The sequence below is a fragment of the Haemaphysalis longicornis genome, unplaced genomic scaffold, assembly GCF_048455015.1.
Source record: "Haemaphysalis longicornis isolate Haplotype H1 unplaced genomic scaffold, Haemaphysalis longicornis Haplotype H1 scaffold_2, whole genome shotgun sequence".
NCBI classification, from domain to species: Eukaryota; Metazoa; Arthropoda; class Arachnida; order Ixodida; family Ixodidae; genus Haemaphysalis; species Haemaphysalis longicornis.
The window spans coordinates 82,378,137-82,450,225 of record NW_027526295.1 but is presented as its reverse complement, the minus strand read 5'-3'; positions in this window follow the sequence as shown (position 1 = coordinate 82,450,225).

Genomic DNA, 72,089 nt, shown 5'->3' with positions numbered 1-72,089 from the left:
TTCACCGGCATGTACCGGCCAAACGTCTTAAACGGCGTAAGCGGCCGAAGAAACTTTTCTAGATATTTGGCAATGCATGACAGGCAAGATCCAGATTTACAAGGCGAAATATTATTTTGGAACATGGGCCGAGCCCTTTCACCAAAACTTTAGGGGTGGGGGGGGGGGGGGGTCAAATAAGACTGGCCAACGTTCTTTGGGCACAGACTGGCCGCACATGCTCGTATTTCACGGGATGTTGCGCCACGAATACCGTAAACTTCTAATTTCGCAATTAATGTGCAATGGTTAACAGAATAACATGTGTTACAGAAGTCAAGCAAAATTGATACCAAGTAACGGGGTCTCTGTTAATATTCCACCTTGGAATCTTTATTGTCGAGTGAAAATTACGCCGCTCAATTGTAGGAAGCTATTCGGTGTTTTGGATATGGTAGGTGCGGCTATTTTCTAAAAAAGGCCAATACTGAAATAGGTGTGTAATTGTTGAACTTATTTAGATTGCAGCTTGTAAATAAAACTGCTACGCGCTTTTTATTTCAGCAGGAAAGAAACCCGTTTGCTTGATTTTGTACTGATCAGTTGTTCACCATGCTTCTTCGATTCTAGATAAGAGAGGACAGGTTGACCTCATTCTCTTAGACTTCAGTAGGGCATTTGATCGCGTTCCACAGGACAAATTAATCGACAAATTACATCAAATCGGGCTTCCACCATTTATAGTTTCTTGGGTAACAGCCTATTTACCTAACCGCAGCCAGTACGTCGACATAAATGGAAGCACCTCTGACGCTCTCCCTGTTACATCTGGCGTACCGCAAGGAAGTGTGCTAGGGCCTTTACTTTTTCTTATTTTTTGTAACGACATTTTTAATGTTATAAATAATCTGGTCCAAATACGTCTTTTTGCGGACGATTGCATCCTTTTTAACGAAATTAATAGCATCGAGGATCAACTTGCGTTAAACTCAGCGTTAGGAAATGTTGCTTCTTGGAGCAAAACTTCTAACATGCAACTAAACCATGACAAAACAGTATACCTCCGAATGACTAGAAAGAAACACCCTTTGGAATTTACTTATTGTACTTGTGACCAACCGCTAAAGCAAGTATTGGAACACAAATATCTCGGCGTAACATTAACCAGTACCTTAAGTTGGAACTCTCACATTACTAACATGTGCGCTGCAGCTTTCTGTAAACTTTGTTTATTACGACACAAACTCAAGGATGCTCCATCTGAAGTTAAATACTTAGCGTATACTTCAATAATTAGACCGAAACTCGAATATGCTTGCGTTATTTGGGATCCTCACACGAAAACCAATATCGATTGCCTCGAGAGAATTCAAAGAAGAGCCATCCGCTTTATTTATGGTATGTACGGGCGAACAGACTCCGTTTCTGCCCTTATGGAAAGACATGGTATCCCAACATTAGAATCCCTACGTAAATAAGTTCGGCTAAAATTACTCTATCAATTAGTTAACCGGAAGCTCTTATTTGATTCCAGCCCCTACATTAGTCTCCTGGCAACACGGCGTGGTCGTAATTTACATGCTCTTGCCTTAACTCCATATTTCGCCAAAACTAATTTTTTCAAAATTTCGTTTTTTCCACACACGATCAGTGAGTGGAACACGCTACCGCTTGCCGCCCTTCTTTCTACAGATTCTATCGACGCGCATGTCTTCCTGGTGACGTGACAATGATTTGCTGTTGTCTTATCCACTGTTTCATTGTGTTGTTGCATTGCTTTACTTCAGTGCCATGTTTCTCTTCCCCCTTTTTTTTTGCAAAATGTAAGTCATGTAATCCCGCTTAATTGGTTGTTGTATGTATGTGATGTTAGGCTTGATGCCTTTTCATATTCTTTTTTTCCTGTTCATTGCCTGTACCACTCCTGCTTGGGCTTCATGCCTGCAGTATCTTGTAAATAAATAAAATAAATATATAAATATGTGCAATGGCAGGTGCAATAATAGTGCTGAGGGGTTATTTGGAAGATCGATTACATTGTTGTAGTCTGGCACGCAGGTATTTGTTGTGGCACTAGTAGAATTTTCATCTTCCTGTTTCAAAACTAGTGCCAACAATAAAGAATCCTTATAGGGAATAGATATATAAGAATCCGGAGGCTTTTTGACATGTGAAAGTTGCCAGCATTTAAGAACTGCTGTTTGAATATGTCTGCAGATATCCCCACAGGTGACTTTTCATGTCTTGTATTTTGGAAGGCGCATGAGTCTTTTGGCCAGTGTTTATTTGAGTAACGGTGTTCCAAAGTAAATTAGAGTTTCCTATAACTTGTCTGTGTGAATGGTTGGTCTGCTTTGTTTGATATCCGTCGGTTATTGATTCCGAATTGTTTGGATTCAAAAAGACAGCCTTGGTTTCTTGTTTCTAAAAACCAAGAGAAAATATTGTCTTTCTTTTATTTGGCTGCTTACACCCGACGTAATCCACGTTTTTTGGCTACCCTATTTTTTTTACAGCAATGCGGGCAACGCTGTGTTATAGGATGTGAATTATCTGTTCTAAAAAATGTCAGACGCCTTCGAGGGATCAGTTTGATTTTAAAACGGCAGTTCAAATATTTGCTGCATTTATTGAGCAAGAGTAAGCCCCACTGTAAGCAGTTACATTTCGTCTTGAGTATTTTGTTCTGCTGATGTTCCTTTCCAGAAAAAAATACAGCAAGAAACAGAAAATTATTATTTGTATTAAACGAAAAACAGCAGGCCTCGGTTAGTTCAAAGGGTAATTTGTAGAACGTGTTTATGAACGCTGGTTGATACTTGTACGGAGGTCAATGATATTCTACCAGCCATTAGACAGTGTCATGACGAGAAAATGTGTAGCGACTGAACAATTTGCGAGGCAGTCTACAATAAAACACCGAAACTAAGAACCGGCCGTTTGTGCGAGCTTACAAACTCAGGAAGGGTTTATTATTCGGAAAGAACACGTCTGCAGTCCAAGAGCATGTCTCTTAAACTGATGTAGGGCTATACCATACGTCTGCTGACACAGCGGAGGGTTCCCTTTGTGCGGCTTACTCGGACGACTACCGGCTTTATGGATAGCAGCCTGCAAATAGCAGCCAGCAACAATTTCAACCAGTGGGCCGACATATTGCTTTGTATGGACGCCGAGGTGGGGCTAAATTAAATTTTCAACCTTGTTATCTTGGCGTCGCTCGTAGTGTGACCTGCCAATGCTCGCATAAAATGTCCGAGGCGTACCAAATACCCCCCGATTGTACCGATCAGTATATATAATACTTTTCACTACTGTTATTTTGCTGCTCATTTTATGTCAGCTTCCTGGCTATGCAACCTAAAGAACACACGTAAACCACACTACTATCATATTGCTGCGTACCTTGCATTAGGTTGTTTATGTAGGCGTTGTGCTTTACCTCCCGGCCGCGCCCGGCTGTGTTTTCTGTCCGATCTCCACTGTACTCGCTGTAAATCGATGGTCCGAGAACGATCATGTTGAAAGCTAAATGCCCTCCGAGCAGACGCCGCGACATTACACTGGCTGACACTCGCCTGAGCACATTCTTTTCTTGACGGGTTCGCCGCCTCTGCATTCTTTGAGTTGCTAGGGGAGCAGAAGTTTGCTCCAATAAACATGATTTCTTTTCGAAACAGCTGTGTCGTCTTTCGCTACGAGACAATACCTTCTGTGCGAATAGCATTCTCTATTTTAAACTGTTTTCTGTTCATTCGGACACTCAAAAACTTTATCGAGTTTGCCTTTACGTGAAGAGAGAGAGAGAGAGAGAGAGAGAGAGAGAGATGACTTTATTTGATGCCCGAGATGGGTTATGAAGGGTAGACGACGTGGATGGTCTCCCTCGCTCGTCTGGCAGCCAGGATTCCTTGGATCATCGAGGTAGCTTCGGCCATTCGGACTGGTGTGAGTTGTGCCTCCAGCGTGGAACTGAGTAGAACAGTCTGCCATTGTTCTACAGTCCTAATTTTGTATCTTTTAGGTGTGTTTACATCGGATTGGCTATTATAGGCGGTCGCATTTTTCTGCACCTCATGGCAGGACCATATCATAGGTCGGCTGTGTTGTTGCACAAAGTGCAGTTTTGACTAAAAGTCTGGATGTTTGTCAGCAACCGTCGCTACGTGACTGTCTCTTTCCTTGAAAAGCAGTGGTGGGCCCGTGGATATTTGCGTCTGGATAACCTGTAGCGATTTATTATATCCCTGTATGTGACTAGGCTGTCTTTGAGAGATCTAATATTGTCTGCTTTTTCTTGGCTTTCCTTTGCGGTCTGATGTGGGGACGATGGTAGTAGTGGTGACGTCGTAAACAACACAGCTCGGTTCACCAGAGCTCAAACGGCTGCGTGGGTCAGTTCATTCTCCTGTAGACTGCAGCGGGCCGGAGTCCATATCGAAAGAATTCTTTTGCTTATTATCCTCTAACAGCGAGGCTGCTGCAGGGGAGATCCTGCCTTTCGCGAAGTCAAGCATGGCGGACTTCGAGTTGCTTGTGATTGTGGTAACTAGGGCAGAATTTATAGCAAGGGATATGGCCATTTCCTCGCCCTGAGTGGGATCTTCGGCCGGGGTGGATGCTGACGCCATTACTCCACCCATGCTGACGACTGCAATTTCCATAGAGTTGAGACAAGAGCCGCCGACGTCGGCAGCTCTTAGAATCGTAGAGAATCCCCCGTGGCTTACAATGGATTCGGAAACGTTTCCAAGGGCTAGTGCCCTTGCTAGTCTTGTTTCCACGTTTAGTTCTGGTTGCATATTTCTTGGTAGCGGTGGGATGCGAATGTATTTTTCCCATGCGTGTGGGAGGTCAACTGCATTTCGGAGGGAACTTCCCCTTCAAATTCCTAGTGACTGCAGGATGGGTCTTCCCGTTTTTCTTTTAGCTAGACGTTCCAATTGCGCTGTTGGTGGCGCTTCAATTTGTTCTTCAATCGAGTTATTGATGCCGAGTGCTTCGAAGGGTTCGTTGAGTGTGGTAACTGCGAATCCCATTGCTTGTTTATAAACCTTCATAATGAAGCCATTAAGTTTTGCTTTCTCGTCATTTTGAGTAGTAGGAAAGGTATGCTGTAGGTGATTTTACTAATTACAAAGGTTTGTACGAGCCGTCTTAGAGTGTCCTCCCTAATTGCTCTATTCTTGTTTCTCACTGGAGATGAGCCGCTTGGTGAGCTGAGTGCTCTTCTAGAGATGAAGGGTTGTCTCTGTTGTGACCATTAGATTACAGCCTTAGGCCGAGGATTCTAATGCTGCGCATGACTAGGATCTTGGGGTTGTTGGCGTAGACCCAGATTTCGGGATTCGACGGGTCTCTCTTCCGTCCCCGGCTGGTAGGCCGGTAGATGAGCAACTCGGATTTCTAAGGAGGGCAGTTCAGTCCTCGTTCTCGAACATGATCTCGCAACGTGTCTACTCCCTCTTGTAGGGTGCTTTGAATGTGCCCATCGCTGCCACCGCCGATCTTGAGCGTGATGAAGTCGGCGTACACAGTGTGGTGAATTCCTTTCATGTTGCTTAGTCTCTCAGGCAGGCCTAGGAGTGAGACATTGAAAAGAAAGGGCAGAGCACAGACCCTTGAGGATTACCCCTACCACCCAGTGCCAAGTAACCTTACTCAATGCTGCCGACGGGAAGGGCAGTAGTCCTATTTATAACGAAGTCTCTGATGTAAAAGTATACTCGCTTCCCGGGGCGATCTTGGCTAGCCCCAGTAGTATCGCCTCATGTCTGACGTTATTAAAAGCCTTGGTGAGGTCAAGACCTGAGATTGCACTTGTGTCGGAAGGAGAAAGTTTGTCGCCGTCGAATATTTGGTGCTTGATTTGCAACATAGTATCCTGGGTCGAAGGCTTTGCTCTGAATCCTATCATAGTTTGGGGGTATAGTCCTGTTTTGCTTCCCACATGTGAAGTAGGCGGGAATAAGCTGTCGCCAAACCCGACTCCTCTGGTTTGGTTTTCGTAGATTTCTTCACGTGCGCCTACATCTGTGCTGACCATGTGTCGATGTCGGTTATGTCCAACATACCACCATCGTGGTGACAATCAGTAAGTCTCAGGATTCTGACGTCGTCCCATTCGAGAATCTTGATTTTGATACCTTTGGGTTTAGCTGGGCCAGCAATGATTTGGATGGATATAATGAGGTGGTCGCTCCCTATATTTTTCTGGTTGGTATTCCAGGTTACCTGAGATGCGTGCTTCGAAAAAGCGAGATCCGGAGTGATGTGCGTGCTAATGCTTTTCCGGTACCGCGCGGGGTGAGCGGGAGAAGTTATGCGAGAGAGCCTTTCGTGCTGGGTAATTTCCTAGGTTTCCTTGGGTGTGTCTCTGGCGTATCCCCAACCCGTACATGGGGCGTTAAAATAACCCACCATGAGTAGTGGTTGTCTTTTTGTGGTGTTGGCTTTCCCAGAAAATAGTTGAAAAATTGTGGATTTTGGGCGTTACTGTAGACATGTACTACGAAAATCCTGTTTTCATTTTCTCTTATTCTCGTGGGAAAAAATTCTGTAACTATGCACTCAATCAATGTGATTTCGATGTCGTGTTGTATTACAGGAACGTGTCTCGTGGTCAGCGTGCAGGCTGCGGGTTTGTGCTTGCTCTCATCATCCGTATTTGAGTAGAAAGCTTTAACATTCAGTAATTTGGCTAAGCATCCAAATTTCTGCAGTGCTATGAGATGAGGCGTTTCAGCGACATAAAGGTTTGCATTGTCCTGCTTGATGTTGCCTCTCTTGCGACGATATCCCCTGCAGTTCCATAGCCATACGTTGTAGCCCTCAATAATGTTGGTGCTATTATTATTATTCCTATCTACGTTGAGAGTTGTGATTCCTACTGATGCTTGAACTGTTTATGGGTAGCGATATGTTGGCTACTATTACTTCTAGCTGTATCATCCTACCCGCTAGACCGTCAATTTGAGTCTTTAGTGTCTGTGGTAAGTCCGATCCCATAGCTTCAAATTTACTGCTTAGTTCATTGCTGAATTTATCGCCAAGGCTCGTACCAAAGGTTTCAATGGCATGCTTGAGATTTTTTTCAAATCTCGCTTCTAGCAGTACCAAGCTATGTCCGCTGTGGGGTTCCTCGCTCTTGTTTCTTATTTTTCAAAGGCAACTTGCATTTCTGTGAATTCTTCCGTAATATTTGACTGGCGGAGGGCATCTGCTGTGGTTTGTCTTCGAGTATAGGCCGTTTGTTGGCACTCATCATTTTTTGTCGTGTGCTCGTGCTGCGCTAGTGCCGTTTTCTCTTTTGAGGCTACGGATCTCTTCCTTGTTTTAGCATTCTCTATAGTGACTTGTTCTAATACCTGTTTGATTTTAAAAAGCTCCTGCATTAAAAGTGTGCTTTCAGAAATGCTGAGGCTATCGCGTTTGTTCTTTTGCGGTGTATTTTTTTTTCTTGTCATTTGTGTTGTGTAGGGAGATTCTTTCTGCCGTGCTTATCCTTTTTTCGCCGCTGTTTCCACTGCCTTTGTCGGTTTCGCTTTGGTTCCTCTGTTGAAACTTGACCGAAGATGGTCATGGTGACCTGGTAGCGCAAACAGTCTCTGCCTTCCGAGGATTCCGGCAGGTAGACCGCGGCACACACCTTTTCGTTTCTCCGCCACCCCTCCGTGGTTTTGATCGGGAATGGTGCCATGCAGTGCCGTCCAGAAGTGCACAGTTGCTCGAAAGTCTCCGAGAGGTGCTTTTGGAAGGTCCTGACTGCGTCGTAAGGGACCGCAGCTGGGTTTGGTGGTCCCGCTCCTGCGCCTTACGTCGCAAAAGATAGGGCTCACAGAATGGCTTGGGACAGCCCTTGCTGGCTTTCAAGTGGTCCCCCTTGCATAGGGCACAGCAATGGCTACACGGACGTCCTGGTTGGTGATTCTTCCCCCGGCAAGTCTGGCAGCGGCGAATGTCCAGATTCGGGCACTCGTCGGATCTATGACCCCTGGTCTGGCAACCGCTGTAGAGTGGCACTGTCTTTTTATAGAGGTAGCACTTCTTTTTGTAGGTCTTTTTGTAGAGGTAGCACTTCTACTCCCTTGTAGTATATGTAGAACGCCACTTTGTGCCCTAGGAAAGCGATCACAACCGTCCCGGTGGTGCCGAGGAGCCGGCATGAGAGAAACTGGAGCCCAGGGAAGTATAGGTCGTCTAAGACTTGTTCTATCGTGTAGTGATTTGGTATGCTGTGTATCACCCCCTTGGCAGAGTCGTATGGGGCGAGCCCGAAGAGATTGATCGGGTATATTAGAAGCCCAAAAGTCAGCTCTCGGATTCTGTTAATGGCTCGGTCAGCTTGCTGATGAGGCGTGCTCACGGTTAGAATGCTCTGGGTTTCTTCTACCCGGATCCGCGTGTCGGCTTTTCGCCAGGTGAATCCTGCTTCTCGCAAAATCGCTTGGAACAGTTGGGCGTGGCCAAGCTTGGCGAGGGATAGGCCTTCCTTGGATCTGATAACAAGTATGTAGTCGTTTTCCGGTAGTGGTGGTGGCTTAGGCTTCTTGTTATTAACACTTGGCTTAAGGGACGAACGAGCAGGGGTGAGGCTTAAGGTGTTAGTGCCACTCATCTTAGCTTTAGGTCTCTGAGCACGTCCGACGTGGAAGATCCAGGCTTCGTCATTGTAGCTTTCTGTTGGGTCTCTTTCATCACTTAGACCACATTGGATGGTGTTTTCATATCTTGGTTGTTCAGGCTGATCACTTTTGGACTGAGCCGATGACATGACCGAGATTGCTATTGTCGCTCGTCGCGTACTCGTCCTAGGCATAAAGTTAGGCCCAGCTTCAAAAAAAAAAAACGGCCGCAAAAAAACAAGAGAGACTCTCATGAACGAATGCCTGGTTTGCACAGGTTCCTGATGACTTCAGGCACATGATACAGATGTTTTAGTGCGGAAACACTGAAGAAGCCTACTAATGGAAGGTCGATTCCGAGCCGTGTCTTGTATTCTTCTTCCACTTTTCTTACGTGAAGAGCATTACTTGTTAATGTGAAACGTGTGTTTCCTGTGTAAACGTTCACACGAATGCTTGAATTCTGATGAAGCGGCTGCAACATGTTCATTGTGTGCATGGAAGTACCATTATTGGTGCGCGAAAACAATGTATTTTTCCAGCGAAATAGCACTAATGGACGGCAGCTTCTTCAATTGCGACGGCCTTTTCCACATGACTAGATCCACGCTTGAAGAAACTGCCCAGGAGTGGCTTCCAAGACGAAAAAGGGTAAAGATAGATATGGCAGGCGTCTCTCATCAATGCCTGTGGTGATAACCGAAGCTATTCTCCGGAAAATCTTTTTGAAAGACTGATGAGGTACCGAAGAAATGGACACTGGAACACGTCAAGGCATTTATTTTGCGGCTGGCGGTCTTGGCCCGATAGGCTCAACAATATGTCCTCATGTACGCTTTTTTGAAATATATTAGGAACAAACAAGATGCACCGGTTTACGAAGTATTTTTCAGCGGAAAAGCTTTTATTTTGTCTAGGGTTGTCTCCGAGACCTTTGCGATGTCGACTGTGGCCTATAACCGGGATATCAGACTCACGGCCGCCAGTTTTGCAAGAAACAGTGGCATTGTCGCTGTGACGCCACCTCCATAGAAACAATAGGCCAGCCAACACTAGGGGCGAAACTTCTGCCGCATGCGCTGATTGGTGTGTGTGTGCGCGCTTTGTCATACTGGTGCTAGAAAACACGTGCTAAGCCAGTGAGAACTAATAGTGTTCCGAATGCTGCTTGCCTATTTTTGCTCGTCCCCAGGTGAAACAGCGCCTCTAAAGTGCTTGTTTGTGTTTACTTTTTATCATCCTTGCTATAAAAATATGGCTCCAGGTCACGCTGAAAAGGTGGTTGGAAAGTAAAGCTTTAAGAAACAACCACAACAACTGGCCATGCGACGTCACTTGAAATCATACACGTGGATCTAGAAAGACTGAAACCAGTGATTCTGTCAGCCGTTACATGAAATTCACGGGGGTGGTATCCCGAATGCAGAAGCGCCGGCCAAGGCAGGGGTCGAGTGGCGAAAGCTGCCGCTGTAGCCCTGCCGTGCGTCAGCAGAAAGAAAGGGAGAGAAGCGTCTTTCGAAGGGTCAGACAGCGGAACCTAGCCATCCTGATGTGCTAGCTTGGGGTTAGACCACCGCGCCACGCAAGCACGGACATCGAAACAATGCGGCATGTGAGCTTAGTGATTCCCATTTATGCCGATCAAAACTAGTTTTTTTTTTTGTTTGAGAAGGGCGAGAAAGCTCACGGAGCTTGTATAATCGCTAGTTATCAAACCAGTTGCTCCTTTCGCCCGTTGTAATACCTCATGCACCGCAACTAAATCGGTATTCATCAATTTAGAGAACGGATACCCATTCGGGGCAAGCAGTGCGCAAAAGGTATTGTTTCTCTAGCGCCCAGATGTGTGTATGTTGTCCTTACATTTTGTTTTCCCCTCCTGCAAACCAATCCTTAACGGTCCTTTGCCGTGCGACCACTTAGTTCGGACGAGTCCGAGTTAACAAGGAGGGGCTCTCGAACAAATAAATGAAGCCGTGCAAAGAAAGCACGCAATGGACGTGAAGCTGCGCCAAAACAGGCCCAAGAATTGCGCCATTAAAGCAGACGACGAAAACTTCCCGCCGAGGCACCCGGTGGTGTGAAAGCGCGCTAAGTGCTCTCCAGCTGCCTGCAAACTGTGCTGATTGGTGCAGCAGAGTTCGCACGCGAGGTCGCTTCTTCGTTCAGTTTTGCGATTCCTCATTCGAAGTTATTACTACTCTTATATCTGCTTGATCAAATTAAGATACGGCTTCTGGCTTCCTACAGAGCCTGAAAGATTCACCATTGTAGGTGTTCTACAATTCCGCGCGGAGTGCTTTGCTGTTGTGCGGAGCGCGAGTTGGACGCCGGCTAACGTTTGTGCATTGCGGGAAAGTTCCGTCTGTGGCGGTAAAGCCAGCTGATCAAACGAGTTTCTACAAGCCATACAAACGCTTCCGCGTGCACCTCAGGCAGTTGAGTTACATGTATCAGAGCTCCGCGGTAGCACAAGACTTCTACAAGCTGTGGACGCACCCTGTTTCCCCGTTTCCCTCACTCTCTGTGACACATCCTGCGCAGGCTTTGTCCAGGGACATGGGAAGGGTGTTTTTGTGATTTTACTTATGGTACGTCTCCCCAGCACGCCGAAGGCATTTTGCCCAGTGCACTAAAAATATCAAAGCGGCCTTCCGTCCGATCAGGGGGCAGTGAATATTCGGACCATCCTGACAATTTGCCCTCTTCAAGGAAATTTATTAATCGCCGATACAAAGACCCGCTGTGCTAAATACTACATGGGTCGCCTAAACCATACACACTGCATCTATCACTTCACTTACTACACTACTCACTACACACACAGTTCACTCCACAGTTCTCCATAGTTCACTAGTACACACACTATTAGAAGCACAATTACTCTGAAAGATCACTGTAGATGACATCCTCGAAAGTTCACGACAATACGCCAAGATCAATACAACAGTCAATAGGGTAGAATAGACACTTCTATTTGTTTGTTTACCACACGGATAAACCGAGTGGACCACCGCTGAAGGAACTGCTCTTCCCCCAGCGCGGCGAGCTCAGCCTCCAGGTGATCGAATAGACGCGAGCGCATTTTCCGAAGCATTGTGAACATGTACTTTTGCGGCCGCGCTCTGAGAGCCGCAAAGCCGCGCCTTTTCGAGATGATCTGGGCACCAACGCACAGTAAAAACAGAACAAATGCGTCGCGCGACTTTGTGCGTGCGTCGAGTTTGTGTCCAAACATCCGAGTTAACAATTTCCAGTAGGTCTTAGCAACCTTGCAATCGAAAATCGCGTGCTGCAGGGTTTCACGCTGCCCGCACCGTGGGCACCTGTTGGAGGGTGCCACACCCCATTTTGCGATGCGGTCTGCCGTGGGCAGGACCCCCCAGCCGCGTTGCCAGCTGAAATCTCTGACGTCGGCCGGTAAAAATGAGGCCGTCAGCTGCTTCCACCTTACCGCCCTGCTCTTTCGGAGCTGGTCCTGAGTGAGCTGCGTCACTGCGAGGGTTTCGCAAATATTACTCGGCGGTGTGTTGAAGACGTCAATGTCAGGGAGTTGCGTCCTCAAATTTCTGAACGACTTTATGACGTGCTTATAAAACGGGGGTGGCTGCTCGGCTGAGGGTCCTACCCGCACAACATCGAAAAACAATGCTCGGTCAGTGCCAAGGAAGAACTCACAGAGCTTTCGCCCCGGGTATTCCTCATCACTAGCTAGGTTGAGCAAGTTCCTTATTGCGAGGAGACTACTCATTGTTTCTAAACAGGGGATACTGAAACCGCCCATGCTGCTTGGAAGTCGCAAGCAAGTGCGGGCCACTTTTTCAGTTTTCCCACCCCAGAAAAAGGAGCCGAGCATAGTTCCCAGTTTCCTGAGTACATGCCGTGGTGGCCACGCCACCCTCGCTACGTAGTAGTAGGCTGCCGACACGCAGGCTTTTATCACATAGCTGCGCTCCTGCAAACAAAGGTCGAAGGATGCAGCTACTGCTAGCCGCGCCTCCGCCTTTCCTTTCAACTGCCGCCATGTCTCATTCGCCACTTCGCCCGACGCGCGAAAGACAACCCCCAACACTTTCACTCGGGCAACCCATTCAATGCCGCCAGGCAGGTCCGACGCGAACGCGCCAAAGCGGAGCGCCTTGCATTTCCCCCTGTTCATCTGGGCACCAGACAGCTCGCTGTACTCTGTGAAAAGCCGTAAAAACGCTGCGTAACTGTCTTCGTCTCTTAAGAACAGGGAAACGTCGTCCGCGTACGCCGAGACCTTGACCTGGCCCTGGCCAGGCAACGGGAAGCCGCGTATCGCAGGGGAGTCAATTATTCGACGCAAAAGCGGATCAAGGCATAGGGCGAAGAGGAGGGGCGACAGCGGGCAACCCTGTCTTATTCCACGAGTCACGGGGAAGGGTTCAGTGAGCTGCCCGTTCACAAAAAGCTGCGATGTCACGTCCGTGTACAGTGCCCCCAACCTTGCCACGCAGTCCCGAGGAAAGCCGAAGTTTTCCAGGACTGCGAGCAAGTACTGGTGCTCGACCCGATCGAAGGCTTTCGCCTGATCGACCGAGACAAAACAGCCGGAGATGCCCGTCCGCTTGGCGAAGGTGAAAAGGTCTCTAGTTAGTGTCAGCGCCGAGAATATAGTGCGGCCGGGGACGCTGCACGTCTGCGCTAAGCTAACTATTTCCGGGAGCGCCATGCCGATGCGTTTAACCAGCACAGACGCTACCAACTTGTAGTCCGCATTCAGCAGAGTTATCGGCCGGTAGGCATGCGGTTCTGAAGGATCACCGCCGGGCTTAGCTACTAGAACTACCCTCCCCGCGCGAAACGAGTCGGGTTTCCTTCCTTCGGCCAAGAATGCGTTCACCATTCCTAGCATCTGCTCTTTGAGGACCGGGAAAAACACTTTGTAAAACCCCGCCGGGATTCCGTCAGGACCAGGAGCGGAGGAGTCACGCATATCTTTCAGTACTTTCCATAGCTCCTCCGCCGTGACAGGGGCACAGAGACGCTCGTGCCAGTGGCTAGGGACGCTGGGCAGTACCCCGCAAAAGTTCCGTACGTGATTTTTGAAGCTGTTCTCATCAAGGTAAGCCTTCTCTGAACTGAAAAATTCTTGGAAGTACTGGGCAAACGTCCTGCAGATATGCTCATTATTCGTACTCCGTTCACCATTCGGTGATTGTACGTATGGTACATGAACACGCGATGCCTGATCTATTGAGCCTGCTTTAACGTGCCTTAAGACAGACGGATCTGAAACTGGGCGCCCCAAAACGAATGCTTTGCTTGCTGCGCGTGATGATTGCCGCAAAAGGCGCTCGTATCGCGCTTTTAGCAGATCCATGTAGTCTCGCATAGCAAACGTTACAGTATCTGCGCTCTTAACTATTCGTAACCTCCTGAGGGTTTCGTTTAGATCACGCGTGATGCGAATCTTGCGCTCACGCCCTGCTTGGGTAAGAAGTGTACGCCATCCAGCTTTCAAGCAGTCCCAGTCGGCTTCCCCTTGATGAGTGTCCCTTTCCTCCACTAGAGAAGCCCTAATTCCTGCCACGCTAACGGCATCAGTAAGCAAGCATTGATCCATTCGCCACAAATTGGGGATAGGATCACCTGTATGGGATTTTAGTTTCACCGAAACTGGCACGTGATCTGAAATTCTGGGCACCTCCTCTGGGAAGAACAACACTTCGCAACTCTCTACCAAGCCACTTAACTCGGGCGGAAAAAGAAATTTGTCTAAACGACTGGCCGATCGACCCCCAGACCATGTAGCAACAAACACGTCTCCGTGTAGATGAACCCACGCATCGCAGAGGCGAAACTGATCCATCAGGTCGCGCAACGCGCTCGCACCTCTATACGGCCTTCCTCGGCCTGGCCCTCTAACGTCTCGCTCGGGGTCAACAACACAGTTAAAATCGCCCACTAGAAAAGTTGGGTAGGCATCCAACAAAAACATGTCTAGCGAACGAAAGAAACTGGCGGAAAGATGGCGCGGTGCAGGCGCATACAAATTAACTGCCCTCACCCGGCGTGAGAACAGGTAAAAATCAATGGCAATTACCCGGCCGTCAAAGCCAAAAGTTACATGTGCTTTGTCGCGAAGGTAAGCACTCAAAAAGACAACACCAACGCCTGAGGCCATAGAGTCGTTTAGCGAAAAAAAGGCGTGAACTGAAAAACGCTGTTTAAATAATTTAACATCATGCGGGGTGCGAAAATTGCACTCTTGCAAAAAAAGAATATCAACTTTCATTGCTCGCGCAAAATGCATGATCTCTCTCTGCTTGTCAAGGCTGCGGAAGCCTTGAGCATTTAAAGAAAGTAAATGCACTTGCATTAAAGGATTTAGTAAAATTAGGGCCTTTTTCGTTGTCAATCCCTTACTCCTCCTCAGAAATCAGCGACGCGGTTCACGAGCTCAGCTGGCCTCGTTATACCTTTAAAGGAAGGCGAAGCATACGGCCTCGTGAGGCGCAGCCTTCCTGCGTCTCGCGTGCCCAACGCTAAACAAGCTCCTAGCGTGGGGCGAGCCCACGACATGCACGTGATGCCGGAACGGAGCAACCGAGGGAGCTGGCAGAGGCCGTGTGCAAAAAAGAACGCTGTCACATGATGTGTGTACTGAGGAGGAAAGGCGACCAAAATGGCCGTCGAACCCAAAACAAAATCGAACATCAAAATGGCAATGAAAGGAGCATCAATGGGATTTCGTGCTGGCAATCGTTTCAACCACTGCTTCTCATTTCGCCAGCATAAAACCCCGTGGGCAAGCAAGAATAACACGGCCATCTGACAATGAAGGATGGCTAGACTGGCAACGAAATCCATTGATGCTACCTTCATTTACAAATCAGGACTAGCGTTGGAGGCGGGCAGACACAGTTTCTTACTGGGGTCTGCCGTGTCATCTGAGGGCGTTGGCATCGATAACAGCCGCTTGCTGTCCACTCGTGAGGCGCCTAGCAAGTCCCACACCTGATTAATTGGGTTGACCAGACGCGGGTCCTTGCCTTGCGTTGAACAGTCCGGTTCGCTCAAGGGTGCTGGGTCGGTCGGGAGGGAGGCATCCTCGGAGGGTCTAGGGGAGGCGCCATGATGGTCAGCTGCTGTCACATCGCGATGGTAGGGTTTTGCCGCCTCACGACGAATGGGCTTCACGTCGTCCTCGTTGGATGGGGCACGGAGACCACGGCTGCGAGGTCCTCGGGGAAGCTTGGTCGCACGAGCAGAATCCACTGACTTCAGTGGTGCGGGGGCTGTATGAAAGTCAGTAGAGCCACTTTCCTCTGTTTCGATATCCGAAGAGCTTGGCAGCGAAAAGGAAGCATCAGAGGGTGAGCTGCTCTCCGTCGCTGCACTGGGCTGGCTAGTCTGCTCCTGAGATGATGACGTGTCCTTGTCCGGATACGGCAAGGAGGGTGATTCTTCCATCGGCGTCTCATCAACTGCAGCTTTGTCCTGCGAAGTGTCATCGTTGGACGATTGCGCAGGGCTACAGGGGATATCGGCAGGTAGGGCCTGTAGGGGGGTCAAAGTCGCCTGAGGGGTCTCGCTGGTATTTCGGGGCAGTTCAGGAAAGTCGCTCGCCGCGTGCGCGTAAGAACGTGGACGGAGGCAGTCGGCTGTGGCGTGATCTCCCCGACAACGGCGACATCGGGCCGAGCACGAGTTGAACTCGTGGCCGAATGTCTCGCACCGACGGCACCACGGCGTTTTACAGTCCGTGCCGTTGTGACCTTCAAGCTCACAACGAGAGCAAACTCTTTTCACGCCCCTGTACTCACACTGCACCTTGTACCCACGCACCGACAGGAAGTTCGGGATGGGCGACTTCATCTCGATGCGGACGAGGCGCATGCCGTTCTCAATGCGCGGCCGACTATTGAAGTTCGGGTACTGAATGCTGAGCACCCGACCGTAAGGCGCTAGGGCTGCCCCCAAGTCTTGGTCGTTCATGTACCACTGAAAACTGTTCGTTAAAGTAATCATTCCGTTAGCACGCAAGTGTGCTGCTTCCTCTATAATCGCATGGGCTAGCATCGAAGGTGCCTCTTCGTCGTCGGCACGGTGGCATCTCCGCTGCAAGCCGGTCGCCCTCAACGCTAGCTCAGAATGACGGGCCGGCAATTGCAAGTCTTAGCCCATGTAACCGTTTTACGGTAATCTGTTATTTTTAAAGTGAACATCTACTTCCCCTATAGTCTTTAAATGAAATGTTTCATACATTCATTTAGAGAGTACCGTGTGTGTTCTGTCATATTATTTCAATCCTATGATCTTCACGTGGTTGGGATGTATGTCCCTTGAGAGATTGTCTTCATTCTCATACATTCATTTAGAGAGTACCGTGTGTGTTCTGTCATATTATTTCAATCCTATGATCTTCACGTGGTTGGGATGTATGTCCCTTGAGAGATTGTCTTCATTCCTCGCTGGTGGTGCAGCGTATGCTACAATACAGAAATTTGGTACCTTCACCCTGAATACGCCACATTGACGAAGAGTATGTTTAAAAAAGATGTAAGTGAATGATTTATCAATTATTAGCAATGTGTGTGTGTGTGTGTGTGTGTGTGTGTGTGTGTGTGTGTGTGTGTGTGTGTGTGTGTGTGTGCGTGTGCGTGTGCGTGCGTGTGTGTGTGTGTGTATGTGTGTGTGTGTGTGTGTGTGTGTGTGTGTGTGTGTGTGTGTGTGTGTGTGTGTGTGTGTGTGTGTGTGTGTGTGTGTGTGTGTGTGTGCGTATTATCTGTGGAGTACGCGTTCAGAATACTCCGCATTATAGTCTCCCTCAAAACCTAGCCATTATGCTTTGAGTTTCTTGTTGATAGCGCAAAGCAGCAGCAGGATCTTCGTTGTCTGGCTGGGGAAGATATGCAAAGGTATTATGAACCTACCCATTTGCTTTGCTTGATTAAATAGAAAGACTGCAACAAATACTGCTCGTATTACAGTACCACAGCTGACACGCCGCTTTACTGAACTTGTCAGCCTAGGCGAAAGGCTGTGGCGCTTTCGAAAGATGCCATGAATGCGTTGTGCACCATATCCTTTACCGCCCTTCCAAATTGTAGGTTTGCTGTAGGGTCGGGCAAAATGTCCTCTTCAAATGTATAGTGCCTTATGTTTCCCATTTGCGTTATCACAGTTTTATTGCTATAATGCAGTGTGTTATTGTCTTGCTGAATTTCGCCATTCGTCCAGGCCTATCTTTTCTTAACGAGTAGCGTTAGGGTTAAGTGTTTCAGGAACAAGACTGCCGGTTTTTTTGTGGGAGCTACGTTTCTAGAATGGTTCTAGTTATGTCTCAACCTAAGGCTTGCAGCTTCTCCCGTGTGTGGCTGCATGTGTCTACAACACAAAAATGATTTCCATTTTCAAAAATACGCCGCTGCCTGTATGCTCGTATTGTGTGTTGCAGGCGAGGTTCTATTTGAACATTGCGTCTTTGAAAGCATCCATTTGCCAATACAGTGAGTAGCACGCTCGACTTTGCTTCGAAACCGTCATTCAGATGTCGAAGTTTCTTTCATTTTACCTAAGACAGGCACATTCACTCGGCTCTTAGCGGTGACAAAATTTTAAGTCAAAACTGCACAGGTGAAGGGCTCTAATACGATGTGGGTCACAAAACTGAGAGTATGTCGCTTCTACTTGGCTGTTCTTTCTTTTCGTCATTACTCTAGCAATCGACCTACTAAACCACTTACCCATCGTGCTAGGTTTATTTTAGAGGTACCTTGTGCTAAATGTTCGAGTGATTGGTTGTCACTGCTTCTTTGTGTACAGTAAGTGCTCTGAAAAAAATTTATTTCCAATTTCATTTACAGTTTGTAAATTGGTGGAATACTGGTGCACGACCGCCACAATCCATTTTAAATGTTTGCTGGCAATTTTTGGTTAGACGTTCCTCTGAACCTACAATTCTGGCCCATTGAAAACATTCTGCAAGAGACCAAATACGCTTTCATGAGCAACAAAACTGTTTACATGTGAGTTTTGAAAACAAAACACATCTACACATATTTTATGCTTGGGAATTTAAACCTTAGGGTTGGCTAAATAAAATATGTAACCGTAAACACTTGCCTATGTTTCGAATTTGGCTCCGAATACTCTCATTCAAATCGCTAGTTGTATCCGCTCTTTTTAAAAGTACAATTGTACGTGGTTTTTATGGACTTGGTGTACTAAAAACGCAGAAAACCCGAATTCATTTGGCTACAGGAAAGCACCTGACAGCAACCAACTCATCAATACTATTAACACCACAAAATACAATACCATTTAATGTTCTCCCAATCACTTTCACTTGAACATACACTTCATACATGCGCGTAGCACTAATTACCGCTTCTATTGGAACCCGTTTATAGGTTCAAAGACAGAAATCGGTTTTAACCAAGAAACTTGTTATTTAAAACACCAGCGGAACGTACTCGTTAACATGTGAGAATTTGTAACAGTTGTGCTCTTATTTTACCACCATGTGTTTCTTTTTATTAAACAGGGTGTTTTTTTGTGATGAAAAACAATCTTGTAGTGTCACTTGCCATGCTGTTATGCGCGTATTGTTGGAGGAAGCATAGACAGAAAACACCTGTTGGAAGGAATCAGTACAGTGCTTCTGAATAACCAATCTTGGCTATCAGCGGTGGGTCTTGGCCCGTCATACGATTTTACTATTGAAGGACATAGCAAGTGCAAAACATCTCGGTTTATGTTCGCCTGAGGACCGTTCTTACTGAAGCCGTTACTGGCCTGTAATGTGATCCCCGTTATTCGTCATTGTACAGATCGGTGGCGAAGCTCACCTCCGGGGCGAATTAGAGTGAAAGGCCTCTGTAAAAGTTATTAGTAAAGATGCAGGTGTAAAGTGGTGCGGAGAGATGTGCAGACGATGGGAAAACACAGTTTTTGTGCAAGAACACTGTGCCATACGGGCGGAGAAGGATACGCAATTTTTGAATGAATGTTGTATTTTCTCGCGCGCCGAGCCCACTAGATTATTCCACGCCGGCGCATACACAACATCCGGATAAATTCGTTGGCCGGCGTGACAAAAAACAGGTCAATTATGCGCATGGATTGTCTGCTTGCTATGCGCCGTATTGCGTAGCACGTTGCAAAGTAAATAAAATAACGCCTTGTCGTTCAAGACGTCTAGAGACTACTTTTTCTACCATTCTACGTCTAGAGACTACGGTTCTCTCTACAGTGGCCCTGACACTTTCTACCTGCCCTCTATACACCTTCCACTTTTATCCTATTGTTTCCCACCTATATTCCTCTCCATCACACTGTGTTTTATGCAGGTGTACCCCTTACTGGGTGCAATAACAACCTCTTTTTTTTACTTTTTGAGAACCAATAACCAAGAACGTGTTTACGAACTTACCACATAGCTTCTCCAGTGTTAATGGCCGCAGAAATGTTTCGATAATGGAGAGGAAACAGGTGCAGAGTCCTGCTGCGGAGGGCGGTTATTTGTAGTTTTTGTCTCTGTCGTGTCCTGCCGACGCAGAGTTGTATTCTTGGACATCATGGTACCATGATCGTGTTTGTAGTTCGTGCGCATGCGTCATCATTATGCCAGCGTCAGGTAGAACTCATACTTGGGCTGCTAGGGCCCGGATAGTCACTTTCGACGTCCAAAGGCTACCAGCGCCTTCCGGGTTCATCCGTTACTTTTCTCTTGAGATTTATCCTTTGGGCCCATTTGTGAACTTGCCACCAGAATGACGCAACGGGTACTTTGCGACTTTCGCTATCCGGCTTGCGGCACTTACCCTGGACATTTATTTTTACTGCTCTCCATTTTCCTATCTTCCGATCCAGTTTTACTCTTCTATTTTTTGCCTTCTGCATGCCGGTTTTTCTACGTTTCAATCTAGGCCTACCCTCATCAACAGGAACTCTCCCCGATCTTCTTGCCTCGCTCTGTTGTGTATGCGAAGTAACGGTTGAAACCGTTTTCCGGAGGCATTGCGTTCGGCCTTTCATGTGTTTTCTGATTTTTTTCACGCAGCCTACCAGCCCCTACACAAACACCCTGCCTTTTTTTAGTGTCTTGGGCGCCGTCGCATAGCTTTGTACGAGGGTGCGTTTCCAGCTTGTTGTCCAGCTCGGTGCACGCTGCGCACGGCTGCTCTCACATGGCGCATTCCGCTCATCTGAACGTCGTTCTTCTGCAACATGCCATGCTTGAGTGGGGGATCAGCTCGCGCTTCGCACGCGCCTTTAACCTCGGTGAGCGGCGGCCGGAAAACTTTTCTTTGTATTTTCTTTTGCACGCGGTCTCATTGATGTCTGTGATACGCGTGCCTTCTCTCTTACGTGCGTCCGGCTCGATGCTCGCGCGGCACACTTTTTCTGCGACGCGGCGCTCTCACTCTACAATTTCGAGGTAGAAATATGGAGTCCCGCGCTTCTATTCTTGGAGCTGTATCTCGCGGTCTAGATCGTCTCGTTCGAGCTCAAGCTGGTGAATTTTGGCTTCTCTCGCGATCGCTCTTTCTTCTCAGCCGGCTTTGGCCTGTCTTTCTAACCAGTCTTTGAGCTCCGTGCCCGACAGCCCTATCGCTTTTCCAACAGCCAGCAATTTTTCTAAAGTCACATGTATGTCTCGCGCGATGTGTTCGCGTTTCCGCCAGAAAACGTTCCTCCTCGACGCTCTGGAAATTACGCAGAGAGTCCTGTCGTGGACGCCAATTTGTAAAGCAGGTTGTTTAATGTTGAGTAGGTAATTGCGAAGTAGGCGAGAGGCAGCGCAGCAGATGACGTCAGACACGGACTTTATTGTCGAGACAAGTATATGAACAAGTGCACAAATTACGATCACACACTAATCAATATCCCATGAGAAAGTCCCAGTCAAAATATTTCTTGCTCAATTGCGGAGTCGGTGGCTTCGGAGCTCTGGAGCGGTGTGCTAGCCCGGTGCCTATGCAGTTGGCGCTGCACTTTCAAGTGATTACGCGGCGCTGTTGCATGTGCGCTCACTGGTCATTGAAGAGCTCTACTTTGCAGACGCACGAGGCCTTGCCAGTCTACAAGGTCATGAAGGAGGTGTGGCTCAAAGCGGAGGTACCCTGAGCGTTGGCGACCAGCCGGTAACTCCCGAACAACTTGCTCCTTGTCACATCCGAGCTGCTTGACGACGCTGTTTCCTGCTCCCAGAAGACAGGACAGGACAGGAAAGGACAGGACAGGAGGAGGATGTGGGGTCGGCCTTGAGGTGTCCTGGATGTTGGCGAGCAGCTGAGAACTCGCCGATTACCCCGTTCGTCCTGCCTCCGACCTGCCACCTCGATTTCGGTTCGCTTCTTCTTCCGCCTCCTTCCTCCCCGCGTGATCCTCGTCGGCCACCGCCGAGCGTTTCTTCTTTCTCAATTCCAAACGCTGCAACAAGCGCCTCCTCACACAAGCACCCAAAAATCTGTGCGATGGGATTGACCCTGCCAGCATTTTAGCCCAAATATTGTCGCAGTTCGCCAATCAAGAAATGCCCTAATGTCACAATTGAGATAATTGTAGAGAAGAAGAATAAAATGGGAATGATGTAGGCCCTTTAGATGTAGTGAAAGCGATATCTTTGAGACATCTTCATGGAGAAAAGTTTATTACCTGGATGATCTAGAGCGTACAAGCGCAAAATGAAAATTATATTTCGTCATTGTGGTACGCAAAACATGCCATTATCATTGTTTACAGGCAGGCAACATTTGTGTAATCCCCCCAGTCCTCACTCCGCTGAAGCAGCCTTACGAGGCACTGCTTCTCATCTCCTCCTCGCCAGCCCACACAACCCTTTTACAAGACATATATCTCTCGCCGCTAGAGCTACCTCTTTCACTTGCTCCGCCATAGGCAGATAATGGCGCTAGCGGCAGTATTAGGAGTTGCTTGTTTATCTCGATGTGTGAGGCACACGTGCCGTTTGCTTCGCGGAGAAGACTCGCCACTGATGGAGCGCCGGTGTGCAGAGAACTAAGCCCGAGAAACGCGTGGAGACATCGATTACGCTTATTTAGTTATTTATTCAGAAATACCCCTAAAGGCCCTCACTAGGAGGGTATTACATAGGGGGCAGGGTACATTGAGAACGAACAGCACGTTAATAGGCAAACAAATAAGTACAAGCGGGTGCGAGGCAAAAAAGAAAAAAGACAGCAAGAAAGAAGAAAACAAACAAAAAATCTTGAAACCACTCTAAAACCTGTAAAAGGACTTTTTAGCAAAGTTAATATACGAAGTGAGTGTGTAAAAGTTCTTGGAATTTGGTCGGATCTGTTAAATTTACAATGTGAGATGGTAGGGCATTCCAATCCACAATTGTGCGAGGTATGAAGGATAGTGAATATTTGAAAGTGTGGCATTTCACACGTGTCACTTTTAAGGCCTGGTCCCGTCGGGGAAAGATTGTCGGTGTCGAACAAAACAAATCAGGATGAAGTGAAGAGTGATAATACAGTTTATGGAACAATGATAAACGTGATAGTTTACGCGGATCTGATAGGATACGTAAAGATGCGCGAAGTTGTACAGCCGTGACGCTGATATGACGTGAATAATCTGAAAAGATGTAACGAACGGCACGATTTCGAAGGGATTCAATTTTGTCAACTAAGTATGCTTTGTCAGGGTCCCAAATGGCAGATGCATACTCAATTTAAGGTCTGATGACAGTTGTGTATGCAAGTTTGCGGAGGTTAGATGGAGCATGTTTTAGTCTGTGCTTCAAAAAACCCAATGAGTGGTTGGCGGATGCAAGAATGATGTTGATATGATGATTCCATGTCAGATCACAGTGCAGGTTAAGTTCCAGGTACTTGTAAGTGTCTGATAGCTCAACAGTTGAGTTATATAAAGAATAGGAAGTTTGAATGCGCGATGCGTGGTTTGTAAAGGACATACGTTTAGTTTTAGAATTATTCAACGACATTAACCAAGAGGTAAATAAAGTTTCTCCACCTCCACCATTAACCAAGAGGAACACCAAGTAGATATTGTGAGACAGCCTGACCACGACTCTGTGCTCTTCAACACGTTACGAACATTTCCTCGTAATCGGTACATTATCATCAGTGCTAGCTCTCATGGCCCCGGCATCATCATCACCTGTACATAATCATCATCAGCACTTGATGGGGTCTTTCGTCCGAGTGTCCGAATAAACCGGTCACCCTTTCCATCGTCTCTCAAGTGGTGGAGGGTGCCTTTCGATCCCGCAGTCTACCTCTGCAGCGCCACTCCTGGAGCTCCGTTCGGGCCGCCGTCTACCTCAGGAGACCATGCCCATGACGCTCGATCCAGCCAGCGCCACGACTACGCCTCCCCCGCAATGTTTTATCAGCCGCCAGCGAGATCCGCCCGACTTCGCTGGCCTTCGTGGGGATGATGTAGAAAAGTGGTTGGAGAACTTTGAAAGGGTCAGCGCATATAACGGGTGGGACGACAAGGTAAAACGGCTGACTGTCGGCTTTTCATTCACCGAGATCGCGAAGACGTGGTACCGCAATAACGCGGGGCGCCTACCCGATTGGACGACCTTTACAACCGAGATCCGCAAGATTTTTGGGACATCGGCAGCTTGCTCTGAGGACGCGAAAAAGAAACTGGAAGCGCGCGTGCAACACCCGTGCGAAAGCTACACCTCTTATATCGAAGATGTTCTCTCACTGTGCCGGAAGGTCAACAAGGATATGTCAGAGTCGGACCGCGTACGCCAGATACTGAAAGGTATTAACCAGTTCGCTTTCACTGCGCTCGCCCTTCAGAACCCAAGAACCGTCTCGGATGTCACCACTACTTGCCAAAGTCTTGACGATCTGCAGTCGATCCGCATTCAGCAGGATACATCGGCCACGCGCTTAGGCGACGAAGACCTTCGCGTGCTTATAAGGCAGCTGATTCGGGAGGAGCTTGACGGCCGAGCCTCCGTGTGTGTTTCTGCTCCTGCTCACCACTCAGCAAGCACCAATCTTCGACAGATAATCAAGGAGGAGCTTGCCTGTGTACCTGGTCGGTCAGTGCCTGATCTTGCCGCCCCTTATGCCGTACCGTCCTATTCGGAAGTCGCTGGAAGGCCGCCCCTGCCCATGGCCCCGGTTACCTCGCAGCCTCTGCCCGGATATGTGGCAACGATCAACCATGCCATTCGGCCGCAACCTTACTATCGCACGTGGGGACCGCCAAGCCCCGAGCACCCACCTAACCGGCCAGTGTGTTTCTACTGCGGAATTCGCGGCCACATTGCTCGGTTCTGTCGCAGGCGTGCACAGGATGAACGGCGTGGCTACGACACCTCCGAGCGCGACGTAACGAGCCCTCGTTATGAATATCGCCAGCGAGGCTACCAATCTCCGACCCGCCAGACTCCTCCCCCAGCCGATTCCCCTGGGATACAGCGCAATTCACGTGATCAACGACGCCGCTCTCCTTCGCCTTTCCGCCGATCTGTATCGCCGCTTCGTCCCGTCGTGCACGACAGCGCTCGTCTCTCGGAAAACTAAGCCATGCAGTTCTTGGAGGGGAAACTGCATACAGGGAAAAGATAAAAACTCCTCCAAAGCATCCCTCGAACATTTTGTGTGTATTCGTCGAAGGCATCCGCATCGAAGCGTTGGTGGACACTGGTGCAAGCGTCTCAATTATTCATGCTGATCTGTGCAAAAGGTTACGCAAGGTGAGAACACCTTTTATAGGTCCCTCATTACGTGGTGCAAATGAGGCACGCATCGATCCTTCTGCATTATGTACAGTGCGTGTCTCCATTGAAAGAATTTGTCATCATATCCAGTGTGCCGTGCTCTCCACGTGTCCTAACGACCTAATTCTTGGCTGGGACTTTCTTTCATCGACGTCCGCTGTCATTTGTTGTCGAACTCCTGCTATTAGCATCACAGATACTCATCATTCAACTGTTTCCCCGACAGAGCCGATTTCTTTGGTGCTGACGACCGATCACGTCGTACCCTCCAGTTGTGAGCACATCCTTTCAGTTTCTGCTAGCACTATACTTGACGGTGATGTCCTGGTCGTTCCCTGCAGCCGCCTCCTTTCCCGTGGACTTGCTGTTGCCGCGTGTCTCGTTCGTTTTTGCGAAGGGCAAGCTCTTATACCTGTGCAAAACACCACCGCAGAAGACGTTCTGCTTCCGCAAGGATCCACAATTGCATCTGTCTCCGATGTCGAGGTGACCATGCTGCCTTCGCGTTCCCGTCCCCTTACATGCCTGGCTTCAGCTACTACGTCCTCGAAGCCTTCTCTTGCAGTCACCGTCAGCCCGGACCTCACAGAGTCACAGAAATTATCAGTCTTGGAGCTTTTAAATAAGCACCGTGCATCGTTCGACTCCTACTCAACCGTTCTTCCCCACACAACCACGGCCACGCATCGCATCGAAACCGAAGGGTCGTCTATTGTTCGCCGTCGCCCGTATCGCGTCTCCTCATCAGAAAGGCAAGTCATCGAGGAAAATGTGGCTGACATGCTGAAACGCAATGTTATCCGGCCTTCATGTAGTCCTTGGTCGTCCCCGGTCGTGCTGGTCGAGAAGAAAGATGGCACCGTGCGCTTTTGCGTTGACTATCGTGCCCTCAACAAGATTACCAGAAAGGATGTATATCCCATGCCACGCATAGACGACGCCCTGGACTGCCTTCAAGGAGCCGAATGCTTTTCGAGCCTTGACTTGCGTTCTGGCTATTGGCAGATCCCGATGCATGAGTCCGACAAAGAAAAGACCGCGTTTGCAACTCCCGATGGCCTATACGAATTTAATGTCATGCCATTCGGGTTGTGCAACGCTCCGGCGACATTTGAACGCATGATGGATTCGGTGCTCAGAGGACTGAAATGGAAGACCTGTTTCTGCTACCTGGACGACGTCGTTGTCTTCTCGTCGACGTTTACAGAACATCTTAAGCGTCTGGACGAGTTACTCACATGCATTTCTAACGCCGGACTTCAACCCAACTAAAAAAAATGCCGCTTTGCTACCAAAACCATCAAGGTGCTTGGCCATGTCGTAAGTAAAGATGGCATCAGACCCGATCCTGAGAAAATCGCTGCCGTTGTCAGCTTTCCTCGTCCCCATCAACAAAAAGACCTCCGTAGTTTTCTCGGGTTGGCTTCGTATTTTCGCCGCTTTGTCCGGAATTTTGCCACCATTGCGTCCCCACTGAACCATCTCCTACAGTCTGGCGCCCAGTACGTTTGGTCCGATGACTGTCAACGTGCTTTTGACGATCTGAATGCCGCCCTAACGTCTGTTCCGGTGCTCTGCCACTTTGACGAAACAAAGCCCACTATACTCCACACGGATGCTAGTGGCCATGGCATTGGCGGTGTTCTTCTCCAAAGTGATGATAAACTTCGGGAGAGGGTCGTCGCCTACGCAAGCCGGTCGTTGACACCTGCAGAGAAGAATTACACCATAACTGAACAGGAGTGCCTTGCCATCGTTTGGGCTGTTCAGAAATTTCGCCCTTACCTTCATGGCCGTCATTTTACAGTGGTGACCGACCATCATGCGCTATGCTGGTTGTCCACCATGAAAAACCTTTCTGGACGCCTTGGCCGCTGGGTTCTCCGCCTCCAGCAGTACGATTTTTCCGTGGTGTATAATTCAGGGAAGAAGCACATGGACGCCGATGCTCTCTCTCGTTGCCCATTGTCCTCTTCATCTTACGATGCGCAGGAGCCTGCCGATAACACACTTTGTTTGGCCCCCGTTATCTCCTCAAACATTGAGGGACGCGTCGATTTGCCGTCGCTGCAACGCGCAGACGCATATTGTGGCCCCATCATTGATTATCTCGACGGTCGTTTAACACATCCAAACAGCCGTGCGCATCGCCAACTCAGTAAGTTCAAACTATTTCATGGCGTTCTTTACCGGCAAAATTACCATCCAAATGGCAGAAAATGGGTCCCCGTTGTGCCTCGTACACTCCGGCGCCCTATTCTCGAAGCCTACCACGATGCAGCTACCGCTGGGCACCTTGGTTTTGCAAAAAAAGTTACAGCCGTTCCACTCTACGTGAAAACTGTTGGAAATGCAGAGCACTGGTTCGCCATAATGGGCTGTAGCGCCGTTATCCGCTCACTGCTACCACCCAACGCATTTCAAATTTCCCGCCTTCGCAGTGCTCGCGCGCCCCCTGCCTGAAACTGCGCCAGCAGGAGTTCTGTTCGTTTTGTGCTTGTTTTCCCTCCCGCATCGCCGCCCGACGTTCACGAATGGCTGCGGCTTCTCGCTGGCGAAGTTCGGCGTCGGCGGCTCGCTTGCGGCGCTTGCGCTCAGCATCCGCAGCACGCCGCCGCGCCGCCTTCTCTTCCCGCGTAGACATTGTCGATGAAGTCGATGGTGAAACGTGAAACGTGCCGTGAACCCCCTGCCGCGGCTATGACGCAACGTGGAGCGGCTATGACGCAACGTGGCGCGGCTATGACGCAACACAATCCAACATAATCCACTTTAATTCAATCCAAGCCAAGCCAAGCCAATCCAAGCCAATCCAATCGAATCCAATCCAATGCCAGACCGACGGGGAGCGATGCGGACTACGGACGCCAACGCGGGTGACATCGTGAGTTACTGAAATGCTCTGCATTTAAAAACGACTGGATACTCACCATTCTTCTTAGTATTTGGCCGCTCTCCCTCTATTACCTTCGAGTCGACTTTCTTCTATGCTCCTGTCCCCTCTAAAATGTCATCCCGGGAGCAGTACGTTTCACGGCTCGCCCACTGCCGCGAACTCGCGCGAAGTCGAACCGAAAGTCAACAACAAGAACGCAAAGCTCGCTACGACGTCGCACATCGCTCTGTTCAATTTCGGCCAGGTGATGAAGTATTGTTATGGACCCCTGTTCGTGTACCCGGTCTGTGCGAGAAATTCCTTCATCGCTTTCTTGGTCCACACAAAATCACAGAACAGACTTCGCCAGTTAATTACCGTGTGACGCCAGTTGAACAGTCGTCAGATCGGCGCCGTCGTGGTACTGAAATCGTACACGTGTCTCGCCTCAAGCCGTTCAACCGCAGGACAGAACAATCAGCCGCGGCCAGGTGGCCGCTTCCGGCCGCGGAGGGGTAATTATGTGAGACAGCCTGACCACGACTCTGTGCTCTTCAACACGTTACGAACATTTCCTCGTAATCGGTACATTATCATCAGTGCTAGCTCTCATGTCCCCGGCATCATCATCACCTGTACATAATCATCATCAGCACTTGATGGGGTCTTTCGTCCGAGTGTCCGAATAAACCGGTCACGCTTTCCATCGTCTCTCAATATAGAGTCAAGGTCAGTTTGGAGGGCCAGTTGGTCAGTAAAGCATGTTATTGTACGGTAAATAACAAAGTCACCAGCAAACAGCCTGATCCTTGAAGAAACGCAATTTGGTAAGTCATTGATAAAAATTAGAAAATGTAAAGAGCCACGACACTGCCTTGGGGAACACCAGAGTGTACTTGACCAAAAGAAGAATTAAAGTTATTAGCAGATGTAAATTGAACCCTTGATGACAGAAAATCTTTAACCCATGCAATTACAAGAGGATGGATATTAAGTTGTGTAAGTTTGATTAGCAATCTGTGGTGAGGTACCCGGTCGGAAGCTTTGGAAAAATCTAGAGATCTGGAAATCTATAAATCAAAGATTGTGCTGAATCTTTCGTATTAGGCGCTGGTAATCTGCCGGCCGATGTAGAAGTAGAGGCAAAATGATAGCGAAATAAAGCGGGAAAGCAAACGAGAGCACAACGAAGCAGCAAAGGACCGTCTAATCAGTATCACAAGGGGAACACAGTTGCTTTCGCCTGAAAGCCACATATGCAGGCGAAAGCACCACGGGATACTTTGTACTGGTTTGTAGAGCAGAGATTTTAATGTTTTTGTTGCGGCGCTCAGACTTCTTTTACCATTGTACCGGAATGTGGAAGTACAAATTACTTTAGTGATTCGAATGCGTTGTTTTAAGTTGGACTATTCAGTGCTTGTTACCACATTACAGTATTTTCACAAGTCCACCACGTGTATTCACTAGGGGCTACTTTGATTCATTCCATTTTCAAATGTTCCTTCAACAATACGTTTGTGTAAAATATCACGCTTTCACATATAAACAGTGTTGCCTTTCTGATTCTCTTAGTATATCGGCGAGCAAACAAAACATTCGTCGATACACCCCACCTCTAACACCACCACGTTTCCTCACTGCCCACTTGTCACATTTCGTCATTTTTATTTGCTGCCCAGAACAATTTGGGGTACTTCTTCGACCTTCCAAACCTGCTTTCACCGTGGAAAATATTTGTCGAAATGAAATACGGAGTTGCACTGGAGCAGTTCTGAGACGTGCGAAATGACAATTAAAAGGGACCTATTATATTTATCAGTTAGCGTTTTCAGACAAAGTGCAGAGTACGGTGGTATTCTTACCTCGGTTTGACTTTCCCGATTTGGCCTGCGCCGCGCGTCCTGTAATTATCAGAAAATGCACAAATATAGTGACGTTGCAACGCACGCAGTAAGAAACAACTAATCAATAACACAAGACAACCTAAGCATAGCTTGCCTTACTGGAAAACGAGATCATCTTCCATTTTTTAGTGCAAATTTGTAATTGCGTTGATATCACTTGACGCTGCCTGCTTTACAAAATTATGAAAACTGAGGAAACAATTCAGTAATTCATGGTTTCAACTGTATGCTGCTGGGAGGTCGTAATAGGAGGCGCACTAAAAAATTTTTAGGTAAAAATGACAACCTAGGTACACCTTGCTTCACTAAGCAATCTGATCAGTTTAGTATTTCTTTATTTTAATTGGTAATTGGACAAACGTCATTTGAGATGACTCAAAAAATTATAAATATGCTTCTGAAAGCAAGAAACAATTACTTATGACTGCAACGGCCTGCTTCGGGAAGGTCATCACTGGCCGCCCGAAAATGTATGCCTTACTACATGCCGAATGGCCCGTTTTGTATCAACTGCGACGTTCTTATTACCCAAGCTCATTCTGTGCAGCTACACGATGACGTTTTGTGACCTCATTTCACAACAAACTATTACTGGAACCTTTGCTGCTCATGCAGACAATTATTATTTCTGTCAACACTGGAGCAGCTATAACATCCTATACGACCTTCACTGAGCTTGTGATATCATGTGATCAGTGACTATTGTTTACAGCTGTCCAAAAGCGCATCTCGGGTTTTTTAAATGCAGAGCATTTCAGTAACTCACGATGTCACCCGCGTTGGCGTCCGTAGTCCGCACCGTACCCCTCCCTACTATATAAAAAAAAGAAACAATATCCGGCGCCAGGTTTCCATCCCTCGACCCTGCGGGCGGAACGCAATTTACATTGTGCTCTAACCACTGCGCCACAACGCCAACACAGAATTGGAGGCTACGGACGCGCCTTATATCCTTGACTCATTGAAATTACTGCTGACGAGCGCTCTCCCGTCAGCAGTTGCCACAAGTGCAACAGCATTAACGTAACGCAAACTAATTAACGTCGTGCGCCCCCGGAAATGCTCTGCATTTGATCGTGCCCCTCGCGAGGGGGATGTTTCAATGCGTCTTCCTACTGGCCAGTACACTCGTCGCCATCTGTCGGATGTTGTGCGAACCCTTTGCGACTGATGGCGCGCGATTTGAAACGACATTTGCATATGATCAAACTGAAAGGCTCTCCAAGAAAAGCAAATACCATGGCCAGAGTTTCTGCAGTGGATGTAGTTTTTTTATATAGTGTAGGGGGAGCGATGCGGGCTACGGACGCCAACGCGGGTGACATCGTGAGTTACAGAAACGCTCTGCATTTAAAACGGGAGCTTGAAAAATTCACTTCAGTGTCCCTTTAAAAACTGTCTTGAAATGGGGAAGGAGGCAGCGTTACCTGTTTTTTGGTGGTGTAGTCAGTTGCTGCTATGCTGATTCTTTTTTGTTTGGCTGTCACACAACGCTGCACGCTACCAGCCTATCTACGCCCACTGCAGGGCAAATTCCTCCCCCATTAATCTCCAATTACCCCCCTCCTGTGCTAACTGCGACCAATTTATCCCCGCAAACTTCTTGATCTCATCTGCCCATCTAACTTTCTGCCGCCCCTTGCAATGCTTGCCTTCTCTAGGGTTCCAATCTGTTACCCGTATTGACCAACGGTAGTCTAGCCTTCGCATTAAATGCCCTGCCAACGTCCATTTATTCTTCTTAATTTCTACTAATATGTTCTTAACACGCGTTCAATCCCTGACCCACTCCGCTCTCTTCTTGTCCCTTAATGTTACACCTATCATCTCCCGATCCATTGCCCGCTGCGTTTTTCTCAATTTAAATTGAACCCTCTTAGTGAGCCTCCAAGTTTCTGCCTTGTAGGTGAGTACCGGTAAGATGCAGCTGTCATACACTTTCTTCTTCAGGGACAATGGTAGGTCATTCATTATTTGAGAATGTCTGCCCCATGCACTCCACCCCAGTCTTATCCTTCTAATTATCTCTGCCTCGTGGTTGGGATCCGGGGTGACAACTTGGCCTAAGTAGATATATTCGCTTACCACTTCCACTGCCTCGCCACCTATATCACACCGCTGTGCTGTACCGAGGTCATTGATCATTACTGTGGTTTTCTGTATATTATTTTCAACCCCACGGTTCTACTCTTTTTTTTTCCGTACGGAAAGCGTGCTTTGCAATCCGTCCCCCGACCTAGGAAGGCAACGTCATCAGCAAATCTGAGGTTGCTGAGGTATTCTCACTTAACCCTTACTCCCACCTGTTCCCAATCCAACGTCCTGAATACTGCTTGCAAACACGCTGTGAATAACATTGGAGAGATTGTGTCTCCTTGTCTGACGTCCTTCCTTATAGGTATTTTAATGCTGCCTTTATGGAGGAGGATGGTAGCTGTGTACCCATTGTAGATATCCTCTATTATTCTTGCATAATGCTCATCTACCCCCCTGGTTTCGTAATGCCTGAATGACTGCTGAGGTTTCGACCCAGTCAAATGCTTTCTCATAATCTTAGAAGGCTATATATAGGGGTTCAGTATAGTTAGCGCATTCCTCTATCACCTGATTGATCGTGTGAATATGGTCCATTGATGAATAGCCTTTACGGAACCCTGCGTGTTCTTTAGGGTTACTGAATTTTTAGTTTGCAGAAATTCTGTTAGCGATTACCTTGGTAAGTACCTTGTAGACTGCTGACAGTAAGCTGATAGGGCTGTAATTTTTCAAGTCATTCATGTCACCTTTCTCATGGATTAGGATGATGCTCGCGTTCTTCAAAGATTCCGGTACACTTGCGGTCATTAGACATTGCGTATACAGGTTTGACAGTTTTTCAAGTGCAATTTCTCCGCCATCATTCAAGAGGTCGGATCTTATCTGATCTTCACCAGGTGCTTTGCCCCCCTTTCATTTCTTTCATAGCCTTCTTCTTCGGTCGTTACTGGTGGGGTGTCTAGCTCCTCTGAACTACTTTCTCGTTCGGCATTATCGTGGCTGTCCCTGCTACTGTACAGATCCTTAGAAAACTCCTCGGCTACTGTGACTATTTTATCCCTATTTGTGATGACATTGCCTTGCTTGTGTTTAAGTGCATACATCTGATTTTTCCCACGCTAAGATGCCTCTTCACTGCTTTCAGGCTACCTCCGTTCTTCACAGCGTATTCGATCCTCTGCATATTATACTTCCGTATGTCAGTTGTCTTACGCTTATTGAATAACTTCGAAAGTTCAGCTAGTTCTGTTCTGTCAGCTGGGGTGGAGATTGTCATGATTTGGCGTTTTCTAGTTAGATGTTTCGTCTCCTGGGAAAGTTTACCAGTATCCTGTCTAGCCATAGTGCCCCCGACTTCTACTGCACACTCCGTGATAATGCGTGTAAGGTTGTCGCTGGCTTCCTGTGTCGTAGACTTGAACGCAGCACGTAGACTTGAAATATTCGTGAACTATCATGAACTAACAACTAGATTGCCATGACGGTTTCTCAGCTGAAACGGACGCGAGAATACCCCCCTTCATTTTTTTCGAGACACACAGGTTTGAGCAGGAGGCAAATTGCGGCGCATTTAGGTGATCCGCCGCGGCGGTTGAGGTTTCCGCGTGGGAGAGCGGGAGCACGGTGCCGGAGCTGGACCACACGCAACCAATGGTTGTTCTCCCCGCTCCTACATTGTGGCGCGAGGCTCCTGACAGGATTTACGGTGCCACGGTTCGCTGGATGGGCAGGGACAGCTCCTTTGGCAGCCGCTGTTCATATGCTACGTCTACTTTCCCACAGTTGGAACGAGGTATTGAGGCGTAAGAGAACGATACATGAACAACAAAAAAGGTGCTATGTGCATTTTTATATACAAGTTTATTACAGTCACATTCCCGGAGGAATAGGAATGGCACCGTGTTTAGTATTTAGAAGTTGCGTCAACACCTCATCAGCCGTTTAAGCTGCCCAGTGGTTTGCCATTATTTTGGATGGTAGTCACCGGGTGTTCAGCCGTAGGCGAGATAGAGGGCGCTGAAGAAGTCGAGGACGGAGAAAAATCAGGGGCGTCAGGGCGGGGTATTGCCCCGAAGCACGTAAGGTTCTACGAAAATAAAACGTGTCTTTTCAAAAGCTGAACGTTTGCAGTCACAATGCCTTAAGTCTCTTCATTTGTAAACCTGCAGCAGGGAGCATCGCCACTCCTTCACAAGAATTTTCAGTTCAGGACTTTCCGAGCGCAAGAGCTTCTTGTGGCCTCGTTGTTATGTATGGTAGCGCGTGGTCATGCCTTTTTTTTCACATTTAAAACTGCAGCCCTGTGCCGATGGTCGTTTACTGTGCCAACAGATGGCATGCTGGTGCGCAAGACTGGTCATTGTTCGTGGTGAATAGACGGGAGGAAGGCTTGAAATGGTATTAGGGTGAATGACAGCTTGGGGAGAGAGAGAGAGAGAGAAATGTTTATGGCTTTGCCAGGACGGGTTCAGGGTTAGTGGAAGATCAAACTCTCTTCACACCTCATTAGTCATTGTCCTGGAGCCCGTGCTCGTTGGCAGGGTCCTTGCCTATCCGTACTACCCAAGACTGAGACTCGTCGCCCGATATGAGCAGTACCGTCTTTTAGTGATCCCGTGTGCTTATAAGTCATCATCGTCATCGTCAGCCTATCTACGCCCACTGCAGGGCAAAGGCCTCTCCCATTATTCTCCAATTACTTCGGTCCTGTGCCAACTGTGACCAGTTTATCCCCGCAAACTTCTTAATCTCATCTGCCCATTTAACTTTCTGGCGCCCCCCGCAACACTTGCCTTCTCTAGGGATCCACTCTGTTACCCTTAATGACCCGCGGTTATCTTGCCTTCGCATTACATACCCTGCCCACGTCCGTTTCTTCTTCCTAATCTCTACAAATATGTCCTTAACACGTGTTTGTTCCCTAACCCACTCCGCTCTCTTCTTGTCCCTTAATGTTACACCTATCATTTTACGCTCCATTGCCCGCTGAGTCGTTCTCAATTTAGGTTGAACCCTCTTAGTGAGCCTCCAAGTTTATGCCCCGTAGGTGAGTACCGTAAGATGCAGCTGTCATACACTTTCTTCTTCAACGACAAAAGTAAAGTAAAAACACAGCATACCGTAGTTATGGGGGACTTCAATGCTAAAGTAGGCAAGAATCAGACTGGAGAGAAGGCAGTTGGGAACTATGGTCTGGGCTGTAGAAATAGCAGGGGGGACCTACTAGTTGAGTTTGCAGAACGGAATAACCTACGCATAATGAATACCTTCTTCTGTAAAGGGGAGAGTCGGAAGTGGACCTGGAAGAGCCCGAATGGGGAACATCAAAATGAAATAGACTTCATATTATGCGATAACCACGGCGTCGTGCAGGATGTGGAAGTACTCGGAAGTGACCACCGTATGGTAAGATCTCGAATTAGGCTAGCTTTGAGGAGGGACCGCAACAAGCTAGTACGAAAGAAGCCAAAAAATGAGCTAACAGTAAGACGTAAAGTAGAAGAATTCAGGATAGCGCTGCAGAACCGATATTCAGCTCTTAACGAGGAAGCCAAGCTTACGACACAGGTAGCCAGCGACAACCTTACACGTATTATCACGGAGTGTGCAGTAGATGTCGGGGGCACTATGGCTAGACAGGATACTGGCAAACTTTCACCGGAGACGAAAGATCTAATTAGGAAACTGCAAACCATGACAATCTTTACCGCAGCTGACAGAATAGAACTAGCGGAGCTTTCGAAGTTAATCAATAAGAGTAAGACAGCTGACATACGGAAGTATAATATGGAGAGGATCAAATACGCAGTAAAGAACGGAGGCAGCCTGAAAGCTGTTAAGAGGCGTCTTGGCGTGGGGAAAAATCAGATCTATGCACTTAAAGATACGCAAGGCAATGTCATCACAAATAGGGATGAAATAGTCATAGTGGCTGAGAAGTTCACAAATAGGGATGAAATAGTCATAGTGGCTGAGGAGTTCTACAGGGATCTGTACAGTAGCCGGGACATCCAGGATAATGCCGAACGAGACAGTAGCTCAGACGAAATAGACATCCCACCAGTAACGACCGAAGAAGTAAGGAAGGCCTTGAAAGAAATGAAAGGGGGAAAAGCACCTGCTGAGGATCAGATGACAGCAGACCTTTTGAAAGATGGTGGAGAAATTGTACTTGAAAAACTGGCAAACCTATATACGCAATGCGTAATGACCGCATTAGTAGCGGAATCTTGGAATAACGCGAACATCATCCTAATCCATAAGAAAGGCGACATGAAGCACTTTAAAAATTACAGGCCGATCAGCTTACTGTCAGTCGTCTACAAAGTACTTACCAAGGTAATCGCTAACAGAATTTCTGCAACCTTAGATTTCAGTCAACCTAAAGAACAAGCAGGGTTCCGTAAAGGTTATTTAACAATGTACCATATCAACACGATCAATCAGGTGATAGAGAAGTGCGCTGAGTACACTGAACCCCTATGTATAGCCTTCATAGAATATGAGAAAGCATTTGACTCCGTCGAAACCCTAGCATTCATTCAGGCATTACGGAACCAAGGGGTAGATGAGCATTATGTAAGAATACTAGAGGATATCTACAATGGGTCCACAGCTACCATCATCCTCCATAAGGAGAGCAGTAAAATACCTATAAGGAAGGGTGTCAGACAAGGAGACACAATCTCTCCAATGTTATTCACAGCATGTTTACAAGAAGTATACAGAACGTTGGATTGGGAACAAGTGGGAGTAAGGGTTAATGGAGAATACCCCAGTAACCTCAGATTTGCTGATGACATTGCCTTGCTAAGTAACTCGGGGGACGAATAGCAAAGCATGCTTTCCGCACTGGACAAACAGAGTAGAACCATGGGCCTGAAAATTATTATGCAGAAAACTAAAGTAATGATCAATAACCTCGGGACAGCACAGCGGTTTGAGATAGGTGGCGAGGCAGTGGAAGTGGTAAGCGATTAAATCTACTTAGGCCAATTTGTGACCCCAGATCCCAACCACGATGCAGAGATAATTAGAAGGATCAGAATGGGATGGGGTGCATATGGCAGGCATTCTCAGATAATGAATAGCAGCCCACCATTGTCGCTTATGAGTATTATTGGTTAATAATGGTTATGATATAAAACATTTCTGGTCAGTCCTTCCTCTCCATCCTTCCCACCTGTCCGTTAGTTGTTCTCGGAAATGGTTATTTTAAAGTGATTGGTCCGGGTACACCACTGAATGTAGACAAAAAAACATGAAACAAATTATTTTTGTAGTGTTTTGTGTCCCTCAGAGTAGTTTAGCCACCGCAATCGATAATGATATGTGATCCCTGTCCGATTGACCGTATGCTTACTGCTGGTTGTACTTGCAGAGGGCTGACTGAAGTGCTTGTTACGCTAGCTCGGTCGGTTAGTATTAGAGCTAGGTTGTGAAGTTTCTCCCTGCCAGGCCAGGTAGGGCTGTGTGACCTGGTTCCCGTATACGTATACATTTCTTAGCCTTGCTCCGCTGCATTCATTTATTATTTTCAGCTCTTAAGCTGACACTAATCTTCTAGCGAAGCTTCTGACTGCCGTGTCAGAGTCGCGTATTATATATCCCTTTGCGCCCTTTTAAAACCATTGCAACGACCGATTCTTCCTCACTCTAAGGTCTGCTTGCATTAAATGAGCCTGAAGTTATCAGGTGGCCGTGCACGTCCACCACCATTATCACCAAGGCGGTACGGTCCCAACAGTCAGCAGCGTTGGCGCATGCCTCGTCCTTAATCTTTTTAAAGTGCTTGTAAATTGCTTATACGTGTAGTGACGTCAGCAGCATTCGCTATAGGGGCAACTATCATCATCACCCATATATTCACAACACAATCATCAGTGGTGCGTCTGGTGGAGGTTGAGCTTGGCCACGCGACAGATGGAACGCGACTGCGCACTTGGGTGGCAGCTTGTCTTCGCCGCTGCAAGTGCTGGCGGGGCGTATCCATAAATATATGTACGAAGTCATATCCTATCTAACGAGGCCACGGCTCCTTCATACAGGCATAGTTTTAGGTGCGCAGTACCTTAGGACCTCACAATGTCCATCCTCGTTCGTGCACATAGCATTTACAATAGCAAAAAATCGCACAGGCACCGCCCGGATTAGAATCTGTGTCTGGTAGACGAGACAGAGTTAGTGTCAGCCGTCTTACACACTGGGCTACAACCGTGAGTTAGTACCCGAGAGTTAAACGGCTTACTGGTTGGTATGGTGCGGCGTACATTAGGACCTCCCAATGCCCGTCCGAGTCCATTTCTGCGCACACCACTGTCAATCGATTTAGGGAATGTTCAAGGTGCACCTCACGGCTTAAAAAAATGACGGTCGGGACGCGAATCGGATGTGTCTCGGGGCGCAACTTGGATGTCATTTCGAGTCCCCGTAATCCCCACCCTCGCCATTATCCACGGAATGGACATGCTGTCTTTTTTTGTTTGCGCTCTTGCTGTACGCCGAAAGAAGTCCTCGATCCTTGAGATGGTGACGTCTGATTTTGTGTGCGCAGGCATCGCCGTGCTAAGAAGTGGTGCGGAACCTGCTCGGTCTTATGGGGAAGGTGGTACTGAGGAATTGCTGCTACCGTCGATGACATCTTTAGAGACGGTAGCGCGCCCGTGCGTATCAATGAGGATACAGCGGTGTGATGAAGTGCCATTGGTGTGAATTGGTGGTATTGGGATGAAGAGTGACATAGAGACAGGACATGAAACTATTGAAGAATGAAACAATGTCGGCGATCGCATGTAATTGTGAGTGAGGGACGCTCTCAGCAAGGTGTCAGGCCCCAGTGACTGTTTTTCCAAGTACAATAACTGTGTTTAATTGATGTTCCGAGGGAATTCAGAAAACTAGTTTCTCAAGGGTGTAGTCATGGATAAGGTCGGGACAGATTGGGGAATGCACTTCTGAGATAATACGATGATGGGGTGGAGACATGATAGGGTACCCGATGATGTAGATACACCTTTACGCGTAGCCAGGTCTGCTGAAGTGCAGGGCGATGATGAAAGTGGTGTGTCAGGTGCTGAGTTATGCTGTAAAATGCGGACGGGCGAGACGATCGCTTTCTTCAGCGAGCAGTACTGGACTGATAGAGCGCCTTGCAGTCTGTCGCGAAATATGCGGAAGTGGTCAATTGGTGGGCCTCAACTACCAGTTTGAACTTCAGTTCTTGAATATTACAACGTTGATTTCAAAAAACGCATCCGCCTTTGCCAGGCACATCTAAACACATTTGGCGTAAAATGACTGGAGTGGAACACAAGGATTGCCACCGAAAACGCCATGATTATAATCAACTGCACGAATAAGGTTACCGAAACGGCAGAGGTGCTTGGGAGCATCGACGGTGCATGGGTGTGGGCGGCGGTCAGGGGCGCATCGGCGACACGTGAGGCCGCACAATGCGCTTGCGGTACTGAAGACGAAAGTAAGCGTGGCGTCTTCGCCGTCGCAGCTAATGGGCCACGTTACGTATAAGACGTATAAGTTCCGCAGGGTCGCGTTTGAAAGACTGAACGCAAGTGGTAGAGAAAATGCGTTACTTGTGGTGGTTGCCGAAGGAAAAGGTTCCTGAGAAAGAAGAGCGGTGGTCTAGCGAAGGTGAAGAAAGACTGCCCTTTTCAAGTACTTTTATACATGAAGGCTAGGTAGAGGCAGCCGAGGGGTGTGTCACGATGGGCTCTGTCACAACCTTGCGCGCAATGCTGTAGCACTGAAAGGTGGTAGCGGATGCATCGAATGGAGGATTGGTTCTCAAGCTGCGCAAAACACAGAAAACTGTCTTTCTTGTAAAAGATCTGCAGTACCGGAAACGTGTGGCTGGGCGGCTGTAAGGATGACTTGCCCAATCCAGACAGGCGTCGTAAAGCCATGGCTGACGTGTCGTAGGGCGCGATTGCAATGATGGCGTAGACCTTGTGCCGCCCCCTAAGACGGTTGTTGTGCATGCGCCTTGAAATGCGTTGCGCGCTCGTTTTTCGGTCAACAATTATGAAGGAGACGTGAGGAGACATCGCTATTTCTTTTATTGCGGATCACAGAGGGATGAGCACAAGGTGAACTGTTTTGCAAATGGCCGAGCCATGGCGCCCGGAATCGTTTCTTGCAGAAGAATACGAGACAGGCGCCGCCATAGCAAGCCGGAATCTAATTCTTGGCCTCCTGATTCATGCAAACTATCTCACAGGTTCGAAGGTCAGCACTGTGCCCGTGTAAACCTTCCCCGCAGACCTGTCCTGTCGCCCGCCGAAGAAGGCGGCCCTCCCTACAGAAAAGTACAATTTGGAGCAAGGGCCGGCCGTTGCGTAAAAACACGGGCCTCCCGCACACGCAAATGTTGCACGGCGCCTGTAGGCGACGGGCACAGGCCGCGGAGAAACGAGACGCGGACATAGTGCTTGCATTCGAGCCGAGAAGCCCTTTCCTTTTATTAGTTCTATTACCTGGAAGCACCAGAGCCTAGCGACGACGATGCTGCTACTGCGGATGCTTCGACAAAAGAATCCGCAGTAGCATCCGGACGACGGTGCCTACCCTCTAGCAACAGGTTGAAGACAGCCATGATAATTTAGCGAAATACCTTATAACTAGTTATATGAGAGAACAAAGCGCTACAATATGTAAATATACGTGCAACCATTCCTAGGGGATATGTCCAGTCGGTGGTTTTTTGGCCCCGGAATCAATTTATCGTGTTCAGGAGGTCCGGACTGATAATCTGACAGCGGGCAAGTGCGTGACCGTAGATTTTTGTCGGCGAATACTGAGGCTGCAGTGCGAACGGGTGTTAACCGTGACTGTGGAGTGAGTACGAGGGTGCAGGGTGTATAAGCCCTCCAGCTGGTGTCTGTGAGCTTTCCTCGAGCTGTGCTGGATTATTGCTTGGTGCTGTCGGGAGCTGGGAGAAACCTGCATCTGGGGTGTGGCCGGGAGAGAGCGCATGGGTTTGGTGTTAAGAAAATTAGGACGGGAGGATTAAGGGAGAAATAGGTGTAGGAACACGACGTGGACGCATCAGGGGACGTTTGGTACGTCGGACACCATTGTTAAAGGGGCATACAAATATTCCTTTGCTCCACGGCGCTTAGCAAAATGGGCTGAACGCAAATCATAAGTCACCGATACACGGGCATTGGTCGTCATTGTACAGTATGGCAGCCGATGTGGAAGCCGAGAGCGTGAAATTAACGCTGGGCCGCTAATGTTGAGGAATCGGAGTCGATATCTGCAGGGACACGCGGTAGGGCTTCGGGTGAGAAGACAGGAGTTAGGTTGGCTGACTTTGGTGGTTAGGTTCTGAACAGGTTCTGAACATTGTACCTCTGTAGCCTTAGTGTTGTGAACATTGTAGCTGACACCGGGGTCAAAATCCAGGAGCGGAAAACGCCTGCAGAAGCTCTGACTCGTGGCCGTGAATATGTTTTCTGGGGCCACCGATTACGGAGGGTGATGTGAAGAATGCTCCTGAAAGTGCAAGTATAATGGAGTGGTTTTGGCATCTTAGTTTTGGCCTGAATGGAGCAGGTATCGATGTCTTTTGGCAGTGACTGGGAGGACAAACGTACAGGTGGTGACGTCTGCGTAGGTGCGCAGGTGTCGTTGCGATCATGGAAATCAATAGGAGGCTTGAGTTTCGGCATAGGCGGTAGTACGTGTGGTTTCGGATTGTGTGTGCTTGGTTGTTTCACGAGTGACAGAAGACGAACAAGCGGTATGCCGCGGCTCTCAACCACAGGTGTTTCGTCAAGAAAGAAGCTGGAAAGGCTGGCTGCACAACTAACCCCGCCACAGGATTCCACTTGATTGCGGAGGATGCTACGTCGGACAGACTGGACGCTGCATTAATGAAAGATTGAGAGAGAATCGCGCAGCCGTAAATTTATTGACGGGGGGAGGACATTCGGCACAATACTATCGGCGGTGCTCTTGCACGCCTGAATTTCAGGGAACACGCATCCTGCGCAGCTTTCAGACACACCTGCTATGAGAGATCTTCGAGGCGTTCTGCGGTATCAAGAAAACTGGCGAATATGTGAGCATACCTTCTCTGGCTTTGCACACAAACAAAACTGCCTATCTACAGCTTCAATCACATTCTGAATAAAAGAGCGCCTTCCATATTTTTTTGGCATTTCTACGGATTTATATTTATGTTGCCTTCCATGACAGTAAACCTTCAGTTGATGTCTAGCGCTCGTCCCGTGTCACTGTGTCTTCTGTCCGCGACTAGTCCAATTTTTACCATGCCGAGGTCTTCCAACTCTTTGCTATGTTCTTTGCTGGACGTGTGTTTGCAATGTATCGGTCCAAGATATTTCTGTGTGTTCCTATATTGCAGACCTGCCCTGAAAGTTATTACTAGAGACCGGATTTTAGGCAAATGCCTATTTTTTTCCTTGCGTTCTTATTGCCCTATTTTGATATATGAGCACGAATTGGAGGTCAAGGGTGGCTTTTATGGTTGTTTTATAGTGCCTATAAATGCCTATTTTGGGTGCTGGTGCCTAAACTCCGATAAGTGCCTTTAAATGCCTTTTTTCTCAAATTGGCGCCTGAATCAGCACTATGTAGCGTCAAGTTTCGCTTTCGAGTGCAATTTGATGCCTTTATTCATTCTACCTGGAAATATTTACTGTTCTGAATTTTATGGGTTTGAACCTGGTCCTCGTTTTAACACTCCCCCCCCCCCCCCCTCCTCCCTTTGCGTCGGTGCATCCGGAGCGGCGGCTTCTGCATGCTTTACGGGTGGCTTTTCCGCAGGACTTGGCGGAGGACGCACAACTCTACTCCCCAGGGGAACTATGATACCGTCAGGGGCAAAGAAAGTGATGAGGGAAAATTACACCCACCTCCCCTCGCGAGAACCCTGGTGTGATGCAACGCATCTGGGTGGTTCCATTGGTGTTTCCGTTGGGTTGATTCTCTAAAGGAACCGTCGCATCAAGCAATCGTCGAGTACTGCGAGAGAGTGCAAACGGAGCACGGACGACCGTCTCCTGAGACCGCGTTCGCTATCGGAGAGAGGAGAGGAGGAGAGTGGAGGAGAAACGCACCTGTGGCGACGCCGCCGCCGCCGCCACCACCGAGAGGGGAGGAGGAGAGTGGAGGAAAGACGCACCTTTGCCGCCGCCGCCACCGCCGCCGCGGATTGAACCCGATTGAATCGCCGCCGCCGCCGCCGCCGCCGGTTCCCTTCTGGTGCGGTCTTTCAACGTGCACAGTCTGGCTTTCTCCGCTGCCCTTTTCAGCCACGCCGAAACGGAAGACGCCCAGAAGTGCGTTGATCCGACAGTGGACACTTAACTCACCATGCTGCAGTATAGACGGAGAGACCGTGTTCTGTCAACCGTGCGGAAAAAGGGTGAGCCGACGAGTTTTTACGTGGCGTGAGGGTTTTATGTGTTATTCGAAACCACGGCCCCTCGATCAAGTGCGCTTGATCCAGGGGCCGTGGTCGAACTCGAAACTATGCAAAGTTGTTCATTGCGCCGCCTTGGTTGACGCCTGGGAGTCATGGCCGCGATTCGCTGTTATTGCTTTTTGCGTATACTGCCTCTTCTTCTGAGAAAAGAAAGGAGGTAGCTGTGTATTTTGAATACGGCAGACAGCATTTCTTTCGCTGTCTGCATTTTTTCAAACGTTGGTTATTTTGATTGCTAGCGTTGTTTATAAATTCTAAACTTTCAATACCATTGATATTATTGAAATTAAATATTTTAGATACCTTGAGAAGCAGATTCACATTTTTATGTACCGTCCCTGTGTGCTGCGTTAAGTGAAAATCCAGAAATTTCTTAATCAAACGAGCAATTGATCGGTTGGTACTGAAGGATGATGTTTCAAAACTAGCGCTGATGAACGGAGCGTGTTTTTAAGATATGCACTTGACATCCGTTAAATCGAAGTCCACCTCGTAGCTACTCGGTTAATTACATGCAGACGCTAGCTAGAATTACCGAAGTACGCCACGCTAAGTTAACACGCAGTTGAATCTGGTATCTTACTCCCCCGCCGTGCCACCGTGAAATTTAGGGTATTGATGGCGCGCGCCGAGTCAGTTGAACAGAACGTCAATGCAATCTCACCTTCTTGTTTTTCAAGTACGTTTTGGTGGTATGACACGCGTAGCAGCGCGGCGCTTAAGTGCAGTTATACCATCAAATAAGACGCAGCAGGGGTGTTCGAGCGCTTCTCTGCGGAAGTTAGAATGTTTATTGATGCTTATCGTATTTATTTGTCTTCTGTTAGCATGTCAAGACGCTTAGTATGCTAGCATGTTTATCTGCGCTGTGATGTTGAATATACGCTTCGTATTTAAGAAATCCTAACGCAATTGCGCAGATTCCTTGCGTGAAGAAGTACCACCTGGCTCAGCATGAGAAGACGGCAGGTCACCTGGCAAACCTTAAGCGCGACAAGCACTCAACATCCAAACAGTCTTTTTTGATAACAGTCTTCAAGGACGACCGGACGAACGCTGTCAACGTTGATTTGTGCGAGGCCCTGGTTGCCGCAAACATCCCTTGGACCAAAATGAAAATCCCATGCTGAAACAAATTCTACAGAAATACTGCAATCACATCGTGCCGTCTGAGTCTACTTTGAGGAAGAACTACCTTCGGCCTTTGTATGAACAGACATTAGCAAGAATCAAAGAAGAGCTTGGCGACTCCTGCATTTGGATTTCCGTAGACGAAACAACAGACGTCAAAGGGCGCTCTGTCGCTCACTTTCTTGCTGGGAAGCTTGCAGCGCACGAGAAGACAAGGGCTTTCCTGATGTGTTCGAAATCTTTAAAGAGAACAAACCGGGAGTCTGTAGCATTCTTTGTAAATAAATCCCTAATGGTTCTTTACCCTACAGGACTCGAGGCCACCAAGGTTCTGTTGCTCTACACAGACGCTGCAGCCTACATGCACAAGGCCGCTCATCTCCTGAAGGCCTTCTACCCGCAGATGCTCTATGTCACCTGCCTTGCGCATGCGCTTCATCGTGTTTGCGAGGAACTGATGAAGCACTTCACTGACGTCAACGAGCTTATTTTTTCAGCCAAGGCCGGGTTCCTGAAGGCACCCTCTCGCGTGCGCGTCTTCAAGGAGATGCTGCCTGATGTGCCCCTTCCGCCAGAACCCGTCGTCACACAATGGGGAACATGGCTAGAAGCTGTTGAGTACAACAACTGCTACTTTTCGGACATCAAGGCCGTGATCAATGGCCTTCCAATTGACGAGAGTGTTGCAGTCACAAAGGCTCAAGCTGTCCTCTCCGTGAATAGCCTTCCAGGAGACCTCGCGTACCTTTGCGCCAACTTCACGTTCTTAGCGAATTGTATCAAAAAACTTGAAAGTGCGGGAGAAACTCTTGTTACGAACGTTGCGCTAATTTTCCACGCACAGGAAAGAATCGCCACCGTTCCCGAAGGACCCATAGCCGAAATTGCACGTGTGAAGCTGCAATTGGTGTTGGACAAAAACAAGGGGTTTTCTGTCCTTAAAGGGACAGACAACCGATTTTTGTCGCGTATATGTTCTCTAGCTTATATGAAAGCCAGCGTTTTATATAGCCCGGTAACCACAAGCAATTTATAAACAAACTGGCGGAAATAATTTTAATTTGGCAGCACACTTCCTGAAAACGGAAGGGTGGCGTTTCGTAGTGTCGAAACTTGGAACTACAATATGTGTCCCTGTCACGTGACCTGCAAACCTAGCAGCTACTGTAACTGCTGAAGCGTTTATTTACGTATTGAAAACCTTTTAACACAAGTAGTTGTATAAGGTTAAATTGTATATGTATTTTTTAGCATTATTTTAAAATTTTTTTAGACACGCCGCCCGCCGCCGCTGGGTTGCTCTCAGTGTGGCTAACTGAGCTTCCATGCCCAGAATCAACGGCAGCGTTCAGTAAACAGACCCAGTGAAGGAGCTTTGACGATTCTGCCGGAGGCAGAGGCGTTTGTTCTGCCAAAATATTTGATTTCAGTTTCCAAATACGGCAACGGCAGCTTAAAAAAAAAAAAACGTCGCGCCAGGGGAGAATCGAACTTCCCGCCTCCACAACGTGAAGCCAGATTCTACCTATCGTCTATCCCAACAGATGGCGCATTCGTGCAAAATAGACTGTTGCATTAAAAAAACACATACAGGGACAAGAAAGCCTGCGATTCAAACTTTTTTAGCTGGGAACAAGTTTTTAAATATTGTTTTTTATTTCGCATACAGACAAAAGTATGTTGCCGAGATACTGTATGTCATGGTTTTAGGAGGGCCACATACGGTTCGTAGATAAAAAAATGCGATTTAAAAAGTTCTAGGGCGTTATCAGCAAAACCGTTTCTCGTCAAGGTGCTTTAAGTGATACCCTTTCATTTGGGATAGAGAATATACACTCGACAAAAATCGGTTGTCTGTCCCTTTAAAGAAGCTTCAGAAGTCCTTGCTGATGAGCACTGTAGGATCCCAGCGTCAATTAACCCATCGAATCTTCCCAAGTATAAGTACGCACCAATCACATCTGTCGAAGTCGAGCGTTCGTTCTCCGCGTACAAACTCATTCTCAGTGACAAGAGGCACAATTTTAAACCCGGAAATCTGGAGATGCTGGTAGTTAGCTATTGTTTCTATAATTTTCATAGTGATTCTTAAACTAGGTTTCCCGTTCTGTCCAAACATAATTCTTAATATTTATATTTCGAATGAGCGTATGTGTATGTGGCAGTGTTGAAAGGTCTTGCCTGTATAATTAAGGTACCTGTAGAAAATTGCTAAAGTTTGTACGTAAGTTCTCACGTAACAACATGTTAATTTATTAACAAACCTTGTCTATTTTGCATTTATTATTTTCTTGCTTTATTGTAAATTAATTGCGTCAGGCAGACATAACTTTCTGCTTTTATAAATCAGTATTACCATATTTCAAGTATTGTTTCTTCTCCCTGTTTCACAATATGCGACGCTTTAGTGACTTTCACATCAGAACATGTATGCAAGTAATGCGCTCGTGAAATTAAGGCTATTGATCGCCATTAGCCCAGCGGTATTACGGGGCAATTCCAGGTCTAAGGTCAATGTATAGGACTTGTTATGAGAGAAAAATAAACAATTGAATTGAATTGAATTGAATTGAATTGAACTGTTACTGCCATTGTGGCCTCATAGCAATAACATTTTTAATTTCCTGTAGTGCTTACAGTTCGCTGACGTCGTCACTTCAAATTATTAGCATTTATCTAAAAATTTATTGCGCCTATTTTATTCTTTTTAGTACCTAAAACGTTGTTTTTGCTGCCTATTTTTCGCGCCTCAAACGTGCTTTTTTACTGCCTAAAAATCCGGCCTGTAGTTATTACACCGGAGCTGTTTGCCAACGAAAACATTCGCACCTACACCTGCACAAAGTGAGCGTAATTTTTTCCACCAGGGCTGGTTAGGCCGACACTAATCCGCCTACCGTAGCCAAAAACCCTGAAGCCTCAAGAACAAACTGTGTTTTTGGACGTGCCGGGAGTCAAAACCACAATCGTTATGCCTTGAACCGGAACTCGATACCCTGGGCCACCCCAATAGCGCGAGCGGTATGGAGTTTGGAGCCCTGGGAAACAATAACATGTGCAGCCAACTTGAAAGAAAAAACGCTTCCGATTGTTGGTACGGAATGTGGCTCCCTGGCGTTTTAAACAAACGGTCTTTCCGATTGACAATCCATCGCATTCCTGCGCGTAGAATTTCCTTTGGGTTCGTAGCGCGGACGTTCAGCTTGGACTTGGCCTCGGGATCTAACCCGCGCTTCCGCGGTCAAGTTTATGAAACGTGAAAGCCTGCGGACGAAACCATCCGACCCTGCCACTCACGGAGAACTTTCAGCGGCATGTTCAGGAATAAATGGGAGTTGATGACATCGAGTGGAAACCATCTAAAGCAAACCTAATTCAGCTCAGCGGGCAATTGAACGAATAATGATCCGAGTAAGGCTTAGAGACAGAAAACGAGTTTTATGGTTCGTACGACAATCTAGAGTAGAAGATATCATAGTTCAACTTATAAAAAGGAAAGGGACTAGGCTGGGCCCAACAATTAGTCGACATGAAAATATGTGGACTACTAGTGTTACACAGGGAAGGGTGCAGAAAAAAAGGCAGCCTAAGTCCTCGATAGAAGGAAAGAATGGGGAAATTCGGAACAAAAACAACTCCAGTGGCGCGGGACCGGAGCGGTTGGAGGTCAATGGGAAAGGCCTTCGGTGTGCCGTTGATCTAGTGGGATGCTGATGATGATGATGGTTTAACAGCCGGATCCTCGATGTAAGGTGATGGGCAGTCATCTTCCACCTAAAGTGAAAGCTGCACCAATTTTTACTTTTCCCTCTTTGCACTGCGCGATACGCTGAACAAGGCAACTAAACTAAGGCTAACATGGTGCGTTGCCGGCGCGCAAAAGACGCGTGAGTCGCGGCTTTTTTGCGCATTTGGTTCATTAAATAACCATTTAGCACAAAGTCAACGCTGATGGGTCCGCTGACATTGTGCATAATCACAATCTTGAATAACCAACTCCAACTTCTTGTGTCCACTCACCAGAAGAGGGCATCATACTAAAGAAATTACTGCCCGCCTACCTCATGGCTACTTTTGGTATGTGTACACAGTTTACGGAGGCTGAAACTGGGGCTACACCTCCGGGCATCCAGGAGAAAGGAAACCCAGTCTTTAATTAATCTCTTCAGGGACAAGGTGCTTTCAAAATGAAAAAGCCAAGTGTGGACATTGAGGAAAGAGAACGCAGGGCTATCGCGGATACCTTGCCTCTGACGTACTCCTGAAAGTAAGGAATAAGCTTAATCTGTGCCGGAACTCCACCAGTAAAGCTCGAGGCGAACCCTTTACGGCCCAGTCCCCACAAAAGTTTTGGGTCAACAAATTCCTTTACTAAGTGGCACCTGTTTCGGTTTCAGTTTCACAGCCCTGGGTAGTCGCTGCAAACGCTTCCGATACTTCATTGGTTTCGATAGTTCACCTTTTTCGCAACCAGGGGGCGAGAAATCGCACATTAAAAACGGCGCCCGAGCCGGTGCAATCACGCTAGCCGCCTTCAACATAAAAACTGATATTTCTTCTTGCTATTCTCGTATTATTTTAATAACAGGCGTAAGACACGACTTGCAGGACTTGGAAAAACACGATCGGCTCAAAAATACACCCGTTCCCTTCGTGTGCGTTCCGATATCACGCTTGAAAAATGCACTCACACATATGTGTGGGCTGGGCTTTCGTCGTCACGAAAATTTTTCTGGGTGGTAAATGGTGGCGGGCTCTTGCACTGCAGCGCTAGCGATAAATAATTTTTTGTTGCTTTCTTGGTGTCACATTTATTCACGGTTTCGTGATGGCTCGTTGGTAATATTTTCTTGGGCCTTAACATAGAACTAGTTTCTTAATTACTTGTGATATTAATAATAATTATAATTATACTTACATTATTTAAAACTTAATTAGTATTATTTTTCACAAAATCCTGTTTATAATATAAGAACTTCTAAAAACAATGTAAAACTGATAAACAATACGTAAAAATGCTGTTTTTTTGCGCTTGATGCCGTTTTTAAGGTTATTTAACTACCCGCAGATTATAGGAATTGAAGCCCAGCCCACACATAAGTGTTGGTGTGTTCTCTGTGTGAAATACTCTGAGCTTTCCATTTTCACTTGTGGAAGCATCATTAGAAAGGGGTAAATACACAAACTTTAATTAGTTGTGGACATTTTTTCAAAAATCTTTTTGTTGGGCAGGACAGGAATAAGAGGAGCCGCGAAAATCAATGCAATAACGTAGGTTAGACGGAACAAGATCGAATCCTCTTTCGGAAAGAACATGCAGCAAGAACAGTCATGTATTATCAACATTTGAAATCCGCAAAGACCTAAGGCAATGTTCTGGAGCATATGCTCAGCCGTGAACCAAAGGCACTTGTGTGCCCGATGGCAGACATGTACTGAAATAAGCGGTAGTGGAGCCGAACTAAACATTCCTGGTCAAGAGAATGAGTGAAGGGTGGAGAGTGCGTGTTGCAGCAAAGGCAACCCAGTTGATAGACCCAAGTTTCAAGCAAAAAATAAAGCAAATGGGGCTGTAATGAACGCTACTTACCTCGAAATTCGTATAAGAAAGTTAAAAGTTACAAGAGAAGATTGAATGTCATATAGGAGAGAAGAAAGGCGGAGCAGCTGCGGCTGGCGAACTGTCCCGCAGCAAGAGCAGTCGCAAACAAAACTGCCTCAATCGCAGCCGAAGCCGCTGCCACACCAGAACAGAACGCACATAGGAAGTCAGAAATCACAGTCAGACGAGGACTACGTACGTGTGGCTGTGGAACGAGGAACACTTAGGTCCCAACAATCACACTTCACAACACATCGCGGTCGACATTCCTTCAAGTCCAGAAGTTATCTTCATGCAGTCAAAAGCTGCCGTTCCACCATTGGCGCCTGCTAGCAGTGCAATGGTTGCGATCCATTTTTCTTTGAAGAGTTTCATGATGGTCTTCAGCTTATACCTTGTACCTTGGATAATGCCACTATCCTCGTTCTCGGTAACTTAAACTTTCTCGGGATTATCAGGTCGGACCTAAACTTAAACATGTCGATACCGAACGTTGAAAATAGTGCTTGAATGCTTGACTTACTATAAAGTAATTTCATATGATTAGCTTATCCACAGAAAGAACTCATTAATAATCAAGCCTCCCAGATTTATTTCTGACGTCCCAACTAGATTAGGTTTTCTTCATCTCTAGGCCATGCAGCCTGAGTGATCATGCTTTCATTCATGCCACTTTTCAATGAAACTGGACCAACTTAACATAAAGAAACAATAACACTGTCGGACAAAGCTTATTATGTAGGTAGAAATTTGAACTAGTTTCTTTTTGTGATTTCTTTCTGGCAAGTTTTCCTAAGCGTACTGTTGACGGGAAATGGAAGCTGTTTAAAAATAAATTTCAGGAAATATTAAAAACTTACTTCCCAAAAATTACGATTCAGGACTGGCCCACTTTGCCATGATATACAAATATTTTAAACTAGCTTAGGTACAAAGCAAAGACAATTCCGGTCAGTGAAAATGTCAAACTCAAAGCACGCGTGGGAAGAATATCGAGACACTACATAAACTTACGAGTACATCACGGACCCTAAGCGGGCTTCCTCCTTGTTCACTGGACCATACAGGCTACGCAAAAAACCCAAAAAAGTTCTGGAACTCCATTGGACGAAGTCATGATAAATCCATTCGGTATTAGATGGAAAAACGTTGCATCGCGCAGTTCGAGGTCGCGGAAACACCGAACTCTACATTTGGCTAAGTGGTAACCGATGAACCTGACCTCTGCGACGATGTCAGCAACCTTCTTTGCGACTGTCGGTGAGCGGGCTCCGATGACGTAAATAAATTTAACTTCTTCAGAGGAAATACCGGCCAGCTAGAATTGAGCTTCTAGCAGTTGCTCAAAGCTCTAAGGATGTTTCAAGTGAAGCAGTAGGTGGCACTGGGTGGGTATAGGAAGGGGCGGGCTTTCAGTCACGTGGGAATAGAATCCTTATACCTGGAAACTAGGCCTTTTGGATACACGGCATGCTGGAAGCATCTCCAGACTTTTGTAGATCAATATTGTCCCGTACTATGTCCAAATGGCAGCAACAGAAATGTTTTACCTTTGGCCGTTTTCGCAAATTTCATTTTCTTCCGGCCTTTTCTGCCTTGTGTTTGAGCACAGCAATAAGGCTCATATAAAATGATGGCAGCGAGCAATGTTTGATAGATAGCAGAGCCAAAAGAAGACGGTAATTCAGGCAGGACGAAATGGACAGCGCCTTCGGTAGTCCTGTCTCCGTCTCTTTTTTGCACTACTATATTTCCAGTATGTTCTGTTAGCCGCAATCTTCAGAGTAAACCGCTTTGTTCCGTGGCAGTCAGCTTCCAAGTCGTCCTTCTACATTTTTATCTTATTTTTTTTATTTCATACATGCATATGCACTTTTATTCGAAAAGATATCTCGGCTTACCTTCCACGGCAGTCAACGGCATTGCTAGAACAGTACAGTTCTCATAGTCTGTATATAGAAGGTCATAGACGCCAGAACCTGGGTATGAAAGAAAACAGTAAAAGAGTAAAAACCATTACATCTTCTTTCGACATGTGTCTCTCCATTCTTCAAAAGTAGGTTTCCAGAGGACAGGTTAAATAACTGGATGGCAGCTTGTGCATCTAACGTCAAGTATTTGAGTAATAAATTCACACGAAGTGTTTTGTAACGATACAGGCCTTAGAATAAATTGTGCGCAATTTTTGTACGGACGGTATTTAATAGCACGTATATATTTCATGAACCCCTTAATAAAAGGTTTGGTTGTGGTCTTTCTATGCTATATATTTAGCTTTTTGTTTCGTAGTCACTCACACTCTTGGCTTCACATTATTCTACCGCACCTTGTGTAAAAATTTTTTCTGAGTGCACAGGCGCTTGGTTCGGTACTCTTCTACATCATCAATCTTTCCCATAAAGACGCCAGCTGCGCAGCCTGCTGTCCACACCCAAAAACATTCTTCGCCATAAAAAGCAGTGTGTATATTATTTAAAAACAAATTTTCACATTTACTCAATATTTTTTCGTGCCGGTTGCATACATTCTCCCTATTGTATCTGGCCAAACTTGAGTTCCTGTGCACCTAATGCCTCTCTAGAGTATCACTAAAGTAACCACACCGTGGTAAGCGGGTAATGCATGGGCGACAACAGGATTTTGTCTTGAGGGGGGGAAACCCGCTGCACAGTAGGGGCAGGGGGTCCTAAAATGAAATAAGCGAAATTTCACGCACGATAGATATCATATATAAAAAGAAAGTCCTTTTATGTTTGTAATGGTTAAAAGTTTCAGTGTTTATCAACGCTCAAACCTTACAAGAAGAAACGACCCCATTACATTATGGTATCATTTTATCAAACAAAATAATTGGGGTAACAAATCTTAGAAAAACTTTTTCTCTACGACCAAATACCGATGTTAAGTAAATGATGTTGTGAAGCAATATTACGAAAAAACAATGTTCTTTTTGTCAATCCATTCTTACAGTACCTCATCCGCAAAAACACCGTACGGCTACAGCGAACTACGCAAAAATTTTTGTTTACGTAATCGCCCTTTGCCTTTCATTTTTATTTTTTGGACATTGCACCGAAAGAATACCAGATCCGACGTGGAGTTAGGACATAGTCAAACAAACCAGTTGTCAGACGCCAAATTGCGCTAAAGGAACACTCGGCCTGGACAACACGTCGACGTGGGAAGGGTATGGCCATTTGGACAGCCGGAGTGATGGTGCTATAGGCCAATTCATCGAATACCAGAAGGTCCTGTGGGACTCCAATTAAGTCTTTGTTCGTTCACAGGCGACACCAAAGTTCAGCTTCACAGTCGAAGTGGTCAAAATGGCAGTATGTCTTAACTGGCCCACCCAGTCTCGTCCTAAAATCTTGCTCGTTCCCTCAACGCATTCGGGTTATGCAGTAGAAATAAAGCCAATGCGGCGTGTCTACAAATGTTTCTTGAATTACTGATGGCACAAAGTTCAAGTAAGGGATAAATATGCTACGAGCATTCTTCCTGAGTTCCAAAGTATTTCGTCGGTGCATCTCGCGTGCAATGATGCGCGGTCCCCTGGTTTTTGCACCAAGCTGTTTTTCTGTGTCCGTGTTCACATAATATAGGTCTGTAAAGAGTTCTACCGCGTTTATTCTGTGTTCGCTATTTTTTTCCACAAAGAGACGCTGTGTTTCGCAACCGTAAACTACCGGTCTGTCCATTTAAAAATCGATTTTTAACTAATTGCTCAAAAGGAAAAACTAAGTTGGCGCATGCAACACTTTTCTAATGATACCTTCTTCATCTGTGCAATGCATTGCTTTTTGCAATCAACCAGGCGGGCACATCTATTGCACGACATTACAGCTAAAAAGGCACATTTTGCCTAATTAAGTACACTGACATATGCATTAGTCAGGAAAAGGTCAGGACAAGGAGACTAAATAATTTCTCCAAAAAACTCACGGGCCACTTTTATGGGCCGGGTTACCGCCGGGGCCACGAAGAACGAGGGAGTGTGTCCTCACAAATAATGGCAAAGCGGGCAGAAATATTTTGGTAATGAATTTAGCTCCCAATATTCCTTTGCCCAGAACGAGGTTGCGTCTAAATGTTTTTAAGGGCAAAAACTGAAGCTGGACTATTGTTATTGTGGACGCTTTCCCTCGAGGATATATTTGAGGGTTATGTCCATGGTGGAGGCTGCTCAGGTGCGAAAATATTAGTAGCAGCACTTTGTATTTCAGAATGTCCACCTACTTGAAAAGATTACTCTTTTTTATCAAACTAGTATAACAATAAAATCAGTATCGTGCTTTACTTTTATTAAGTTTCTGATGTCTGTTTTAGCTTTGCAGATGCTTGCAGACGCGAGCACAACTTGGCGCACGAAGGGTGGAAAGCGCTCTCTAGCCGGACTTTTCTCGTGTTTTGCTTTGTTTAGTCGGCTCTGCTGTTTGTTATGTTCACGCTTGCATAGGTGAAGAAGTTGCTAGTAATTCGTTTTGCGACGCTACGCCCGCTCAAGGGCTTAACGTTGGTGTTGCCTATTTTACCTGTCACTTTGAAATGGCGGGGGAAGGGGATAAATGTGGGCCTTCGGACGAAAGCGAAAATTACAACTTCTGGCGACGCCGAGTTTTATTAACCAGCCTACTTACTGAGAAAGGCTGCCAGTAAGAGCTGGCAAGAGGGGGCAAAATAATTTACGGCCGTGACAGTCAGCAAGTGCTTATTACATGCCCCAAGAGGCACTCAGCCCGATATTCTTGTCTTTAAAAACGAAGGAGTAGGTTGTTTAACTAAAAATCCAGCTTAAAGATGCAGATATTTCTTTGAGTGGCAATTTCTGCTCATATACTCGCATTGTAGAAAATAGCTGATTGGATTCACAAAAGCCAGTGGGCAATCTTTTTCACTGCGCTACAACAAACTTGTGTGATTACAAGCACTACAAATACTGCGCTACAACCAACAGTCTTCACGCGCATGATAATTCTCGTCCGACACGGGTTCCTCGTCGTGTGCAGGCTCCGGATAGTGACGGCGCTTCCACGAGCAGTCTGTCCTCGGAATCATCTTAACAATCTCTCTCCAAATCGCACCTAAGCAATCTATCGTTTTTTTTACCAACATTCCAAGCGTTATGAATAAGCGTGCCACCCTTTGTTAAGCCATCGATTCATGCTCGATCGATATCACCGTTTTAACAGAAACATGGCTCTCGGAAAAAATAAAAACTAGTGAAATATTTGACTGCGATAAGGCGTACACAACATTTCGTTATGACCATGACGCGCATGCCGCCGGCGGGGGCGTGCTCGCTGCTGTCAATGAAGCCTTTAGTTACTCTGCCGTGAAAATCAGATCCTCCCTGGAAATTGTTGATGTACGAAACATTTTCACTACTCGTGACTATATTTTGTGTCCGTATTATCGATCCCCAGCTTCTTCCCCCTCCTTTTTTTCCCGAGCTTCATGATGTTTATAATCTGGTGATGGTACGCTATCCCAAGTTTCTCTTGACCCTACTGGTGATTTCAATTATCCAGGTATTGTATGGCATGTAGACTCTGTTCGCATAAAACAAAACGCATTACAAAATATAATTTTTTGATTTTCTGTAACGACTTCAACCTCACCCGGCTTGTTCTTGAGCACACATGATCACGTTCAACCTGTTCTAACACTCTAGATCTCGTACTTACGATCACCTTACCTCTTTTCTTCAATCCGATGTCTCGATTGGCGAAGTGACCACACGTTGCTACACTTCACCATGCAAGCTCGCGCCCCGCCCCCTCGTGATCTAAGGTTTTTGAAATTATTCGTGGTTATTCGCGTGTCAACACGGCACTAATTAAAGAAGAAATGAAAGTTTTCACATAGGAATTCATAACTAAGAATAACGATCAGTAAAAGATAACTGGTTCATTTACATAAACAAATTAATATCTTGGATTTTTTAACCACCAGAAGAATCCGCACTGACCGTCGTTCTACCTTGTTTAGTTCAGCTTTACGCCAAGTCCGCAACAAAAAGAAGCGTCTGTTCCAGATCCCGAAGCCTTCTAACCTCCCCAGCAATGGTCTGAGTACTAGAGTGTAAACAAGAATTATAACGACGCTGTTTGCAAGGCAAAAACTACATTTTTAATTCTATGCTGCCCGCTCTCTTCAGACGAATCTCCGCAAGCTTTGGAACATAATTAAATGCGCATCTAGATGGACTATTCAACTAAGCCGTCCTGACCTGTTTGTACCACCTGATCAATGCTGCATGGTTGTAAACCATGTTTTTTTCTTGAGTATTTTAAAAAACACCCCTTTATTTTATACCCACGTGAACTTCAAATGCAGGTTTTTCTCCCATGGAACCGATTTTTGTTGGCCGGGTGGGCTTAACCAAACTAATTCAGAGTTTAAAAACTTCGTCTTGTGCACGCCCTGATGAATTTGGCAGCAAGATGTTGAAATTAATTGAAGTATATTAATGTATAGTCCTCGCTAAACTTTTTCATCAGTCATTAGAGTGTTCATCGCTACCCGTTATTGGAATTCCAGAAAGGTGGTTGCCGTCTATAAGTGCAGTTACCCGCATCTTCAGAAAATTAAAGACCCGTATCCTTCCCAAGAATTTTCTGGAAGCTACTCGACCACATCCTTTTCTCTCACCTGATGGAATTTCTTGAAACAATTCATTTTTTATCCGTCCAAACATGGCTTCGGCAGATAATTTGCATGCGAAACCCAACAAGTATTTATCACTAACAATCTGTTGGCCTATTCTGACGAAAGTTACCGCACTACTTGCATTTTTCTTGGTTGTATTAAGGTGTTCGATACCGCTTCTTATGAATTTTTCCTTTGTAAACTAAATCAATCGAATGCTTGGTTGGATTAAATCATTTCTTTTTACAGGTCGCAATATGTCACTGCTAATGACAGTTCTTTCGATACCTCTGACTTACCATCAGGTGTACCGCAGGGCTCTGTGTTAGGTCCCTTGTTATGTTTGGTTTATATAAATGTCCTTCCTAACTGTGGTAATTTCCATCCAATAAACCATTTTCTGACAATTGCGTGCTGTATTCTAAAATCACAAAGTTAACCTATTATATGAGATTTCAGAATCACCTAGATAACGTGTCCATACCTTTATCCTTCATAATAACCACGCTTTTGGCGCTCTTTGCCCCAGTTGGCCTTGCGCCAATAACATCCAACCATCATCATCATCTTTTCATGACAGGCGAATGAAACTTATCTCTACAAAATGTAAACGCCTGCGTGTATCTAGAAATCTTTCATCTCGTAACGTTTGCATGTATCTTCGTAATGGTACTCCTTTATCATCAATGCACTCGTCTAAGTATTATGGGCTTAACACTAATAATAACCTTTCTTGGCAGAAAAACATCGAATACGTTATTAATAATGTTAACCGCATGCTCGGCTATTTGCGACAAAGCTTTTCTTCGGCACCCATTTCAGTGAACCTAAACCGTCACAAGACGTTAGCTAGCACAGCCTCAACTGGAATACGCATGCGCCATCTGAGACCCCGGTCAAGCAACCCGTACTGTCACTCTTCAAGCCGTTCAAAATCGTGCTGGTCGTTCCATTATGCATAACTATTCGCGTCATAACATCGTCCCAGCGATGAACAGAACTCTGAACCTTACTGAGTTATTGTTTCGTCGAAAATGGTTGGCCTTTCTGATTTTCTTAAAATTTATTATTATATACCATCTTTTAAAGAGCACCTTGTCTGTTCCCCGCCTACATTCCACCTCTTTTCGATCATCGTTTACAGTAGGTGTGCCATTTCGCCGAGCAAACCACTACAGTGATTCCTCCATTCCCAGAAAAAGCAGAGACTGGAACTGTCTTTCCGCTGCCATCACATTCCTCACCGACCGTGCAAAGTTAAAACTCTCCTTTTTGCAACAATTAAAACATTTCCCTTACTTTTTTGTATTATAACCCCTACTCGTTTTACTAAAGCCTTCGGGCATGGAACGTAGTAAAATAAAATAAATAAATAAATAAATAAATAATAAATAAATAAATAAATTTGAATAAAAAGTAAATAAAAATATCCTACACGTAGGCACCCTGGATCACCCTTTCTTTAACTCTCCTAAAACAAGCTCCTCAAACTGCGAAACACGCGGAAACTTGGAACACAATATCAGAAGTACTCTTGCATCTTCAGTACACTCACCACCTACACCGGCGTATCGAAAACAGTAAGGCACAATTGTGGCATGGCACATGCAGTAACTTATAGCGAGTAATACCCGCTCATTGCCACGTGACGCCACCGTTAAACGGGCAGGACTTGAAATATGGACCTTTCACTTTTTCCAGGAATGTCTTCGTCGAGTCTAGTGGAGCAGACTACCTGAAAATCTCAAATATGAACAGCTTCATGCAAAAATACAACATCCATGTCAGAATTTCGTGGGCGCCTCGCGATGTCGGAATTGTCAGAAATGACGGGAGCGATTTCGTGGCAGGTGCATGGCGTTAAACCGTGTCTCAAGCCAGTTGAACGTCTTCACATTTAGAATATGATTTAGAAAAACATGGGGTCGCCATCTAACAGCACCCAAAATACTTTCTGGCGGCCTTCCTTGGTAATTAAACACCCATTGCCTGCTAAACGAATGCCCCGAACAAACCTTGTCCTTGCTTAAAAAAAGATTTTTCATTCTTCTCAAAATCACGTCTTATGAATTATCTGCAAAAGTTCGGATAATACTAAACATTCTTTGGAAATTCCCTCGATTTTACAACGAAATACAGGTTTTATTTAAGGTTCGTGGTGCATACATAACACCAAATCTGTTGAATGACTTCTTTTACAGTGTACCCACGTAAATTAGCGGAGACAGTCGCAGGCGCTCTGCTGCATTTTACATCACAGCCATATGATTTTCCTTTGTAATTCTCACCCGTGACCATTGGGCAACAAGCTTCTTTTTACCCATAGTGGGTCTGAGGCATAACCAAAAAATGTCGGGTTTCTTCACTGGAATAAAGGCGAAACACCTCCGCTTCTGTTCCTCGGCCACTCCTGTGAGCGTCATTGCCCACATATATTTCTGATTCTTGTTGTTAACCTTGTTCCCTGCATTAGTTCCCTGCATTAGTTATTTCTAAAGCTGTCGTTCTTCATTGAATTTATTCTCCTTTGGCCAGCTGCACATCCGAAAGCTCACTCGTTGGATAATCCACCCTAAGGGAGCACCAGCAATTCTTCCAATTATGACAAAACAAGCAATTAATTTCTTCTGGTTTATCACAGATAACAAGCCGTTTTATTACAGATAACGCAAGACCTTGATTTATTAAAGACATCGGTGAAGCCGCATGCTCTTTTTATTGAAGAGGGCGAAAGATACAGCTTGTAATTGCCTGGATGGCCTCTGAGGAACGTCGACAACGCTGGCAAAGCCTCGTTCGTGAAGGTACGCTTATAACCCATGTAATAAAAATAGGTTTCCAACAAGGGGTTCGAACCTCCCAGCGTTATTATACACTCGGCATACTGTGGTTGGAAACTGTGCCCTAAATGCACGAAAGTGCTTATTAAATTCTAGATCCTCAAAAGATGTTCGAAAATAGTGAGGCTTAGTGGTGTGTGCTTGCACTTAGGAACCGTGCGCGTGTGCAGCGGGTACATGCGGATATCAGTTGGATCCTAAGCGCTTCTCAAAAACCTTTGTCACAAATTCAAATTTTACGGAAGTTACAAACACCGCGATCATACAGGTTTTATTAAGCTGTATAAGTGAGGAGCCCGAGACCTTCTTTATAGGAGGGTTGTAAGCTGGGCGAGTTGGTACTGTTCCATGATGGCTAACAGCGCAAACGTGGACGGAAACACGAAAGGGCAAGACACTAAGGGGGGGGGGGGGGTAGACAGCGCTTGTTTTTGTCTCCCCCTTGTCCCGTTTACATCCAGATCTTGCGCTATTAGCCATCATGGGGCTGATTTATAGGATGTTCCTATTGCCGCGTCGATATTATTCAGGTGGTTCAGAAATAACGAATGTTGTGCTCGTAAACCAGAAGAAACAACCACTCAAAAGGGACCTTGCATGCAAACTCTCCTGCCCCAGCCTGCACATCATGCAGTTAGCTACAGAGCACTCTGCGGGTGTCCAAAACCGCGTTCTGACAGGCCTACTGACCCAAGCAGATTGAGATACGCCTGCGGGGAGCAGATGGTGCACCCACAGCCGGGTGGTGAGGACTCTCAATTTGCACGGGTGCTTCTTCAGACACAGGGAAATTCAGAGCTTATTTTATGCCTCGAGAGATTTAGCAGTCTGCAAAAGCTGCTGCGTATCACAGCCCAGGTCTTCAGGTTCATGGAGCGTTGTCGACATACGCAAAGGTCGTTTCCTGCGTCGATCACCGCCGAGGAGATGGCCAGGGCCGAGATTTTCTGAATACGGCATACCCAAAAGAAACAACCCCCTCGCGAGGGGCACGATCAAATGCAAAGCGTTTCCGCGGGGGGCGCGCCTGCAAGTCGTATGGATTACGTATTGGTTGTTGTTGTTATAATTGTTGTCTTCCACCGTAGACATTGTCGATGAAGTCGATGGTGAAACGTGAAACGTGCCGTGAACCCCCTGCCGCGGCTATAACGCAACGTGGAGCGGCTATGACGCAACACAATCCATCACAATCCACTTTAATCCAATCAAATCCAAATCCAAACCAATCCAAGCCTAGCCAAGCCAAGCCAAAGCCGAGCCAAGCTAATGCAAGCCAATCCGATTGAATCCAATCCAATGCGCCTCGCGAGAGAGTGTTATAGCGCCGAAATCGCGCCACCACACGAACGCGTGATATTGACGTCCGAGTCACGCCAGAGATATTAGCGACCGTTGAGCGCGCGAACGACATATGTGGTTTAAGAGCGGAGAGAAGGCGAGGAGGACGCGGGGGAGAGGGCGCACCTGTGGCCGACGGTTGAATGAGTCAAGGATATAAGGCGCGTTCGTAACCTTCCGTTCTGTGTCGGCTTTGTGGCCCAGTGGGTAGAGCAGCATGTACCTTGCGTTCCGCCCGCAGAGTCGTGGGATAGAAACCTGGCGCCGGTAAGTATTATTTTTTTATATAGTGTAGGAGGAGCGATGCGGACTACGGGCGTCAACGCGGGTGACATCGTGAGTTACTGAAATGCTCTGCATTTAAAACTTGCACAGGTTGAGCAATCTTATCCAGCATAGGCTACCTTGCAGAAAACGAAGTTATGAACTGTTGGCGGCTCTAACAGAACTGCCCCCCCCCCCCCAGAAGGAAAGAAATAAACGCAATACTAACACCCAAACAGATGGACAAAAACCGTCAACAAGGTAAGAAGAATTGCAAGATCAAATTTTCCAGCAATGTCCTTGACTCTTGTAATCACTGTATACACTGAAACAAGTAAGGGGTCGCAGGACTCTTCACTTGACCAAGTTGTCGACTTCAAAGGCCCCCACATAGACTACCCCACGATGGGAAGACAGGACACTGATGAACCCCAACCAGTGCGATTCTGATGGCTGTCAGATAGGGCTCAGAAGACAACAGGAGCTCAAATATTATCACAGGCCCGACAAAACCCATCGCAAACATCCCTGATGATATAATACGGATTGGCTCCAGCCATATCGTACCAACAAAGCTGAACAATGTACACAACATTACATGGTGCTCTGCGCACGAAGGCCTGGAAGGAAACGAGAGCGCTGACTCGCCTGCGAAAAGTCTTACGGACCGCAGTGACGAAACCATTCCAACCCCTTTCCTTCATACGAATTTTATGAAGAACCTCTCAAAAGAAAAAGACTTGAAAGTAGAACACTACCCACCCCTTACAGGGAACTCAACGCCCAAGATGCAAAAACACAGATAAGAATTGAACAAACACATTCCAACACAATTTAAGGCCGGTGCGTATGTTTCCTGACAGATATAGGTAGGACTGTTGTAAATATAGCCAAAATGCCACCCTTTTCAACACCGTATGGTAGTGCGCAGCTACATGACAAACCGAGAACAATACCACACCTTATTCACAAGAAACATGGGAAGCGACGCTGCCAAGCGAGTCTTTGGAGGACCAGCGCCAAGTGATCGACAGGGCCAAGGCCGAAGAACAAGCTCCTGGCGCCCTGGAAAGAGGACTCCATCCACGTGTGTCCCTTTAGTGTCTTCCCCAGATTCACTGAAGTTTTATTCAAGTTTACTGAATCAGTTTTACTGAAGTGAACTGAACGGCGAAGTTACCTACATTTCGCCTGCTATGTTTCCTGAATGGGTTTCGAGTAGTGTTATGGCAGAGTGCTATATTGGGAATATGTGTATATTGGGAATAAAAACCCCCTACAGCAAAAGCAACCTTATCTTGAATGCTCTGCAAAAACTGCAGTAGCGGTATTCTGAAAAATCTCCCTCCTAGACCCCCAGAGTGGCACCAGCGTCGCTGTGATGGTTCAACACGGCATTGAGAGACAGCCGTTTGATAAAACTGTTTGCCCATTAAACGCGGTTGTGGTCGCTTCATTAGCCGCTAAGCCTGTCGTAGAAGCTTTTGTGGGTAAAGAGCTACTTTTTCTCGGCATATCAAAAATTATAGGAAACATTGCCGCAGCTTGCACTTGTGGTACAGGGCTGGAGACAGAGGAAAGCTGGCGGCTCCTCTTCCTTCATCGGAGACCCGGCTGTTGCAGCTCACATTCATTCCTAAACTTGCCGCTGAACATTCCCCATGAATGGCAGGCTCTGATCGTTTCTCCCCCAAGCTTTCTCATCTTTCCTAAAGTGGAACGCGACGAGCTAGAACGTGCGGCACAGCCAAAAGCCATGGCCCGCGCTGGGAACCCAGAGGAAGTGCTGTGCGCGCAAAATGTGATGATAGGTAAATCGGATAGACGCCGGTTTCATAAACCGAGGGGCTCGGGTTAGATTCCGACGACGGGAATCATTCTTTTCTTTGCTTTCCAATTGGCTGCACATCTCATTCCCCGAAGTTGCTAACCCCATACCCATCGGACATTTTCGGTGCCCAGAAGTTCGGTTGCGAGTTTCCCGGCGTAACGATTCGAAGTTCGATTCCCTGGACCTCCCTAACCCCATTGTGTTCTTGAGGATTCACGTTTTTTAGTGCAACGAACAGGCAAAGCTCGGCCTAAGGAGTTCCGCTCATAAAACAAACACAGTCTTTGCCGTAGTGAGCTTAAACGTTTATCCTATAGTAACTAACGTGGTGGAAACTTTAAAAAATGCTATTTAATATAACCAAAGAATCAAGTGCGTACTTACGGGGTGGTTGAATCTCAGGCGGTGATGTGAAAGTGATTCTGTCGTCCGCTTTCTCTTTAGTGGAAGACGACACATTAGCGTACAAGGTGTCCTTTGGCCTAAGAGAAAAAATCTGAATCAGAAAGCGGTATTTATTCTTGTATTCTCGAAATTGCGTTCATTGAGAAATGTTCAATCATAAAAATAAATTAAGGCTGAATGTGTAGAAATATTTTTTATTTCCCTAATAACTTCAAACATTGAATCATCGACATCATTAGCCTATCAAGCGCACTGCAGGGCAACGGGCTCGAGGGTTCGACACCCCTCGTACTCCCTGGCTTCCGACATTGCTTTTACGCTTTGTACGTAAGAAAGAAAATCTTTTCAAGATAGCGAAGCGTCAACCTTTTACTGTAACCTTAATGAACGCTCCAAACGTAATGCTTCAACTCTTCCAATCCTACTCAAATCTACCAAACAGCCATATCACTAATGTCAGCCCCTATTCTGCGCTCATGACACAAAAAAAAAGTGAAAACTACCGCATGAATTTTAAAGTAACCCTGATCAAAAGAAAGCCAATACTTCAAATATTCCTAATGATTCTTGTATTGTTGAGCACAAATTTTTCGAATATTTCCCCTGATTCCTTCTGATACTTATCCGGCTCCGTTTCGCCGCTGTGGTAAATCCTTCTATCTTTGCCCTAATTCTACAGAAGAGCTTGAGTCTGTTATGAAGCTGCTTAAATTTAAAGGCCCTGGTTTAGACGGCATACGTTGTGAACAAATTAACCTTGCCAGAAATCTTATTTTTACGGCAGCCACACTTTTCAGTTGATGTTTCAGATGGGTGTTTTTCGAACACAGTGGAAATTGGCAAATGTTGTTCCAGTATTCGGAAAAGGGGATCTCTGGTTCATTGAAAACTTTCAGACAAGATGTTCAAAAAAATAATAGAACTAAGACTCTCCTGGTATTTTACAAACTTTGAATTACTCAAGACTTTTCAGTGTTGCTTTCAGTGTGGTTTGTCTGCTGTACACGCAATTGCTTTTTTCACAGATAACACTAAGTCTTATTCATTGTGGTAATTATGCCTGCTCAGTTCTAATTGAGTTGTTGAAAGCCTTCGATACGATTGAACATAAAATGCTTTTCAATAAACTACTACTCCATGAAATTGTTGGACCACCACTAACTCTTTTGAAAAGCTTTCTTGCAATTAGGCGCCAGGTCATTTGCGTTAACAGTCACTCATCACACCCGATTAATATCGAAAAAGGTGCGCCCAAGGGTCAATCTTGGTACATCTTTCATTCCTTTGCCTCAGTTATTAGCAACTTCACAGTGTATTTTGTATGTTGAGGACACAGCCATTTTTCCAGTGACAACGATATCAGCAACTTACTCTCTAAATTAAAAACTGAATTGCTCACACAAGCAAAATAATGCTCAACAAATAAATGATCCATTAACGTTACAACACCTGCTTTATGCTCCAATGCTCCACTAACAAAATGGTTTCCGCTTATTCAAATCTTCAAATCTCTTCTAAAAAACGTGCCTCTTGCAGCAGTGGCAACTTTTCAGGTGTTTTCGTCCACTTTATTTTGAAGTTTAACGAGCACATGAATCCCATTGTTAAACAGAAGTCCTTCGGTTTTAGAGCGTTAACACGCACGCGACGATACTTTATAGCGCAGAACCTTCGTAGCCTATGTTTCACTTTCATTCGCTGTCTTTCGAACGCTGTATGACGTCGTCGTCTAGCTCGTACATAATTGACCTATCACCATTTATTGCATCACAGAAACAAGCCGTCTGCTTTATCATCTCTGCTTCCCGTCCATCACCATCGCTTCTGTTATTTCAGTAGCTTGGTGTTTAGCCTATCAGTCAAAATGCTCGCTACAGCCTTGGCATTTTGTTTTTTTCAAAATTCTTGATCATAAGCTCGCACTAGACGTATTTCCGGTTCGCGTAATTACTAATACGAATAACACGCGTTTTTCGAGCCACACAATCGTTTGCTTCCTAACATTCGAAGCAATTACGGCAAACATACAATACAATTTTACGCCATATCATTTTAGATATCCCGGCCTACCAATGTAAAAACAAAATTATTCTACAAGTTCCAAAATTTACTTAAGAACTAGTTGCTTGAAGTCTACTCTTCGTGCTTAGACTAACATATTGCTCAGTTTTTGTGCTTGAAACTTGTTTACATTAGGTTGACCGTAAATCTGTCGCATATTGTTGCTGTATCTACTGTTTTGTGTAGTCTATGATTATCTGCATATAGGTAAGTTAAGTATTACAGTTATGTACATATTTTTATTTTGCAACGTCACTCGTAGTCTTTAATTTGTGCATTTTCAAAGAAGGTCCCGTGTATGCCCTTTTACCTTGTGACGTTCCTCTGTACTCTAACCAAGCTGTAAACACGTATAAATTTTGAAATAGACATGAAAAAATATCAATGATCATTCAACATTATTATGCTTGCAATGTGCAAAGGGAGATAATTTTCATGGTCCCATAAAAGCGATTCTTTTTAAATATTTCTCGATCATTCCTTTCAATTCGAAATGCAAATTCGGAGATTGACTCAGCAGCAGTAGTGACAGGCACTTACAACTTTCATTACGGGGTGGCTTCGATATAGAGTATTTATTGCATCATTGTTACATATGTATTCTAAAGAAATATTTGTATGCATGTGCCGGGATTTTCGTGCTTGTGAATACGAAATGTATCTCTAAATGACCATGTTGGACTTATTGATGCAATATTTTATAAACTCTGAATGTGTCTGCGCCACTCGTGCTTCGATCGTACGGAGGCTATATATAAAGAAGGTTTGTGGAGGAGTCGTCGTGTTTTCTTTTGCTATGGGTAAATTTTATGACTTTCATTTCTATTGTTTCTATTTTGCTTAGAGATAGTGAGGGCCTGAGGAAACCATACAGTATTCGGATATTCGCGGACAGGTCAAAGGAATGCTTTGTAAGATCTCAGGTTTCTTGACATATATTCAAGTAGAAATATTCCTTGAAGAAAAAATCACTTTCCAATTTCAGACGACGTGAGCGAATAATATGCTCACCTCCCCTCAGGAAAGATGCTAAGGTTAAGCCTAGATAGGTAAATGTTTGCGCTTCGTGGAGCGCTCTGATACTATTGTTTCGTAGTCCTACCAACCTACAGTGTTCAGGCAACAGCCCTGCCGAAACAATAGGGCACAGAAGTGCTGCAAAAATAAGTACGAGCCTAAATTACGCAGCTCGGAGAAGAACCAAATGCAGTACACCATTCCACTCCAACTATGGCAAAGGAAACGCAAGTAGCAACCATCATCTCATGGCACTACACGACGATTGGTCGTTCGCTTGCTGTCGTTCGCTTCCTTAATAAACAACTGCTAGTTGCGGGAATTCTGTATTCATATTCTTGGCTGGGCAAACTATCGATACAGACCAACTTGCTTCCACCCTTTATTGCCTCGTTAAGCACATGACTCCTAAGTTTGTTACCTTTGCTACCCACACCTTATGTGATAACCCTCCACCCCCGGAGTCAAAGTAATTCACTTCTCAATCCGCCATCTAATCGCAATCCCTCACCGTCCAAACACAGGCGTTGAAGCGAGATCCAACAAAATGTCTCGCGAGGTTATTTCGCACAAGTTTGAAATAGAAAATATTTTCCGACGCCCAGTTTAACCCCCGTCTTGTGGAAACGAACGGGCGGACTAACAAATGCTCATAAGAATGCTTGTGACAGCAGTAGAGACCACATCGCCGCACCGTCTTACGAATCACCCGTGCTGCAGACCTCAGCTAATCGTAGTCTCCGCGACCGAAGAAACCTTAGTAATGGCTGTGCCGCATTGCGACCGTAGCAAGCTGAGCGCGGGATCCAAGTTCACCACCACTCGGCAAAACACGCACCGGAAATCCTCTGTGCAGGCCGTGACCACGGTAGGCGCCGAGAACTGTTCGGTCAAAACGTGTAGTTCTCCGAAAAAAGAATTGTCACAAACGATCATCGCGGAATCAGCTTGCCTGTCGGAAATCGATAAGAGGATGTCAGTGAATAGCTAGCACTCGTGGGTATTAATGAAGGACACTGCTGGTTCCCGAGGACGCATAGCAGGCTCACAGAGTTGCACCACAGCCGTCCCCGTGAAGCTCCCCATCAAAACATCAGAGTCTGTGTGGAAATGGAAATGGACGATTGAGATGATTCGTTGCTCATTGAAAGCAGTAGCACGACATCAAGAAACGTTTCGGCTTCTCAACAGGCAGAGACGGGTTCTGGTAAAGAATCGGGATTCACAGGCTAATGACAACGATGACGACGCTTCACCACAGTTTTTTTCCAATGAAGCAGTCTGACGACTACGCTTGATGAAGAACGCAGGTCATTGAACAGTACTGAATGAAGGACGTAAAAGGAAAAGAATAACGTATTGAAACAGATGAGGTCTAATTATTACACTAGAGAGCCAAGGTCGACCGTACAAACAATGACAAGTGCAACGCTGGGGAGAGTTCTGTGCGCCGTCATCCCACCCCGACAAACTATACTTCGGACCTGCCCAGCGAGCGCGGCCCCAGCACCGCCATCGATGGATAATTTTCGCCGCTACTAGTGGAGTGGCGCTACGTACGCCCTGCCGTTTCTCGCCACCGCCGCTCCTCCTCCGGCGCTGCCGCCGCCGCCGCACACACGAATGACACACGTGCAGAGCGCGCACTTGCAGACGCGGGGTGTAATATAAGTTGCGCCTGCCGTATGCAAAGCACGAAGTATCAGACATGAAACAGGGTGTTATCACTGAAGCGGAGTACAACTCGACACGAATGTCTGAAACATTTAATTAAAGACTGCAAGGCGAGAAGATGTTCACTTTCAAAATAACAGATTACCGCAAAACTGTTACACCGGCTAAGAGGTCCCATTGCCGACCCGTCATGCCGAGCTAGCGTGGAGGGTGATCAGCTTCCAGCGCAGACACCTGGCTGCCGACAATCAAGTGGGACCTTTAGCGCTAGAACAGCGATTACAGATGACGCAGCAGACGGGAATGCTTACAAAATGAATACTTTAACGAACAGAGAAATATTCTAAGCTTGGCCTGAATACTGAGTGCCGCTTCATCGAAAGGAAGATCACTTTATATTGTTATTGCAATGGTCAAAACGTGCTTCGGTGTGCTGGTGCCAGGCACCAATAGTAAAACCCCGAAAACCCCCTTGACATGTCCCGTGACAAAGCCAGTGCACGCAGTGTCGGAAAGAGTCAGGGAAAAGAGAGACCAGTGTGCGTCCGCCGCTTGTAGAGGGTTTGTTTGCACGCGCAGCGCTGCTACCCGTAACTCAACTGCCCGAGGTGCACGCTGGAGCCTTTATCTGTCTTGTTGAAATTTGTTTCCTAACGTGGCTTTAGCGCCTCCGGAGGAAATTCCCGCAATGCACAAAAGTTAGGCCACGTACTACGCGCGCAAAGACAAACAGCAAAGCTTTTAGCGCGGAATTGTACAAACACCTACATTCGTAAATCTTTCAGGCTCTGTCGGAAGCTAGAAGCCACGTCCATAAGTTGATCAAGCCGACAGAACCCTAATATTAACCTCTAATTAGGAATAGCGCAGCTGAATGAAAAAGGGACCTTGCATGCAAACTCTCCTGCCCCAACCTGCACATTATGCAGTTAGCTAGAGAGCACTCTGCGGGTGTCCAAAACCGCGTTCTGACTGGCCTACTGACCCAAGCAGATTGAGAGACGCCTGCGAGGAGCAGATGGTGCACCCACAGCCGGGTGATGACCCACAGCCGGGTGATGAGGACTCTCAATTTGCAGGGGTGCTTCTTCAGACACAGGAAAATTCAGAGCTTATTTTATGCCTCGAGAGATTTAGCAGTCTGCAAAAGCTGCTGCGTATCACAGCACAGGTCTTCAGGTTCATGGAGCGTTGTCGACATACGCAAAGGCCGTTTCCTGCGTCGATCACCGCCGAGGAGATGGCCAGGGCCGAGATTTTCTGGATACGGCATACCCAAAAAAAACATCCCCCTCGCGACGGGCACGATCAAATGCAGAGCATTTCCGCGGGGGGCGCGCCTGCAAGTCGTATGGATTACGTATTAGTTGTTGTTGTAATTGTTTTCTTCCAGCGTAGACATTGTCGATGAAGTCGATGGTGAACCGTGAAATGTGCCGTGAACCCCCTGCCGCGGCTATGACGCAACGTCGAGCGGCTATGACGCAACGTGGCGCGGCTATGACGCAACACAATCCAACACAATCCACTTTAATCCAATCCAATCCAAATCCAAACCAATGCAATTCAAGCCAAGCCAAAGCCAAGCCAAACCAATCCAAGCCAATCCAATTGAATCCAATCTAATGCGCCTTGCGAGAGAGTGTTATAGCGCCGAAATCGCGCCACCACACGAACTCGTGATGTTGACGTCACGATCAAGCCACAGATATCAGCGACCGGAGAGCGCGGGAACGACATATGTGGTTTAAGCTCGAACCGACCGCGGCGAGAGAGCGCGATGCGAGCGGCCGCACCTGTTCTTGAGCGCGAACCGACTGTTGCTCAGCGCGAACCCAACGCGGCGAGAGAGGGTGTTGCGCACGTCCCCACCTGTTGTGCGCCCGAACCGAACGCGGCGAGAGAGGGCGTTGCGAGCGGAGAGAAGGCGAGGAGGACGCGGGGGAGAGGGCGCACCTGTGGCCGTCGGTTGAATGAGTCAAGGATATAAGGCGCGTTCGTAACCTTCCGTTCTGTGTCGGCTTTGTGGCCCAGTGGGTAGAGCAGCATGTACCTTGCGTTCCGCCCGCAGAGTCGTGGGATAGAAACCTGGCGCCGGTAAGTATTATTTTTTTATATAGTGTAGGAGGAGCGATGCGGACTACGGGCGTCAACGCGGGTGACATCGTGAGTTACTGAAATGCTCTGGATTTAAAAACAGCTCATTCAGTCCTCTGAAGCGAATTTTTCTTTGAAGGAGCGCGATAGTGTACTGTTTTTTGCCTTATTGTAGATCTAAAGAAGGTAAGGTGACAAATGTTCAGCCGACCTTTTCTCACAAATTTTGCTGCGGAGAAAACGTGCAAGCGTGGCAAAGTGAAAATGGTGCGGAAAAAACAGCCTGCAGAAAAGCGCTGAAGGTGTGACTACTGCGCTGTATTGTTCAAGTCAAGTGTGGAATTGTGAAGGAAAATGAACTCTTTACAAAAATGCCTAAGCGAAAAATATTGTTCAAATACAGCGTTGATTAAGGTTTTGTAAACCTGACGACACTGTGGCATTGTGTGCGTAAAGCGTGGCATTGTGTATGTAAATAAAATTAGCATGTAAATAAAATTAGAATGGCATTGTTGTTGATGTAGTAGTGTAGCAGGTCATTGTAGCACTTCACACGCACTCGCAATAAAGAATTTCTAATTTATTCGCAAAGAAGCAGCCACATCATCTTCGTTTATTAGTGCGTGTACGACCTGCTATCTCGGTGCTTGAATTTGCATTTTATTTTCCAAGCATAGAAAATTGCACAGCTACGTCATAGCGAAAGAAAAAACTGCTACACTTCATGAGGAATTTCCACAGATAGCTTCGTGTTTTGGTATTTACTATGTGAAAAAGATTTCCTGGGAAGCTTTTATGACCTAACGATTTTGTTTATGCTATGAACTTCCCAATGTACCTCCTCTTCGGGAATCCCCTCCCCTTCAAGTATGAAGCGGTACAGTTAGATTAGCTAGCCAGTTGTGTTGTCCGCTCGTAAGGTATTGTAAATCTTTTCTGTCATCCCTTCATATGAGACCACGAAGCTAAAAGCGTCACGTTCACCGCAGTCCGTCTGACAACGGGAAAGACAGTCAAGAGGCCCAGCTCAATCAGAAAAAAACACTCGTTCAGGGATGGTCACCGTAAAACTACTACTTATTTATTCGGAATTACCAAAATCGATTAACTGAAGTGTCATTAAACACGAATTCCCAGACCAGAAGGCTTCTACTAGCGCTCGAGCACGCACTCCCTAGCGAGGCAGCCGTTCCTCGCAACAGGGCGTAAAAGCGCCCCCCTAGTGGCCGGGTTCGAAACAAGACTCGGCGCAAGCGCTCCCATATAGCCCAACTGGTTGGGCAGGTCCGACGTATAGTTGGTCGTGCATGCCAAAAGCACAAGAAAAGGGGCCATCACGCAACAAGACATTTTGTGAAGCAAAAGATCCATATGCAGATAACCCCTGTTCTTCATGGAAGCAATCTGGGAGACAAAAGGTAGACCGAGCTTCCAAATATATCAAGAAATGCTTCTAGAACAAGGAGACGGCAGACTGACAAAACAGGTGTTAAAGCAGGTCTCTAGGAACCGTTCTGACAAGCTGGTCAGAGAAGACCAGTTGGCAAAGGAGGCATCTACGATACT